The sequence below is a fragment of the Oryx dammah genome, unplaced genomic scaffold (assembly GCF_014754425.2).
Source record: "Oryx dammah isolate SB20612 unplaced genomic scaffold, SCBI_Odam_1.1 HiC_scaffold_15, whole genome shotgun sequence".
Lineage (NCBI taxonomy): Eukaryota > Metazoa > Chordata > Mammalia > Artiodactyla > Bovidae > Oryx > Oryx dammah.
This window is the reverse complement of record NW_024070199.1, coordinates 26710813-26782901: the sequence shown is the minus strand read 5'-3', so window position 1 is coordinate 26782901 and position 72089 is coordinate 26710813. Positions and strand designations below refer to the sequence as shown.

Sequence of the window (72089 nt, the reverse complement as noted above, 5' to 3'; positions counted from 1 at the left end):
TATCTATCAATCTTATGCATCGAATCAGGCTGCTAAGTCTAAAAGTATCCTTGATATTGGAATAAAGCAAGAGGAGTGGGGAGAAACTTTGTCTCAAGGCCACTGGATTTACTGGCTGAGGTAGGTGGTAGATCTCTGAGTTAATTAAGCAGGGGAAGAGAGTTGTAACAGCGTGTAATCTGGTGACCAGTCATCCTGGTTTTTTCGAACAGAATGGTTTCCCAGGGTGGAGGCTTCCAGAGTTAAAGCTGGTAAAGTTTCTGGTGAACTGCTGAGCTGGCCACTCTAGTGTAAACTTTCTTTAGTTATAAAAGGAAGTTGCTGATAAATGTGAAGAAATTAGGGAAGATGAAAAGTGAGAGTCTGAGGAACTGATTATAGGAGATATTTGAGATTGGAAGAGCACAATTAGGGCAGGGTTAGTTGCTGTTCAGAGGGAACAACAGCATAAAGCTAAGGGCAAGATGACTGAGAGCCAAGAGTGTGGGTTACAGAGTCACTTAGACTTGGGTTTGAGTTCCAAGTCTTTGTTTATCAGCTGTGTGACCTTGAGCAATTTACTACATCAAATTCCGCAGTGAAATGGGGAAAACAGTGGTACTTAACTATTGTGAAGTGTAATTGAAATAAAGCATACAAAGCATTTAGAAGAGCTGTGTGGCTCAGAGTAGATGCCCCCAAACATGGTAGTGGGTGGCATTATTATTATCATGACTAAAAAGTCACATAAAAAGACCAGGTAGAAGTTCTTGGGCAGAAAAAAAGTAGGGAGAAGTCAAAGAAAATGGACAAGGAAGTCTAGATGAGAAAGCTCTAAATATTACTTCTTGGTGACTCTCAATTTCATTGCTCTCGGCTTTGTGTACTCCCAAGTGCAAATATGGTTTCCCAGGTGAAGCCAGTGATAAAGAACCCACCTACCAATGCAGGAGACCTAAAAGACATGGGTTCCATAGCAGGGCTGGGAAGATTCCCTGGAGGAGGGCATGGCAACCCACTTCAGTATTCTTGCCATGGACAAAGGAGCCCAGTAGGCTATGCTCCATAGGGTCACACCGAGTTGGACACCACTGAATCATCTTAGCACACACCCATGCAAATGCAAATAAGTAGGAACTGGGATGAGCAATGTTTTTTTACACAGAAGATAACTAAACAGTGAATGACTCTAAAATTCAATGATGAAAGTTTAATTTTTAATTGAAAGGTAGTTGATTTACAATATTCTATTACTTTCAGACATATAACAAAGTTATTCAGTATTTTTATAGTTAATACACTTTTTTTTTCTCTTTTTTTCTTTGTGGACACTTTTTAAAAAAACTTAAATTTATTTATTTTAATTGGAGGCTAATTACTTTACAATATTGTATTGGTTCTGCCATACATCAACATGAATCCGCCACAGGTGTACACGTGTTCCCCATCCTGAACCCCCCCTCCCTCCTCCCTCCCTGTACCATCCCTCCAGGTCATGCCAGTGCACCAGCCTCAAGGATCCTGTATTGAACCTGAACTGATGATTCATTTCTTATATGATATTATACATGTTTCCATGACATTCCCCCAAATCATCCCACCCTTTCCCTCTCCCACAGAGTCCAAAAGACTGTCCTATACATCTGTGTCTCTTTTGCTGTCTCACATACAGGGTTATCATTACCATATTTCTAAGTTCCATATATATGCGTTAGTATACTGTATTGGTGTTTTTCTTTCTAGCTTACTTCACTCTGTATAATTGGCTCCAGTTTCATCCACCTCATTAGAACTGATTCAAATGTATTCTTTTTAATGGCTGAGTAATACTCCATTGTGCATATGTACCACAGCTTTCTTATCCATTCATCTGCTGATGGACATCTAGGTTGCTTCCAAGTCACCATAAACTAATTGGTCTATTTCCCTTTGCTGTACCACACATCCTTATTCCTTCTTTATTTTATACATAATAGTTGTGAGCTTAATCCCCTGGCTGTCATGTCCACCTCCCATCCCAGTAGCCGCTGTTGGTTCTCTGATTCTGTGAAATTTTAAACCGTATATTAAGTTACAATTAAGAGAATAGAGTTTGCCAAAGGGTCAGAATAGAGAAAATGCTTCTCAATGAGAGAAAAGACTTAACATCGGTCAGTAGTTCAGTTGCTCAATCATGTCCAACTCTTGGTGACCTCACACACTGCAGCATGCTAGGCTTCCCTGTCCGGCAACAACTCAGCAACAACAACAAAGCTTGCTCAAACTCATGTCCATCAAGTCAGTGCTGCCATCCAATCATCTCATCCTCTGTTGTCCCCTTCTCCTCCTGCCTTCAGTCTCTCCCAGCATCAGAATCTGTTCCAAGGAGTCGGTTCTTCACATCAGGCGGCCAAAGTATTGCAGTTTCAGCTTCAGCATCAGTCCTTCCAATGAATATTCAGAACTGATTTCTTTGAGGATTGACTGGTTTGATCTTGCAGTTCAAGGGAATATAAAGAGTCTTCTCCAACACCCCAGTTCAAAGGCATCAATTCTTTGGAACTCAGCTTACTTCATAGTCCAGCTCTCACATCCATACATGACCACTGGAAAACCCATAGCTTTGACTAGATGGACATTTTTGGCAAAGTAATGTCTCTGCTTTTTAATATGCTGTCTAGGTTGGTCTAGCTTTTCTTCCAAGGAGAAAGCATCTTTTAATTTCATGGCTGTGGTCATCATCTGAAGCAATTTTGGAGCCCCCCACCCCTCAAATAAAATCTGTTACTGTTTCCATTATTTCCTCATTGATTTGCCATGAAGTGATGGGACTGGTTGCCATGACCTCAGTTTTTTGAATGTTGAGTTTTAAGCCAGCCTTTTCACTCTCCTCTTTCACTTTCATCAAGGCACTTTAGTTCTTCACTTTCTGCCATAATATTGGTGTCTCCTGCATATCTGAGGTTATTGATATTTCTCCTGGCAATCTTGATTCCAGCTTGTGCTTCATCCAACTTAACATCAGCTGGCTTCAAACAGAAGTGGGAGGAGACAGAAGGTGGGAAGGAAGAGGGAAGGAGGCAAGAGCAGTCAGTCACCCAGTCATGCAGAGAAGGGACTGTTTCCAAACCCAAGTGGGTGAGCATTTGGAGTGCTCCCCTCTGGATTCATAAAAAGTTATTTTTAAAACGGAGAAAGAATCATAACATTTGTATCAAAAGGGTTTTCCCCTCAGAGTTCTCTGGATGGCCACCTTTACCTCCTTATTCCTCAAGCTATAGATCAGGGGGTTCAGCATAGGGATCACTGTGGTGTAGAACACAGAGGCCATGTTCTCCTGGGCCAGGGAACTGGCCGTGGAGGGTTTCAAGTACATGAATGCGGTTGTTCCATAGAAAATCCCCACGGCTGCAAAGTGTGAGCTACATGTGCTGAAAGCTTTGGACCTTCCCTCTCTGGTACTGATGCGGAGAATACTGGACAGGATGAAGGCATAGGAAATTAGGACTGATGAACTGGTGACTATGAAGTTGAATACAGCAAAAATGAAGACTGTCATCTCAACATGGTAGGTGCTAGAGCAGGTTAGTTTCATGAGGGGGAGGATTTCACAGAAGTAATAACTGATGAGGTGTTCACAATAGGACTGTTTCAACATGAGGCCAGTCTCTATAGTTGAACCAATGAACGCTATAGCATAGACCCCAGCTACCAGAAGGGAGCAGACTCGATGAGACATGATGATGTTGTAAAGCAAAGGTCTGCAGATAGCAACATAGCGGTCATAGGCCATCACTGTCAGCATGTAACACTCAGCAATGACAAACACCAGGAAGAAGTGGAGCTGGGCCATGCACCCTGCATAGGAGATGGTGTTCTTCTCTGACACAAAGTTCACCAGCATCTTAGGGGTAATGACAGAGGAGTAGCAGAGATCCACAAAGGACAGGTTGCTGAGGAAATAGTACATGGGGGTGTGAAGCTGAGCATTCAGACAAATCAGTGTTATCACGCCCAGGTTCCCTATCATGGTGACCAAGTAGATCCCAAGGAAGAGGAAGAAAAGGGGGAGCTGAAGCTCTGGCCGATCTGTCAAGCCCTGAAGAATGAACTCTGTCACTGTAGAGTGATTTTCTGTAGCCATTCTCCTCTGGCTGGGGGCCCTGTGGGGATGGAAGAGAAGAACTACCTGAAAGGCTGCTTCTTGCACTGCTTGGTGAAGCTAGTTTTGAGCATTTGGGACTGGCAGAGAGATCCTGATATCCTTCCTGATGAATCTTCCCTCATCTTGTTGTTTGTTTTGGGAGGAAGACCAGACCCTGAATATTTCAAAGATCACAGAGATGAGAAGAAAAATGGCGCAAGATCTAGAACTTTTACTGTATTCATGTCTCTGAAATATCCTAGAGCAGTGGGTCTTAAAGTCTAGACCCTGTACTAGCATTGCTTGCATCACCTGAAGACATTAGAGATGCAGAGTCTCTGGCCTCACCCCAGACCTCCCAAGTCAAGAACTCTGGGATGGGGTCCACTGATCTGTGTACCATACTGTCTCCAGGTGAGGCTGATGCAGGTTCAAGTCTGAGAACCTCAATCCTGTAGATAACAAGCAGTAGAATTTATATTTTGTAGTTGGAGATGTATTTTGCTTCTGAAATGAAAGCAATGTGCTTTCCTATGGTCTATGGAAGTCCTAAATATTCACTGATTGTGAACAGATGAAAACTTGTCTCAAATAGATTTAGTGTCAGGGTGATATGGTAGTTACAACAGTATCACTGAGTTACAAGTCAGTTTCTGTATCTGAAATATGAAATTAGTGATATCAATTCCTAAGGTGGTTGTAAAAATAATATTGGATAATACATAGTTAGAAAATATTTTTCAAAAAGCCAGTTTCATAAAAATGTGATGTGTCGTTAGATGTCTGGAATTCTTTGTGGTCTACAGAGATTCTCATTTAATCCATCTGTGCTGAGGCCTCAGTCCTGGCACTTAGCATTGTCTAGAGCAAGGGACCTCAGCCTCCGGGATCTAATGCCTGATGATCTGAGGTGGACTTGATGTAATAATATTAAAGTGCACAATAAAGGTAATGTCCTTGAATCATCCCGAAACCATCCCCCTGCTGCCCAGGTCCATGGAAAAATTGTCTTCCACAGAACCATTCCCTGATATTGAAAAGACTGGGGACCACAGGTCTAGAGTAGGGCTCAATAGCTGCTCTTACTATTGTTGCTGTTTTTATTTTCAGATCATAATATAAAGCCATTATCTCCTTATTGACAAAGTACTCACATTATACACATGGCTATAAGAAGCATGGATCATCATTGCTATATATATCCCTTTTCTGAAATAAATATTTCTTAAGCTAAAACCCTAAATTTGCACTATTTTCTTTGGTCCCTTTTACAGTTAGTAACTTTTATGTAATGCTAGTCAAAAGTCAATCTCATTAACTCCTCCCTCAAGTTTTGTGTATAAGGAAAAATATGTCTAGAGTTGAATTTTCATTCCTATGTTCATATAGAGGAAACTGAAATGCCAGACAGAAGTGATTTTCCTGAGGCTTCCTAATTATCAAGGACTTGGAACTGAAACTGCTTTCTTCTGATCATGAGCTCTTCCCTTGGCCCAAGCATGTAGCCTAATAAACCTGCACACCTAGAGCTCTAAGCAATGTTGTGGTTGAACATGCTTTATCCTTGGTATGTTATATTGTGCATAGCTAATAAAAAGAAGAATATTGCATTATTTTCCTATTTTCTAGGAAACTTAGCCTTTAAAAGCTAAATTTATAAGCACAAAACTGGTTATGAAACTTTGGACTTCTGACTACCAGTCTATTTTGTTTTCAGTAAACTATGTTGCTTTGCTGTAGGTTGTCTTGTGTGCAGCACTTTGCTATTATTTAGTAAACTTAATCTATTGAATTTCTGGACACAAATGACAAATTTCATTAACAATTTCAGATTTTTAAATAAATTATATGTGCATTGTAAGAAATCAGAAACACTAAGAAGCAAAAATACAATGCTATTTTCCTGCTCCTTGGAGACTAACAACAGTCTAGACTGTCTTTTTACATCTTATCAGTGTATATATACTTACATGTGTATCGACATATAGTATTAAAAAAATTTTGTAACCTATTTTTAAACTGTAGCACTTCAAAATGTGTTGTGTCATTTGATTCCTATAAGAATAATAACTTATTATTAATAAATTATTTCTATAAAAATAGTAACTCTGGCACTAACTATATTTCTTATCTAGGTGTAAGAGTCTTTGAATCTTTAGGATGTGGTGTGAAGACAAGAAAATCTGCATTGCCTTTGTAAACTTTACATGTTAAATTATTGGTGGTTAAATTGTTTGTTTCATAATAAATACTATCAGAAGCAGCTACAATTTTTTGAATATTATTTCCATTTATTACAAAGGAGAAAAAGTAGGTAGCAACAATAGATTGAAAATATCTTACATATCCCCTTCTATTCAATTTCTACCTCTTGATATGTGGAAAAATCCACCTGGAATATACCATTACCACAAATCAAAGGGCTTTACAGAGCAGTACAAAGTGAATATTATTTACTTAGTGCAGTGCTGATGGGAAAACCCTAGACAGCACCGAGAATTATTTTCTTCCACAATCATCTAATAACATAAAACAGGAAAACATGACCCCATACTTGATATCAGTCACTACAATTATTACCTCCAGTTCTAGCAGACCGTCAGAGGCTCAGGATTACTGCCCATAAGAAAACAACACACAAAGAAAACACACTTAGAGATGAAGTAAACATATGGTTGAAAATCTCCTGCATTATAAACAAGAGTTCATGGGAGATATATATTCTCTGTACAATTGCTTTAAATCGTAATTAAGTACTTGTACTGAGGAAAAAATGGATCAGTCTCCCAGAAATTACAGAGGATGCCTAGATTTCAAAGGTCAGGAAATAAATATCACAGAGTGAGAGGACCCTATAGATTTATATCTAATTCTAAGTTTACTCAAAGGGACTAGCACTGTCATGAAAAATAGATCTGGTGGATTTATTTTGACTTGGATCTCTCCAAGTCTTGGGGGACTTGGAGTTCAGCTTATTTATATAAGTATGGTCACAGCTTCTCCTGGGATGCAGTCACTTCAGAGACTGCAGACCTGAGTTAAGGAGCAATTAGAGTCTTGGTTTACCCCTTTGCTGTGAATCCTGTTTTTTGTCTCCCAGCTGTGTTAATTTTCCTTTTATTGGTAGAGTCACTTTGCTGTTTGGGAAACTATAGTCTAATGCCCTCCTTTAAAACATTTTACAACCAATAACTGTATCATCATCATCGTTGTCATCATTACCACCAACACCACCACAATCACCACCAACACCACCTTTGGTCATTACCATTAACATGGTCATCAGTCACTACCATTATGGTTGTTACTCATCATTAGCTATTCACTATTATGCATTATCAACTAGGCTTAAAATGTTTATTCTAAAGGATTCAAAAATACAAAAACAAACTGTATACTTTCCATAAAGAAATATGAATTTATAAGGAATGCTAAATCTGTCACCCTGTTGCTGCAACTGTAGACCAACAGTGGTAGAATGGCAGGAAATTGAGGGGCATAAGAAAATAGACATGAGAAGTCTTCACTCATATATTCTCATTCTTAAGGGAAATACATTTATAAGGCTATGCAGTTGTCAAGAATGTATTCAGCAATATATCATTGATGAAAATGTTGTGAAGATTAGCTAATGAAGATTTTTAAACTAAACTTTATCTTCTGACTAGTTGTAGATTCATATGTAGGTATAAGAAATAATATAGAGAGATCCTGTGTACCTTATGCAGTTTCCCCCAATGGAAATATTTTGCAAAATTATAAATACAGTATCACATCATTCTTTTTTTTTTTAATATAGGATTCTGTATGTTATGACAGACAATCTACTGATCTTATTAAGCTTTCCCTATTTTTATTTATACTCATTTCTGTGGGTATATATTTACTTTGATGCAAATTTATCACATGCACATATTTGAGTATCCATCACTACAGTTCATATAAATACACATCTCCTTCATTTTCTAATTTTAAAACAGTACTTTGATTTCTTATTATCCTCCAAAGATGATTAGTTATTTTTTTTGAAGTTTTTAAATTTTTATTTTTTTCTCTTTTTTAAATATAAATTTATTTATTTTAATTGGAGGTTACTTACTTTCTCACTAATTTAATAGTACTTTTTTTGGTGTTTTACTCCATTACAACTACTATTCTATTGTTGCTCAAAATTTTCTGTCTTTGGCCTGTGAAATTCTCTTTATTTTGTCTCTTGAGTCTTTTGGATATGGTGCTATTAGTCTCTAATGTTAAATATTGTCTGATATGACAAGGTGATCTGATTTCCTCTAATATATTCCATTCTTCAGACCAGAAACCAACACTTTCTTCAAAATATTTGTATTCTTTTAGTGGTGAAATGGTGTTTCAAGGCTACAAACCAGGTTTTAAAACAGGGGCTCTTTGTTTCTGGGTTAGTAATTATTTGTAGTTCTTTCAAAAAAACTCAAAAATTTGTACTATGTGGTTTTCAATAATTTTATAAGGATTTGTTATGATATTCTTCAGCATTTTTATTAGGTGTGATGTTTCTTTTTAATGTCACTTCAGATATCTAAATTAATATCTATTTAATACTATGAAAAGTTCCTTGAATTATATTTTTTACATTTGCTTTGGTTTTGTCCTTGTGGTTCCTGCTCACCATAGACTAAATCTTCTTGGCCTGGTATCTACATTTGTTGCTTCCCATAAGTTTCCTCATTTTTTTCTTTTCTTCAATCTTTTCTTTAATGTTCTGTTTTTCCTAAAGTATTATCCGTTGTATTTATTTGCTCTTCTATTACTTTTAATTTCTTAAATTATTTTTTCTTTCATTTACTGAGTTTGTCCTAATTCTGAATTTTGTTGCTCTTTCATTCCCTGAATCAGCTTCAAAATGTGTCTTAGGTCATTTTGATAGAGTGTATTGTTTTCATTCATTTGAAGGGACTTGATTTGGATTGTTCTCTCCATTAGTCACACACCATATGCAATTAATAACTGGACAACATATATAAAATAATTGTTTTTAGACACTGGACACCAGGTAATGCTGACTTATGACCTAAGACAGAAGAGGAACAGATGAGGTGAACCCTATGTCCACCCTGACTCTTGGTCTGGCGATCCTTTTGAGATCATGGCCCAAAGAAGGTATATGGCAACAGAGCACAGCATTTCTGGTAAACTAAGGGAGACAAATGTTGGGAGGCTGAAGTAGCTGGAATGGCAAGTAAAGCTTGAAAAGCCACAGAGAAAGAAGTCTAGAAATCTCCATGTAGATATCCTTGTGTCTTGTCTGAGCTTTGTCTAGGGTGTGCATTTGTAAGATAAAACGCCACAAAGCTGGACAAGGAAGAAATAGCAAGAAAATTTAAGCTAAATAATTGATTATCAAAGCTACACAGGTCTGTGAGATGGTTGCCTACCAACCACCCAGTAAGGAATGCTCCATGGAAACCTACCTGTAGCATTCCCCAGAGAGCCAAGAAGTTTGTGTATTAGAATCAGTTCTGAATTAGTTCTTGAATAAATGCTGCACTAACAAAACCCATTAGATACAGCTTCAGAAACAGCAAGACAATCTGCACAAAGTTTAACTGACTGCCAAAAATAAACTTAAAGACACTGTGAAAAACAAAAACAATTAAAACATTCAACAAATGTCCAGCATCCTGTCAAAAATTAGACATTCTGATAAGCATAAAAATGTATAAGAAAAGCAAGAAACTTTTTTGATCACAATGTGGTAAGGTTAGTTGTCAACTACAGGAAAAAAAAAACTATTAAAATACAAACATATGGAGGCTAAACAACATGCTTCTGAATAACCAACAAATCACAGAATAAATCAAAAAATAAATCAAAATATGCATAGAAACAAATGAAAATGAAAACCCAACAACCCCAAACCTATGGGATTCAGTAAAAGCAGTGCATAGCAATACAAGCTTACCTCAAGAAACAAGAGAAAAATCAAATAAATGACCTAACTTTACACCTAAAGCAACTAGAAAAAGAAGAAATGAAAAACCCCAGGGTTAGTAGAAGGAAAGAAATCATAAAACTTAGGATAGAAATAAATGAAAAAGAAACAAAACTATAGCAAAAATCAACAAAACTAAAAGCTGGTTCTTCAAGAAGATAAATAAAATAGACAAACTATTAGCCAGAGTCATCAAGAAAAAAAGGGAGAAGAATCAAATCAACAGAATTAGAAATGAAAATGGAGAAATCACAACAGACAACACAGAAATAACTTTTTATTTCATGAGACTATTATAAGCAACTATATGCCAATAAAATGAACAACTTGGAAAAAATGGATGAATTCTTAGAAAAGTATAACCAGGAAGAAACAGAAAATCTTAATAGACTCATCACAAGCACAGAACTTGAAACTGTAATAAAAAATCTTCCAACAAACAAAAGCCCAGGACCAGATGGCTTCACAGGTGAATTCTACCAAAAATTTAGAGAAGAGCTAACACCTATCCTACTCAAACTCTTCCAGAAAATTGAAGAGGAAGGTAAACAGCCAAACTCATTCTATGAGGCCACCATCACCCTAATACCAAAACCAGACAAAGATGCCACAAAAAAAGAAAGCTACAGGCCAATATCACTGATGAACATAGATGCAAAAATCCTCAACAAAATTCTAGCAAACAGAATCCAACAACATATTAAAAAGATCATACATCATGACTTTATCCCAAGGATTAATGCAAGGATTCTTCAATATTCACAAATCAATCAATGTAATACACCACATTAACAAATTGAAAAATAAAAACCATATGATTATCTCAATAGATGCAGAGAAAGCCTTTGACAAAACTAAACATCCATTTATGATAAAAACCCTCCAGAAAGCAGCCATAGAAGGAACATACTTCAACATAATAAAAGCCATATATGATAAACCCACAGCAAACATTTTCCTCAATGGTGAAAAATTGAAAGCATTTCCCCTAAAGTCAGGAACAAGACAAGGGTGCCCACTTTCACCACTACTATTCAACATAGTTTTGGAAGTTTTTGCCACAGTAATCAGAGCAGAAAAAGAAATAAAAGGAATCCAGATTGGAAAAGAAGAAGTAAAACTCTCACTGTTTGCAGATGACATGGTCCTATAGATAGAAAACCCTAAAGACACCACCCGAAAATTACTAGAGCTAATAAATGAATATAGTAATGCTGCAGGATATAAAATTAACACATAGAAATCCCTTGCATTCCTATACAATAATAATGAGAAAGTAGAAAGAGAAATTAAGGAAACAATTCCATTCACCATTGCAACAAAAAGAATAAAATACTTAGGAATATACCTACCTAAAGAAACAAAAGACCTATATATAGAAAACTATAAAACACTGATGAAGGAAATCAAAGATGACAGATGGAGAAATATACCATGTTCATAGATAGGAAGAATCAATATAGTGAAAATGAGTATACTACCCAAAGCAATCTATAGATTCAATGCAATCCCTATCAAGATACCAATGGTATTTTTCACAGAGCTAGAACAAATAATTTCACAATTTGTATGAAAATACAAAAAACCTCAAATGGCCAAAGCAATATTGAGAAAGAAGAATGGAACTGGAGGAGTCAACCTGCCTGACTTCAGGCTCTACTACAAGGCACAGTCATCAAGACGGTATGGTACTGGCACAAAGACAGAAATATAGATCAATGGAACAAAATAAAAAGCCCAGAGATAAATCCACACAAAATAGAAAGCCCAGAGATAAATCCATGCACATATGGACACCTTATCTTTGACAAAGGAGGCAAGAATATACAATGGAGAAAAGACAATCTCTTTAACAAGTGGTGCTGGTAAATCTGTCAACCACTTGTAAAAGAATGAAACTAAAACAGTAACACCATACACAAAAATAAACTCAAAATGGATTAAAGATCTAAACGTAAGACCAGAAACTATAAAATTCCTAGAGGAAAACATAGGCAAAACACTCTCTGACATAAATCACAGCAGGATCCTCTATGACCCAACTCCAAAATTAATGTAAATAAAAGAAAAAATAAACAAATAGGACATGATTAAACTTAAAAGCTTTTGAAAAATGAAGGAAACTATAAGCAAGGTGAAAAGACAGCCTTCAGAATGGGAGAAAATAATAGCAAATGAAGCAACTGACAAACAACTAATCTCAAAAATATCCAAGCAGCTCATGCAGCTCAATACCAGAAAAATAAATAACCCAATCAAAAAGTGGGCCAAAGAACTAAACAGACATTTCTCCAAAGAAGACATATAGATGGCTAACAAACACATGAAAAGATGCTCAACATCACTCATGATCAGAGAAATGCAAATCAAAACCACAATGAGGTACCATCTCACACTGGTCAGAATGGCTGCTATCAAAAAGTCCACAAGTAATAAATGCTGGAGAGGGTATGGAGAAAAGGGAACCCTCTTACGCTGTTGGTGGGAATGTAACCTAGTACAGCCAATATGGAGAACAGTGCAGAGATTTCTTAAAAAAACTGGAAATAGAACTGCCATATGACCCAGAAATCCCGCTGCTGGGCCAACACTCCAAGGAAATCAGAATCAAAAGAGACACATGTACCCCAATGTTCATTGCAAAACTGTTTACAATAGCTAGGACATGGAAGCAACCTAGATGTCCATTGGCAGATGAATGGGTAAGGAAGTTGTGGTTCAGTTCAGTTCATTTCATTTCAGTCGCTCAATCACGTCCAACTCTTTGCAATCCCATGGACTGCAGCATGCACGCCTGACCACCCTGTCCATCACCAATTCCTGAAGTTTACCCAAACTCATGTCCATTGAGTCGGTGATGCCATCTAACCATCTCATCCTCTGTCGTCCCCTTCTCCTCCTGCCCTCAATCTTTCCCAGCATCAGGGTCTTTTCAAATGAATCAGCTCTTTGCATCAGGTGGCCAAAGTATTGTAGTTTCAGTTTCAACATCAGTCCTTTCAATGAATACTCAGGACTGATCTCTTAGAATGGACTGGTTGGATCTCCTTGCAGTCCAAAGGACTCTCAAGAGTCTTCTCCAACACCACAGTTCAAAAGTTGTGGTACATATACACATACACACAATGGAATATTACTCAGCTATTGAAAAGAACACATTTGAATCAGTTCTAATGAGGTGGATGAAACTGGAGCCTATTACACAGAATGAAGTAATTCAGAAAGGAAAACGCCAATACAGTATTTAATGCATACATATGGAATTAAGAAAGATGGTAACAATGACCCTATATGTGGGACAGCAAAAGAGACACAGAAGTAAAGAACAGACTTTTGGACTCTGTGGGAGAAGGTGAGGGTGGGATGATTTGAGAGAGTAGCATTGAAACATGTATACTACCATATGTAAAATGACCAGTCCAAGTTAGATGCATGAAACAGGGCACTCAAAGCCGGTGCACTGGGACAACACTGAGGGATGGGATGGGGAGGGAGGTGGGAGAGGGGTTCAGGATTGGGGACACATGTACACCCATGGCTGATTCATGTCAATGTATGGCAAAAACCACTACAATATTGTAAAGTAATTAGCCTCCAATTAAAATAAATAAATTAGTTGAAAAAAAAAAAAAGAAAGAAAAGCAGGAGGCTATGTGCGAATAGAAATATCTGTCTGGTGATATTAGATAAGAATTTATAAACAGCTTTATTTATTTACCTAAGGATTTTAATGAAGATGTGAACATAATGTAAAGAAACATGGAAGGTATAAAAAAGAATTAAAGTGTACTTTTAGAGATGAAAAATATGAAGGAAAATTTTTTGGATGGACTTAATAGCAGATTAGACATTGAAGAAGGGAAGTTCAATGACAGAACAAATTCTGTAACATGTAGAACAATCTCAAGTGGTCTCAACACCTGTGTAATTAGAATCCCAGAAGGAAGGGAGGAAACAAAAATATTTGAAGAAACAGTGGCTAAAACATACTATATTTGCTGGGTGGAGATAGAGATAATCAAAGAAGCATAAAATATTAATAATTGTTGAGCTGGGTGTTGGGAATATGACTATTTAGCAAACTTTCTGTTTAGTTTGTATATGTTAAATTTCTTTTCTGTTAAAAAGTTGTAACGAAACAGATATTAGATTTAAGTCTTTAAACCTTCTGGGAAAAAAGGAAAATTATCATGATGTTGGTACAGGCTATGGGATTTTAGAATAAGCACGAAAGTACCCACCATAGAAGACAAAAGCTGACAACTGGACTTAAGAATAAAACCTTCTTGACCCAGAGAGATGGTATGGGGAAGGAGGTGGGAGGGGTGTTCAGGATAGGGAACACGTGTACACCCGTGGCGGATTCATGTTGATGTATAGCAAAACCAATACAGTATTGTAAAGTAAAATAAAATAAAAAAAGAAAAAGAATGGAACCTTCTATTCTTTGAAATAGACTGCTGAAAAAGTGAAAAGACAAGACAGACAGGGGAAGATATGTCAAAGCACTTGTATTCAGATCATATGAGAGCTCTAATAAATTCACTAGTCAAGAAGACAACTAATTAAAATTGAACCAAAAGTTTGGATGGACACTATAAGGAAGAATTTAAAACAATCAGGGTACATATGAAAATTTGCTGATAATCATTAGGTATTAGTTAAATGGAATTGAAAACACATTGACAGAGCACTATGTATTCACTAGAGATGTTAATCTGACAATATCAAGTTTGTTGAGAATGCAGAGCAAATGAACCTCTCATACACTGCTGTTGGAAAATGAAATCAGACCGTTTCTTTAAAAATTGTTGGGCATTGAAACATGTATAATATCATATAAGAAACAAATCGCCAGTCTAGGTTCGATGCAGGATACAGGGTGCTTGGGGCTGTGCACTGGGATGACCCAGAGGGATGGTATGGGGAGGGAGGTGGGAGGGGGTTCAGGATTGGGAACACGTGTACACCCGTGGCAGATTCATGTTGATGTATGGCAAAACCAATACAGTATTGTAAAGTAAAATAAATTAAAAAAAAAAAAAACAAAACAGAAAAACAAAAAAACCCCAACCAACCAACCAACCAACCAAACAAAAGAAATTGTTGGGCAGTTTCTAATAAACTGGTCTCATGCTCATGCCCAGTTGCTTCAGTCATGTCTGACTCTTTGCGACCCCATGGACTGTAGCCTGCCAGGCTCCTCTGTTCATGGGGTTCTCCAGGCAAGAATACTGGAGTGGGTTGTCATGCCCTCCTTCAGGGGATCTTCCTGACCCTGGAATCAAACCAGCATCTCCCAGTGTCTCCTGCACTGAAGGCAGATTCTTTACAGGTGAGCCACCTGGGAAGTTTATGATAGACATAAACTGTTCTATCACCAAACAATTCCACTCTTGAATATTTATCCAAGTAATTTATTGCCTGATATATTCAGGAAAAAATTACTACTAATCAAAAAGAAATGTATAACTAATACACACAACAAAATGAAGGAATTTAAGGGACTGTGTTAAGCAAAACATACCAGACACAAAAGGGTACATATTGTATCCTCTAATCAGTCATAACTAATCAGTTGTTATATTGATAGATAGTATATTGATAGAAAGTAAGTCAGTGCTGCTTTAGTTCAGGGATAGAGGGGGAGATTCCACACCTTGGACATGTGACTTAACCCAATTTCTTTTATTTGTAAATGGTATGTAGATGATCTACCAGATTGTGATTACTGATTGACTTTGAGTATTAATATGCTTCCCTCATTTTTATAAAGAACCATTTTTATTGAGGTATGATTGACATTCACAAAGCTGTACATGATGTATACAACTTGATTCTGGAGAGAAGTATACACCTGTGAAACTCTCACCATAATCAATGTTGAAAACATGTGCATCATCTCTAAAACATTTCCTTTTTCTTCCTCCATCCCTCCTTCCCTCATTCTTTATTGTTATTCTGCTTGTGATAAGGTCACTTAAAACAAGATCCACCTTATTAGTAAAATTTTAAGGATATGATACAGCATTGCCAAGTGTTAGTCGCTCAGTCATATCTGACTCTTTGCGACCCCAGGCTCCTCTGTCTATGGGATTTCCAAAGCAAGAATACTGGAGTGGGTTGCCATTCCTTCCTCCAGGGGATCTTCCCAACCCAAAGATCAAACCCAGGTCTCCAGCATTGCAGTATTCCTTACTATCTGAGCCACCAGGGAAGCCCTATAATTGACAACATTGTCAATTATAGACAAAAAAGAACATGCCCTTTGAGGTTTAGGCTGTGTGCACTTCTCAGAGGACACATCTCAGAGAGCACTCTCTGTGTGTATAGCCCTTCTGTCTCTAATGGTATTAAAAATGAATGAAAAGACAAAATATGCACTCACATAGCCTTCTTTTCTTTTAAAGAAAACACTATGCCACTCGTGTGTGTGAAAGTCACTGTCTTGTCCGACTCTTTGTGACCCCCTGGACTATACAGTCTGTGAAATTTTCCAGGCCAGAATACTAGAGTGGGTAGCTGTTCCCTTCTCCAGGGGATCTTCCCAACCCAGGGATTGAACCCATGTCTCCCACATCGCAGGCAGATTCTTTACCAGGAAGCCACTAGGGAAGCATAATACCATGCCCTCCTCCAGGGCATCTTCCCAACCCAGGGATCAAATCCAGTTCTCCCACATTGCAAGTGGATTCTTCACCATCTGAGCCACCAGGGAAGCCCAAGCATACTGGAGTGGTAGCCTATCCCTTCTGTAGGGGATCTTCCAAACCCAGTAATTGAACTGGGGTCTCCTGCACTGCAGGTAGCTTCTTTACCAGCTGAGCTACCTGGGAAGCCCCATGCCACTCATAATAAGGGAAAAAATATTGTTAGGGAGAAAATACTCCAAAAATACTCCAAGAAAGCTGAAATAAAATATGTGTTCAATTTAATATGACTTTCCCACAAATAATGGTTTTCTGCATATAAATTGAAATTCACTCTAAAAATGAAGATGCTTTGTAAACTGTAATGTAAGGGACACAAACATAGTAACTGTGGGACTTGCCAGCTGGGGAGAGAAGCAGCAGCCATGGACAAACATACAGGCAAGGTCACCTCTCTGCACAGTAGTCATAATCTCCTCATACTGAGTGAGAGGTACCTGTCCTTAGCCCTTCTCTGGCTGTCTCCCTCCCCAGGGTGTGGATGGATCCAAGGGGTGTCCACCAGAGTCTGTGCATCTCCTTTTGGTCTTTGTTCTCAGTGTTGGGATACAGAATTCCATGCCTGCGTACCCTGTACTTGCTGATGGAACTCTTTCCAAAAGCCATTGTCCAGAGGAAGCCCACACAGATGACTGTTCACCCCCAGAGCAAAGGATGGCCAGGGAATGGGTGTGTGTCAAGGTATGGATGGATACCTTGTGTGTGGAGTGGGATAGAAGAGCTGTGAGGTGGATGGGGGGCAAGCTGTGACTGTGGACAGGGGTTCTTCTAGCAGAGTTTTCTGGCAGCAGAAACCTGAAATTTGCATCTTTAACAAGTTTCCAGGTAATGCTCTATCTGAGCCCAGCTGTTTATTAATAGTTTTGTGAGTATGAGGGCCATTTTACATGTGGCAGTGGTCATAATGGCAGCTGTGGGTGTTATCTATTGTGAAGTCACTTTGCAGGCAGCCTCACCCTTTCTATGCTGCTACTGCTAAGTCGCTTCAGTCGTATCCGACTCTGTGCGACCCCATAGATGGCAGCTCACCAGGCTCCCCCGTCCCTGGGATTCTCCAGGCAAGAACACTGGAGTGGGTTGCCCTTTCCTTCTCCAATGATTGAAAGTGAAAAGTGAAAGTGAAGTCGCTCAGTCAGGTCCGACTCTTCGCGACCCCATGAACTGCAGCCTACCAGGCTCCCCCAGTCATTCAATAAACTGTAAGCAAGTCAGTAAACTTGTAAGCAAGTCAGTCTCTGTATTCACTGCTTTTCTGCTTAAGAACACTAGAGTTATACCCATTTCTGATAGTAGACTACTGATTGATATGAGACAATGTCAAAACTAACTAGAAATGTTAAGAAGTCTCTATCAGTCTTGTGCATTATATCAGTCAGCTGAGTCTAAAACTTGAATCCTCGCTATTGGATAAAGCAAGAAGAGTGGAGAGAAACTTGGTTCCATTGCCACTGTATTAACTGAATGAGGTCCACAGTAGATGAATCAGTTAATTAAGCAGGACAAGAGAGTTGCAACAATGTGTAATCTGGGGATCAATCATACTTTTTTTTCTGGAACTGAGGGGTTTCCAAGGGTGGGGGCTTCCAGCACTAAAACTGGTAAAGTGTCTGGTGAACTGGTGAGCTGGTCACTCCGGCATAAACTTTCATTAGATACAAAAAGAAGTTGCCTATAAATGTGAAGAAATTAAGGAAGATGAAAGTTGAGAACCTGAGGAACTGATTTCAAGAGGCCTTTGAATTGGAAAAGTACAATTAGGGCAGGATTTAAAGGCTGTTAAGAGGGAACACCAACCTAAAGCAAAGGGCATGATGACTGAGAGCCATGAGTGTGGGCTCTGGAGTCACTTATACTTGGATTTAAATCCCCATGTCTTTGTTTACCAGCTATGTGACCTTGGGCAATTTACTATACCAGATTCTACAGTGAAATGGGGAAAACAGTAGTAACTAACTGTTGTGAAGTGTACTTTAATAAGGCATACAAAGTGTTTAGAAGAACTGTGTGGTTCAGAGTAGGTGCCCCAAATGTGGTAGCGGCTGGCATTATTATCATGGTGATTAAAAAGTTACATAAAGGGGTCAGATAGAAGTTCTTGGGCAGAAATAAGTAGACAGGAGTGGAAGAGAGGAGATGAGGAAGTCTAGATGAGAAAGCTCCAGGTATTACTTCCTGGTGAAAACTCTCATATTCATCTCTCTCCGCTTTGTGTATTCCCAAACGCATAGAAGGAGGAACTGGTTTGAGCAATATTTTCTACACAGAAAAACTAAATTACGATCATTTCTAAACTAAAAGATTAAAAAAAGAAACTGACTCTAAAAGTCAATGATGAAAGTTTAATTTTAATTGAAATGTAGTTGATTTACTATATTACTTTCAGACATACAGCATAGTCATTCAGTATTTTTATAGTTACTGCACTTAAAGTTACTATAAAGTAATGGGTTTATTTCCCTGTTTTGCTGTACCAAAAATCCTTTATTCCTAATTTATTTTATACATTGTAGTTGTGAGATTAGTCTCCTGGCCTTCATGTCTGTCCCCACTACCCCAACCCATAGCCACTGTTTGCTCTCTGTCTGTGAAACTTTAAATCATATGTTAAATGACAGTAGAAAGTTCAGTTCAGCTCAACTGCTCAGTCGTGTCTGACTCTTTGCAACCCCATGGACTGCAGCACACCAGACCTCCCTGTCCATCACCAACTCCCAGAGTTTACTCAAACACATGTTCATTGTGTTGGTGATGCCATGCAACAATCTCATCCTCTGTGGTCCCCTTCTCCTCTCACCTTCAATTTTTCCCAGCATCAGGGTCTTTTCAAATGAGTCAGCTCTTCACATCAGGTGGCCAAAGTACTAGAGTTTCAGCTTCAGTATCAGTCCTTCCAATGAACACCCAGGACTGATCTCCTCCAGGATGGAATGGTTGGATCTCCTTGCTGTCCAAGAGACGCTCGAGAGTCTTCTCCAACAGTTCAAAAGCATCAATTCTTTGGCACTCAGCATTCTTTGTAGTCCAACTCTCACATCCATACATGATTACTGGAAAGACAATAGCTTTGACTAGATTGACCTTTGTTGGCAAAGTAATGTCTCTGCTTTTTAATATGCTATCTAGGTTGGTCATAACTTTCCTTCCAAGGGGTAAGCGTCTTTTAATTACATGGCCGCAGTCACCATCTTCAGTGATTTTGGAGCCCCCCAAAATAAAGTCTGCAACTGTTTCCACTGTTTCTCCTATTTGCCATGAAGTGATGGGACTGGATGCCATGATCTTTGTCTCCTGAATGTTGAGCTTTAAGCCAACTTTTTTATTTTCTTCTTTCACTTTCATCAAGAAGCTCTTTAGTTCCGCTTCACTTTCTGCTATAAGGGTGGTGTCATCTGCATATCTGAGGTGATTGATATTTCTCCCAAAAATCTTGATTCCAGCTTGTGCTTCCTCCAGCCCAGCATTTCTCATGATGTACTCTGGATATAAGTTAAATAAGCAAGGTGACAGTATACAGCCTTGACATACTCCTTTTCCTTTTTGGAACCAGTCTGTTGTTTCATGTCAAGTTCTAACAGTTGCTTCCTGACCTGCATACAGATTTCTCAAGAGGCGGGTCAGGTGGTCTGATATTCCCATCTCTCTCAGAATTTTCTACAGTTTGTTGTGATCCATATAGTCAAAGGCTTTGGCATAGTCAGTAAAGTAGAAACAGATGTTTTTCTGGAACTCTCTTGCTTTTTCCATGATCCAGCAGATGTTGGCAATTTGATCTCTGGTTCCTCTGCCTTTTCTAAATCCAGCTTGAATATCAGGAAGTTCATGGTTCACGTATTGTTGAAACGTGGCTTGGAGAATTTTGAGCATTACTTTGCTAGTGTATGAAATGAGTGCAATTGTGTGGTAGTTTGAGCATTCTTTGGCAGTGCCTTTCTTTGGGATTGGAATGAAAACTGACCTTTTCCAGTCCTGTGGCCACTGCTGAGTTTTCCAAATTTGCTGGCATATTGAGTGCAGCACTTTCACAGCATCATCTTTCAGGATTTGAAATAGCTCAACTGGAATTCCACCCCTCCACTAGCTTTGTTCATAGTGATGTTTCCTAAGGCCCACTTGACTTCATTTTCAAAGACGTCTGGCTCTAGGTGAGTGATCACAGCATCGTGATTATCTGGGTCATGAAGATCTTTTTTGTACTGTTCTTCCGTGTATTCTTGCCACCTCTTCTTAATATCTTCTGCTTCTATCATAGATCCATACCATTTCTGTCCTTTATTGAGCCCATCTTTGCATGAAATGTTCCTTGGTATCTCTAATTGTCTTGAAGTGATCTCTAGTCTTTACCATTCTAATGTTTTCCTCTATTTCTTTGCATTGATCACTGAGGAAGGCTATCTTATCTCTCCTTGCTATTCTTTGGAACTCTGCATTCAGATGGGTATATCTTTCCTTTTCTCCTTTGCTTTTGGCTTCTCTTGTTTTTTTTTTTTTTCACATTTATTTGTAAGGCCTCCCCAGACAGCCATTTTGCTTTTTTGCATTTCTTTTCCATGGGGATGGTATTGATCCCTGTATCCTGTACAATGTCACGAACCTCGTCCATAGTTCATCAGGCACTCTGTCTGTCAGATTTAGTCCCTTAAATCTATTTCTCACTTCCACTGTATAATCATTATGGATATGATTTAGGTCATACCTGAATCGTCTAGTGGTTTTCCATACTTTCTTCAACTTTCTTCAACTCCTTTCTGGCAATAAGGAGTTCATGATCTCAGCCACAGTCTTCTTCCAGTCTTGTTTTTGCTGACTGTGTAGAGCTTCTTCATCTTTGGCTGCAAAGAATATAATCAATCTGACTTCAGTGTTGACCATCTGGTGATGTCCACATGTAGAGTTGTCTCTTGTGTTGTTGGAAGAAGGTGTTTGCTTTGACCAGTGCATTCTCTTGGCAGAACTCTATTAGCCTTCGCCCTGCTTCATTCTGTACTCGAAGGCTAATTTGCCTCTCACTCCAGGTATCTCTTGACTTCCTGCTTTTGCATTTCAGTGCCCTATAATGAGAAGGACATCTTTTTTGGGTGTTAAATCTAGAAAGTCTTGTAGGTCTTCATAGAACCATTCAACTTCAGCTTTTTCAGCATTTCTAGTTGGGGCATAGACTTGGATTACAGTGATATTGAATGATTTGCCTTGGAAATGGACAGAGATCATTCTGTCATTTTTGAGATTGCATCCAAGTACTGCATTTCTAACTCTTTTGTTGACTATGATGTCTACTCCATTTCTTCTAAGGGATTCTTGCCCAAAATAGTAGATATAATGGTTATCTGAGTTAAATTCACCCATTCCAGTCCATTTTACTTCACTGATTCCTAAAATGTCAACGTTCACTCTTGCCATCTCCTGTTTGATCACTTCCAATTTGCCTTGATTCATGGACCTAACCTTCCAGGTTCCTACACAGTACTGCTCTTTACAGCATCAGACCTTGCTTCCATCACCAGTCACATCCACAACTGGGTGTTGTTTTTGCTTTGGCTCTGTCTCTTCATTCTTTCTGGAGTTATTTCTCCTCTGATCTCCAGAAGCATATTGGGCAGCTACTGACCTGGGGAGTTCATCTTTCAGTGTCAGAATAAAGAAAATGTTTCTCAATGAGAGAAAACTTGAACTCAACATCATCTGGCTTCAAACATAAATGAGAGGAAAGAGAGGGTGGGAAGAAAGAGGGAAGGAGGCAGGAACAGTCACCCAGTCACCCAGAGAAGGGACAGTTTCCCATCCCAGCTAGGTGAAAATTCACAGGGCTTCCCTCTGGGATCCCAAACAACTTATTTTGAAAACTGAGAAAGAATAACATTTGCCTTAAAACAGTTTTCCTCTCAGAGTTTTCTGCACAGCAGCCTTTACCTCCTTATTCCTCAAGCTGTAGATCAGGGGGTTCAGCATAGGGATCACTGTGGTGTAGAACACGGAGGCCACGTTCTCCTGGGCCAGGGAACTGGCCGTGGAGGGTTTCAAGTACATGAAGGCAGTTGTTCCATAAAACATCCCCACAGCTGCAAAGTGGGAGCTGCATGTATTGAAGGCTTTGGCCCTTCCCCCTGTGGTGCTGATGTGAAGGATACTGGACAGAATGAAGGCATAGGAAATTAGGACTGTTAAGCTGGTGATTATGATGTTGAATCCAGCCAAAAAGAAGACTGTCATCTCAACATGGTAGGTGCTAGAGCAAGTTAGCTTCATCATGGGGAGGATTTCACAGAAGTAATAACTTATGAGGCGCTCACAGTAGGACTGTTTCAACATGAGGCCAGTCTCTATAGTTGAGCCAATGAACCCCATGGCATAAACCCCAACCATCAGCAGGGAGCAGAATCGATGAGACATGATGATGTTGTAAAGCAAAGGTCTGCAGATGGCCACATAGCGGTCATAGGCCATCACTGTCAGCATGTAACACTCAGCAATGACAAACACCAGGAAGAAGTAGAGCTGCGACATGCACCCTGCATAGGAGATGGTGTTCTTCTCTGACACAAAGTTCACCAGCATCTTAGGGGTAATGACAGAGGAGTAGCAGAGATCCACAAAGGACAGGTTGCTGAGGAAATAGTACATGGGGGTGTGAAGCTGAGCATTCAGACAAATCAGTGTTATCACGCCCAGGTTCCCTATCATGGTGACTGAGTAGATCCCAAGGAAGAGGAATAAGAGTGGGAGCTGGAGCTCTGGTCTCTCTGTCAAACCCTGAAGAATGAACTCTGTCACTGTAGAGTGATTTTCTGTAGCCATTCCCCTCGGGTTGGGGGTCCTGTGGGGATGAGAGGAAACTGCATAAAAGACTACTTCTTGCATTGCTTGGTGAAGTTAGTTTTGAGCATCTAGGGCCAGCTAAGTGATTCTGGGATCCTTTGGGATGAATGATCCCTTACGCTGCTGTTTATTTTGGGAGGAAGACCAGACCCTGAGTATTTCAAAGGTCATAGAAATGACAAAAACGAGGCAAGATCCAGAACTTTTACCACATTCATGTCTCTGAAATATCCTAGAGCAGTGGGGTCTTAAAGTCTAGTCCCTGTACCAGCATTGCTTGCATCACCTGAAGACATTGGAGATGCAGATTCTCAGGCCTCACCCCAGACCTCCGAAATCAGGAACTCTGGGATGGGGCCCAGTGATCTGTGTACCATACTGTCTCCAGGTGAGGCTGCTGCTGCTGCTGTTAAGATCCTTCAGTCGTGTCCGACTCTGTGCGACCCCATAGACAGCAGCCCACCAGGCTCCACCATCCCTGGGATTCTCCAGGCAAGAACACTGGAGTGGGTTGCCATTTCCTTCTCCAGTGCAGGAAAGTGAAAAGCGAAAGTGAAGTCACTCAGTTGTGCCCGACTCTTAGCGACCCCATGGACTGCAGCCTACCAGGCTCCTCTGTCCATGGATTTTCCAGGAAAGAGTGCTGGAGTGGGCTGCCATTGCCTTCTCCACCAGGTGAGGCTGAGGTAGGTTCAAGTCTGAGAACCTCAATCCTGTAGGTAATAAGCACTAGCATTCTTGTTTTGTAGTTGGAAATGTACTTTGCTTCAGAAATGAAATTCCCCTGTCATCAGTGCAAAGCCCAAATATTGACTGAATGTAAACATATGATAACCTATCTCAAACGGATGCAATTTTAGGTGGATATAGTAGATACAACAGTATCATTGAGTTACAAGTCAAGTTCATATGGTGGTTGTAAAAATAACGTGGTATAGAAAACCCTAAAGACTCCACCAGAAAATTACTAGAGCTAATCAATGAATATAGTAAAGTTGTAGGATATAAAATCAACACATAGAAATCCTTTGCTTTCCTATACACTAATAATGAGAAAATAGAAAGATAAATTAAGGAAACAATTCCATTCACCATTGCATTGAAAAGAATAAAATACTTAGGAATATATATGCAGATGACACCACCTTTATGGCAGAAAGTGAAGAGGAACTAAAAAGCCTCTTGATGAAAGTGAAAGAGGAGAGTGAAAAAGTTGGCTTAAAGCTCAACATTCAGAAAACGAAGATTATGGCATCCAGTCCCATCACTTCATGGGAAATAGATGGGGAAACAGTGTCAGACTTTATTTTTTTGGGCTCCAAAATCACTGCAGACAGTGATTGCAGCCATGAAACTAAAAGACTCTTACTCATTGGAAGAAAATTTATGACCAACCTAGATAGCATATTGAAAAGCAGAGACATTACTTTGCCAACAAATGTCCGTCTAGTCAAGGCTATGGTTTTTCCTGTGGTCATGTATAGATGTGAGATTTGGCCTGTGAGGAAAGCCGAGCGCCGAAGAATTGATGCTTTTGAAGTGTGGTGTTGGAGAAGACTCTTGGAGAGTCCCTTGGACTGCAAGGAGTTCTAACCAGTCCATTCTGAAGGAGATCAGCCCTGGGATTTCTTTGGAAGGACTGATTTTCTTTGGAAAGCTGAAAACCAGTACTTTGGCCACCTCATGTGAAGACTTGCCTCATTGGAAAAGACTCTGATGCTTTGAGGGATTGGGGGCAGGAGGAGAAGGGGACGACAGAGGATGAGATGGCTGGATGGCATCACTGGTTTGATGGACGTGAGTCTGAGTGAACTCTGGGAGTTGGTAATGGACAGGGAGGCCTGGCGTGCTGCTATTCATGGGGTCACAAAGAGTTGGACACGACTGAGTGACTGAACTGAAAGAAACTAAAAACCTCTATATAGAAAATTATAAAACACTGGTGAAAGAAATCAAAGAGGACACTAATAGATGGAGAAATATACCATGTTCATGGATCGGAAGAATCAATATAGTGAAAATGAGTATACTACCCAAAGCAATCTATAGATTCAATGCAATCCCTATCAAGCTACCAATGGTATTTTTCACAGAGAAAGAACAAATAATTTCACAATTTGTATGGAAATACAAAAAACCTCAAATAGCCAAAGCAATGTTGAGAAAGAAGAATGGAACTGGAGGAATAAACCTGCTTGACATCAGGCTCTACTACAAAGCCACAGTCATCAAGACAGTATGGTACTGGCACAAAGACAGAAATATAGATCAATGGAAAAAAATAGAAAGTCCAGAGATAAATCCATGCACCTATGGATACCTTATCTTTGACAAAGGAGGCAAGAATATACAATGGAGAAAAGACAATCTCTTTAACAGGTGGTGCTGGGAAGTCTGGTCAACCACTTGTAAAAGAATGAAATTAGAACACTTTCTAACACCATACACAAAAATAAACTCAAAATGGATTAAAGATCTAAACATAAGACCAGAAACTATAAAACTCTTAGAGGAGAACATAGGCAAAACACTCTCTGACATAAATCACAGCAGGATCCTCTATGACCCACCTCCCAGAATATTGGAAATAAAACAAAAATGAACAAAGTGGACCTAATTAAACTTAAAAGCTTCTGCACAACAAAGGAAACTATAAGCAAGGTGAAAAGACAGCCTTCAGAATGGGAGAAAATAATAGCAAATGAAGCAACTGACAAGCAACTAATCTCAAAAACATACAAGCAACTCCTACAGCTCAATTCCAGAAAAATAAACGACCCAATAAAAAAATGGGCCAAAGAACTAAATAGACATTTCTCCAAACAAGACATACAGATGGCTAACAAACACATGAAAAGATGCTCAACATCACTCATTATCAGAGAAATGCAAATCAAGACCACAGTGAGGTACCATTTCACACCAGTCAGAATGTCTGTGATCCAAAAGTCTACAAGCAATAAATACTGGAGAGGGTGTGGAGAAAAGGGAACCCTCCTACACTATTGGCGGGAATGCAAACTAGCACAGCCACTATGGAGAACAGTGTGGAGATTCCTTAAAAAACTGGAAACAGAACTGCCTTATGACCCAGCAATCCCAGTGCTGGGCATACACATGGGGGAAACCAGAATTGAAAGAGACACGTGTACCCCAATGTTCATTGCAGCACCGTTTATAATAGCCAGGACATGGAAGCAACCTAGATGTCCATCAGCAGATGAATGGATAAGAAGGCACTGGTACATATACACAATGGAGTATTACTCAGCCATTAAAAAGAATACATTTAAATCAGTTCTAATGAGATGGATGAAACTGGAACCTATTATACAGAGTGAAGTAAGCCAGAAAGAAAAACACCAATACAGTATACTAATGCATATATACGGAATTTAGAAAGATGGTAATGATAACCCTGTATGCGAGACAGCAAAAGAGACACAGATGTATAGAACAGAATTTTGGACCTTGTGGGAGAGGGAGAGGGTGGGATGATTTGGGAGAATGGCATTGAAACGTGTATAATATCATATAAGAAACGAGTCGCCAGTCCAGGTTCAATGCATGATCCTGGATGCTTGGGGCTGGTGCACTGAGACGACCCAGAGGGATGGTACCGGGAGGGAGGAGGGAGTGGGGTTCAGGATGGGGAACATGTGTATACCTGTGGCAGATACATGTTGATGTGTGGCAAAACCAGTACAATATTGTAAAGTAAGTAACCTCCAATTAAAATAAATTTATGTTAAAAAATAATGTGGGATAATGCATAGTTAGAAATTTTTTTTTCAAGAAGTCAGTTTGTATAAAAAAATGTGAGTTGTCAATAGTTGTCAAAAATTCTTTCTTAGTTTTTTCCTGGACTTCAGGCTCTAAAGCAATCATTTTCAACTTTGTATAATTATAATCAACTGGAGCATTTAAAATGTATTGATGGTTGCATTTGGACCACAGAAGTTCTCATTTAATCTGTCTGTGGTAAAACCTTGGTCTTGGCACTTATTATTGTCTAGAGCAGGGGTCCCCAACCTCTGAGATCTAATGCCTGATGATCTCAGGTGAAGCTGATATTTTAATAATAGAAATAAAGTGCACAATAAATGCAATGCACTTGAATCATCCCCATACCCTCCCCTCCCCTGCCTTGATTCTCATCTGTGGAAAAATCGTCTTTCATGAAACAAGTCCCTGGTGCCAAAATTATTGGGGACTGCTGGTCTAGAGGAAGTAATCAATAGCTATTCTCATTATTGCTGTTATTTTTATTTTCAGATCATAATATGAAGCCATTATCTCTTTAATGACCAAGTATTGACATTATAGACATGGCTGTAAGAAAACATGGATCATCATTGCAGGATATGATACCTATAGATATTCCTTTCCTGATATCTGTATCTAATTATCTATGTTTTAAGCTAAAACCCTAAGTTTGCACTATTTTCATTGCTCATTAAACAGCTACTAACTTTTGTGTGCTGCTGTGCTTAGTTGCTCAGTCATATCCGACTCTTTGCAATCCACTGGACTGTAGCCTGCCAGGCTTCCTCTGTTCATGGGATTTTTTCAGGCAAGTATACTGGCGTGGGTTGCCATTTCCTCCTCTAAGGGATCTTCCCAACCAGGGATGGAACCCGCGTCTCTTGTGTCTTGGGCATTGCATGTTGATTCGTTTCCAGCTGACCCATTGGCAGAAGACCTCCACTGGTGGCTGAGATGGTAAAGAATCTGCCAGCAGTGCAGACAACACTGGAGACATAGGCTCCATCCTTGGTCTGGAAGATCCCCTGGAGGAGGACATGGCAACCCACTCCAGTATTCTTGCCTGAAAAATCAAAAGGATAGAGGAACATGGTGGGCTACAGTCCATGGGGTTGCAAAGAGTTGGATATGACTGAGTGACTTCCACTTTCAGCTTTTGTGTAATGCTCATCAAAGGTCAATCTCATTAACTCCTCTGAAAAGTTTTGAGTAGAAAGACAAATGTGTTTAGCATAGAATTTTCATTCCACTTTCATATTGAGAAAACTGAAGTGCCAGACACAAAGTGACCTTTCAGACACCTCCTAATAACCAAGGACTGGGAACTGAAAGTGCTTTCTTTGATCATAAGCTCTTCCCTTGGCCCAAGCATGTAGCCTTACAATCTGCACACCTACAGCTCTAAGCAATGTTGTGGTTGAACATGCTTTATTCTTGACGTCTTAGATTGTGCACAGCATATAAAAAAGAGGAATATTGTATTATTTTCCTATTCTCTAGGAAACAGAATCTCTAAAAGTTAAATAAGTTACAGACGCAGAACTGGGTCTAAAACCCAGGACTTCTGACTATCAGTCTGCTTTTGTTTTCAGTAAACTATGTTGTTTTGCTGTAGGTTGTCTTGTGTGTAGCACTTTGTTATTATTTAGTAATCTTAATTTATTGAATTTTTGGACACAAATGATAAATTTTACTGTCAATTATTTCTGATATATTTTAAAAAATTACCAAGGCAGTACATGTGCATTGTATGAAATCAGAAATACAAATAAGCAGAAATACAGTGCCATTTTCCTGCTCCTTGGAGAATAACAATAGTCTAGACTATCTTTTTACATTTTTTCAATACATACATGTACCTATGTGTGTAGGCACAAGTGTATTAAAAAATGTTGTAACCTACTTTTTTAAATGCAGCATTTTAAAATATGTTGTGTCATTTGATTCCTGTAATAATAATAATAACTCTGGCAGTAACTATATTTCTTATCTAGGGGTAAGAATCGTTAAATCCTAAGGATATGGTGTGAAGACAAGAAAATCTGCATTGCATTTATAAGCTTCACATTTTAAGTTACTGTTTAAATTGTTAACTTCATAATAACTAATGAAGAGAGAGAATTAGAGATAGCTAAGACTTTTGAATATCATTTCCATTTATTATGAAGCAGAAAAAGTTCCTTTAGGTAGCAACAATAGATTAAAATATCTTAACACATTCTCTTCTACTCAATTTCCACCTCTGAAAATAATAAGAAGCATATTATGAGAAAATCCTTCTGGAATATACCATTACCAGGAATCAAAGTGCTTTACAGGGCAGTATAGAGTGAATACCATTTACTTAGTGGAGTGCTGATGGGAAAATCCTAGACAGCAATGACTTAGTTATTGATTTCCGTAATCATCTAATAATATAAAATAGGAAAACATGACCCTGTATTTGATATCAGTCACTACAGTTACTACCTCCAGTTCTACCAGACCATCAGAGGCTCAGGATTATTGCCTGTAAGAACACAACACATGAAGTAAAACCACTTAGACATGAAGATAAACACAGAGTTGCAAATAGAATGCATTAGAAACAGGAGTTTATGGAAGAAATAAATTTCTCATACAATTGCTGTAAGTCATAATTAAGTACCTGTGCTGAGGAAAAATGGATCAGGGTCCTCTGAAAATTATAAAGGATTCCTTGGTTTCAACAGTTGGGAAGTAAATATCAGAAAATGAGAGGACCATTTGGATTTACATCTAGTCCTAAATTTACTCAAAGGGATCAGCACTGTCATGAAAAATGGGTCCCTGAGCTTAGGGGACTTGGGAGTATATATATATATATATATATAAAGAGAAGAAACAAGAAGTGCCATACATATATATGGGCAGGGCTTCTGGGAGGCAATCACTTCAGAGACTGGAGACCTTAGCAAAGGAGCAATTAGAGTTTTGGTTTTCACCTGTGCTGGGAATTATGCTTTTGTCTCCCAGGTGTTTTAATTTTCCTTCTATTGGGAGGGTCATCTTTCTGCTTGAGAATCTATAGTCTAATGCTTCCTTTCAAATATTAAACATCCAACAACTATATCATCATCATCACCACTACCAGAACCAACACTGCACCACCACCACAACCACCTCTGTCATTACCAATTATTATTACCATTATCAATCACTACCATTAAGCTTGTTACTCATCATTAGTTATTCATCATCAAGCATAATCAATAGGCTTAAAATGTTTATTTTAAAGCATCTAATACAGACTCAAGGTTTTTAATAAAACACACTGTATAATTTCAGTAAAGGAATATGAATTTATAAGGAATGCTAAATTTGTCACCCCGCTGCTGCCCCTGTAGACCAACAGTGTTCGAATGGCAGGAGTTGAGGTGCATAAGCAGGTAGACATAAGAACCCGTCACTCATATGTTATCATTCATAATACAAATATGTTTATAGGAATATGCAGTTGTCAAGAATACATTCAGGCATATATCATTTATGAAAATGTTACTAATGATTTTCAAATTAAACTTTTCCTCTTGAGATAATTGTAGATTCTCATGTAGGTTGAGAAATAATATAGAGGGATCCTGTGTACCCTTTATGCAGTTTCCTGCCATGGTAGCATTTTCTAAATTATCATATGTGGAATATCGCACATTGCCATAGACAACCCACTGATCTTATTCTGATTTCCTCAGTTTTATTTATACTTGCTTCTTGGTGTGTACGTTTACTTCACTGCAAATTTTTTCCGTGCACAAATTTGAGTATCCACCACCACAGTTCATATAAAAACACACCACCTTCATTTTTTAATTTTAAAATAGCTTGGTTTCTTATTATCATCTAAAGATGATTGGTTGTTCTTTTTGTAGTGTCTTTATAATCTCACTGATTTAATCATATTTTATGTGTTTCAGTCCACTGAAATTATTATCCTTTTGTTGCTCAAAATTTTCAGTCTTTGGCCTGTGGAATTCTTTTCAGTTTGTCTCTTAAGTCTTTTGGACATTGTACAGTTAGTCTCTAATATTAATTACTAGCTGATATGACAAATGTTCTGAACTTTTCTCATAAATTCCAGACTAGAAATCAACCATTTCTCCAAGAAACTTGGTTACTTTTAATCCTGATATGGTATTTCAAGGGCTTTCCAGGTGGTGCAGTGGTAAAGGATACACCTGCAATGCAGGAGATACAAGAGACACAGGTTTGACCTCTGGCTTGGGAAAATCCCCTGGATGGGGAAATGGCAAGCCACCCCAGTGTTCTTGCCTGGGAAATCCCATGGACAGAGGAGCCTGGTGGGCTATAGCCCATGGGGCAGCAGAGTCTGGCACTACTGGGCAACTGAGCACTCAGACAAGCAATGGTGTTTCAAGGCTACAAATTAGGTACCAAAGGGGTTCATTGCTTCTGGGTTAGTTGTTGTTTATAGGCCTTTCAACAAGTACTCAAAAATTTGTACTGTTTGGTTCTCAGTAATTTTTTGAGGATATGTTCTGATATTCATTCTCCAGCAGTTTTCTTAGGCGTGATGTTTCTTTTCAATATGTCCTTCAAATATCCATCTCCATCTCTTTCTCTATATCTGTATGTATCTCTATTTAAAGCTGGGAAAATTTCCTTGAATTATAGCTTTCATTACTTGTTCTGTCCTTTGCTCTACTTTTCTTCTTTGTGGCTCCTACTCACCAAAGATTAGATCTCTTTTGCCTAGTATTCACATTTGTTTCTTCCCATAAATTTCTTCATTTCTTTTTCCTTTTTCTTTTAATCTCCCCTTTCCACCTTCTGGTTCTCCTAAAGTATCATCTGTTGTGTTTATTGGCTCTTCTATTACTTCTAATTCAGTTGAGTTTCCTAAATTATTTTTCCTTTTATTGCTAGTAATTTCTTGAGCTACTGTACAATTATTGCATTTTTCTGAGTTTTGTTACTCTTTCACACCTTGTATCATTTTTGAAATGTGTCTTAACTCATTTTTGTCGAGTGTAATAATATTCTTTCACTTGTGAGTGTGTGCTATGGACTGAATTGTGTTCTTTCCATAAGTCATCCATCATAAGCAATTAAAAAAAACTGGATGATATATATAAAATAAGTGCTTTCAGACATTGGACAACATTGATGCTGAATTATGACCCAATACAGAAGAGGAACAAATGACAGGAGCTTTATATTTACCCTGTTTATCTGGGGACACTTTCTAGATCATGGCTCAAGGAAGGTATATGAAAACAAAAGACAACATTTTTGATGAGTTGAGAAGAGTGGAGCAAAATGTTGGGAGGTTGAAGTAGATGGAATGGGCAGTGAAGCATAGGAAGCCACAGGGAAAGAAGGACAGAAATGAGTTCTTGTGTTTTTGTTTGAGCTTTATCTAGGCTATATGTTTCTAAGACAGATCTCCATGAAGTTGGGCAAAGAATAAATATCTGGAAACTTTAAGCTAATAATTGATTATCAGAGTTACACAGGTCTGGGAACGCTTAATATTCATTTAAAGGACTGATGGTGAAGCTGAAGCTCCAATAGTTTGGCCACATGATGAGAAGACCCAACACATTGGAAAAGATCTTGATGCTGGGAAAGGTTGAGGGCAGTAGGAGAAGGGGATGACAGAGGATGAGATGGTTGGATGACATCACTGAGTCCATGGACATGAGTTTGAGCAAACTCTGGGAGATAATGATGGACAGGGAAGCCTGGCATGCTGCAGTCCATGGGGTTGCAAAGAGTCAGACAAGACTTACTGACTAAGGATAAGCCAGTAAGGAGATCAACTTTAAAACCTGTAGCATTCCCTGGAGTGCTCAGAAGTTTTATATCTTAACATTAGTGCTAAATTTGTTCTAGAATAAAAGCTATACTTGATATGTACTAACAAAACTTAAATATTAAGCCTCAGAAACATCAAGACACTCAAGTAGCTTAACTGGCTGCCAAAATAAACTTAAAGACATTTTAAAGAAATAAAAAACAGTTAAGAAAGTCAACAAATCTGCAGCATCATATCAAAAATTATTATATATTCATATAAACAGGAAAATGTGTAAGAAAAGCAGGAAAAAGAAGTGCTGTTTTCATTTCAGTAGGAAGATGGTGCAGGGGCATAAGATTCAAAACAGGTTATTATAACACTGCACCCCAGCCTGGGGTGCCCTCCTCCCCATGAAAAATAAGTAGAGTAGACACTTTGGAATGGCTCTCTCAATATCCATTCTACTCACCTTCTAATCAGGTTAAAAAGCTGAAAATTCCATATTCCAGATTGCATTGTAGCTACAGTCATGGATGTGAATTTTCTTGTTGTTCAGTTGCTAAGTCATGTCTGATTCTTTGTGACCTCATGTACTGCTGCACATCAGGAGCAAATCTGGAATTTGCTCAAACTCATGTCCATTGCGTCAGTGATGCCATCCAACCACCTCATCCTCTGTCGTCGCCTTCTCCTCCTGCCCTCAATCTTTCCTGGCATCAGGGTCATTTCCAGTGTGTTGGCTCTTTGCATCAGGTGGCCAAAGTAAATTAGTTCTCACTACTTAAATTTTTTTTGTGTGAAATTTTAAGGGTGGGAGTGATGAGGATCTCACTTTTTAGTGTATATCAGAATCAACAGGAGATCTATTAAAGTATACATTGCTAGGGCCCAACCCATAATTCTGTAGGTTCTGAATTTGTGTCTCTAACAAATTGCCAGGTGATGTTCAATCCCTGGGTTCAGTTACTGTTTACTGATTTTGTGAGTATGAGGGCCACTTGTCAGGGTGGCATTGATCACAGTGGAAGCTGGAACTTCTCGACGAGTAGATCACATCTGCTGTGAAGTCACTTTGAGAGGCATCCTCACTCTTTCTGTAGTCATTAAAAAAAACTTACCAAGTCATTTCCTCTGTTAATGCCATTTCTGCTTGAGAAAACTAGTTATCCCAGTTTCTCATAATAAACCACTGATATAAACAATAGAATACCAAAACTAGCTAGAAATGACAAGAAGATATCTACACTGTACAGGTGTTTGCAATATATCAGGCTGCTGAGTCTAAAACATGTATCCTTGATATTGGTATAAAACAAGGAGAGTGAGGAGAAACTGTCTCATTGCCACTGGATTTACTGGGTGAGGCTGGCAGTAGATCTTGAGTTAATTAAGCAGGGCAAGAGGGTTTGCAGCAATGGATAATCTGGGTGACCAACCATCTTGGTTTGTGTGGGACCAAGGGATTTTCCAGGGTATGGGGCTTCCAGTGCTAAAAGTGGTGAAGTGCCAGGCAAACTAGCATGTTACTGTAGTGTAATCTTCCCTTAGTTCTACCGAAGAAGCTGTCTATAAATAGGAAGAGGCTAGGGCAGATGACGAAAGGAGGGGATCTGAGGAAATGGTTTTAGGAGGCATGTGAAATTGAAAGGGCAGGCTTAATAGGTTGTTCAGAAGGGGATGTGCCATTCTAAAGCAAAGGGGACATTTGAGAGCTAAAAGTATGAGTTCTGAAGTCACTTAGACCTGGGTTTGAATCTCAGTGTCTTTGTTTACCAGCTGTGTGATCTTGAGAATGTTACTAAACCAAGTTTCCACTTTCCACGTGACACGGGGAAAACAACAGAACTGAACTGTTGTGAGGTGTAATTGAAACCATGCATGTAAAGCATTTAGGAGAGTTGTATAGCTCAGAGTAAGCCTCCCCAAACATGCTGGCATTATTATTGTTACTAAGAAGGTCACATGAAGGAATCAAGTACAAGTCCTTTGGTAGAGATCGGGAGAAAGGAGTGAGAGAGTGGAAAGGAGGAAGTTTAGATGAGAAATGCTTTGGGCATCACTTGAAAGTTGGTGACTTTCAATCCACCTCTCTTTGCCTTGTATACTCCCAAGTGCAAAAAGCAGGAACTAAATTGAGTAATATTTTCTACATAGAAGATAACAACAAAGTGGTTGACTTTCAAACTCAATGCTGAAAGTTTAATTTTTATTGAGGTGTGGCTGATTTACAATATTATATTAGTTTCAGATGTACAACAAAGTGATTCAAGATTTTTATACTTTATTGCATTTAAAGTTACTGTAAACTAATGGCTATATTTCCCTGTGCTGTACTATACATCCTTGTTACCTGTTCATTTTGCATGTAGCAGTCTGTGTCTGTTAATCCCCTACCCTTATCTTGCCTTCCCTCCTCTCCTCTCCGTGGTAGTAATCACTAGTTTGTTCTCTATATCTGTGAGCCTGTGAAAATTTAAAATTTGTGTTAAATTACAGTTAAGACAATAGAGTTTACCAAAGGAACAGAAGAAAGAAAATAGATCCCAAATAATAAAAAAAACAACTTAATATCAGCTAGCTTCATATAGAAATGAGAGTAGAGAAAGAGGAGGGGTGAAGGAAGAGGGAAAGAGGCAGGTGCAGTCACCCAGCCATGCAGAGAAGGGAGCGTTTCCCATCCTGGGTGGGCAAGCATCCAGGGGCTTCCCTCTGGGATCCCTAACAACTTATTTTTAAAATTGAAAAAGAATAATAACATTTGTATCAAAACATTTTTCCTCTCAGAGTTTTCTGCATGGCAATCTTCACCTCCTTATTTCTCAAGCTGTAGATCAGTGGGTTCAGCATAGGGATCACTGTGGTGTAGAACACGGAGGCCACGTTCTCCTGGGCCAGGGAACTGGCTGTGGAGGGTTTCAAGTACATGAAGGCAGTTGTTCCATAAAACATTCCCACAGCGGCAAGATGGGAGCTGCACGTGCTGAAGGCTTTGGCCCTTCCCCCTGTGGTGCTGATGTGGAGGATACTGGACAGGATGAAGGCATAGGAAATTAGGACTGTTAAGCTGGTGACTACAATGTCAAATCCAGCCAAAACAAAGACTGTCATCTCTGTGTCATAGGTGCTAGAGCAAGAGAGCATCATGAGGGGGAGGATGTCACAGAAGTAATGACTGATAAGGAAATCACAATAGGGCAGTTTCAACATGAGGCCAGTCTCTATGGTTGAACCAATGAATCCTATGGCATAGACTCCAGCCACCAGCAGGGAGCAGACTCGATGAGACATGATGATGTTGTAAAGCAAAGGTCTGCAGATGGCCACATAGCGGTCATAGGCCATCACTGTCAGCATGTAACACTCAGCAATGACAAACACCAGGAAGAAGTAGAGCTGGGCCATGCACCCTGCATAGGAGATGGTGTTCTTCTCTGACACAAAGTTCACCAGCATCTTAGGGGTAGTGACAGAGGAGTAGCAGAGATCCACAAAGGACAGGTTGCTGAGGAAATAGTACATGGGGGTGTGAAGCTGAGTGTTCAGACAAATCAGGGTTATCATGCCCAGGTTCCCTATCATGGTGATTGAGTAGATCCCAAGGAAAAGGAATAAGAGTGGGAGCTGGAGCTCTGGCCGATTTGTTAAACCTCCAAGAATGAACTCTGTCACTGTGGAGTGATTTTCTGTAGCCATTCTCCTCTGGTTGGGTGATCTGTGGGCACAGAAATGAAGATCTCTGTGAAAGCCCACATCAATTTTTGCTTGGTCAAGCTAGTTTGTGCATCTCAGGCCAGCTGAGCGATCCTGGCATCTTTTCTGATGAGTGCTCCCTCATCCTGCCAATTTTTTGGGGGGAAGACCAGACCCTAGGTATTTCAAAGATCATGGAGATGAGAGGAAAAGGGGGCAAGATATAGAACTTTTACAACATTCACGTTTCTGAAATATTGTAGAGTAGTAAGTTTTAAAGTCTAGTCCCTGGGCCAGCATCACTGGCGTCACTTGAAGACCTCAGATATGCAGATTCTCAGGCCTCACTCCAGACCTACCAAGTCAGGAACTCTGGAATGGGACGCAGTGATCTGTGTATCATACTGTCTCCAGGAAAGGCTGATGTAGGCTGAAGTCTGAAAACTTCAATCCTGTAGGTAATAAATAAGCAGTAGAATTCATATCTTGTAGTTGAAGATGTATTTACTTCAGAAATGAAATTTCCCTGCAGTCTACCCAAGTCTTAAATATTCATTTATTTTGAACATATGAATACTTATCTCAAATTGATGCAGTATTAGGGTGAAAGAGTTACCATATCAGTATCTTTTAGTTAAAGGTCAATTTCTATAACTGAAAGATGAAGATATTAATAATAGTAATATTAATTCCAAAGTTGGCTGTAAAAGTAGTATGGGATATTGCATAGTTAGAAATATTTTTTCCAAGAAGTAGAAGTCAGTTCCTATAAAAATGTGAGTTGTCATTGGGTATCTGGAATTTGTTCTTAGATTTTTATCAAATCATGCCCAGGGCAATTCCATTTCTTGTATTTATAATCACCTGGAGCATTAAAAAGTATTGATGGCTGTTTTCCACTCAGTTTTTCTTTTTTTTTTTAAGAGGTTATCATTAAAACTCATCTATCATGAAGCCTGATGGCATACCTATGTAGGTATCTACTATAGTCTAGAGTAAGATATCAATATTATTATTATTATTTTAGGTCTATTTTCAGATCATAATATCAAACCATGGCCCCATTATCTCCTTAATAACAAAGTACTGAAATTATAGACATGCTTCTGTAAGAAGCATGGATTATCATTGCTGAGTATATCTATAGATATCCCTTCTCTGACAGGTCTTCCTTAAGCTAAAATCCTTAAACTTGCGCTGTTTTAATTGCTTACTTATACAGTTACTATATTTTGTATAATGCTCTTCAGAGGTCAGTCTCATTAACTTGTCCCACAAGTGTTGGGTATGTGAATAAATATATCCAAGAGCTGAAGTTTTAAACCCATGTTCACATTGAGAAAACCACAGTGCCAGACAAAAGTGACTTTCCTGAGGCTTCCTAATTATGAAGGACATGCTTTCCTCTGATCTTGAGCTCTTCCCCTGGCCCAAGTGTGTAGCCTTAGAAATCTGCACACCTACAGCTCGGAGCAATGTTGTGGTGGAATGTACTTTACACTGGATGTGTTAGCTTGTGCACAGCATATAAAAAATATGAATGCTATTATTTCCCTCTTCTCTAGGACAATGAAGCCTAAAAATTCAACTACCCTAAGTCATAAAGCCAAGCAAGACACAGGACTGGGTCTAAAACCTCAGACTTCTGACCACCAGTGTGTTTCATTGTCAGTGAACTGTGTCTCTTTGCTGAAGGTTATTTTGTATGTAGCACTTTATTATTACTTAGTAAACTTAATATATTGAATTTTGGACATAGAGGATAGAGTTTATTGTCAGTTTCAGATGCATTTAAAAAAGTTATCAAGGCAGTATATGTGCATTGTAGAAAATCAGAAACACAAATAAGCAAAAATACAATACCACTTTCTTGCTCCTTGGAGGCTAGCAGCAGTCATGACTATCAGTTTAGATTTTTTGATGCATATATGTACTTACATGTGTATTGTGCTCAGTCACTCAGTTTTGTCCAGCTCTTTGCAACTGCATGAACTGTGGCCTGCCAGGCTTCTCTGTTCCAGAAATTCTCAGGCAAGAATACTGGAGTGGGTTGCCATTTCCTACTCCATACATGTATATAAAGTGTATATATATATATACATACACATACATATATATATATTATGCACGTGTACAAGCATATATATATTTTTAAAAAAAGCATTTTTAACCTGCTTCTAATGTAAGTGCTTTAAATAAGCTGTTTCATTTGGTTCCTATAACAGTAATAACTCTGGCACTAGCTATATATGTTTCCCTTTATAAGCCACTTCCCTTTCACTTTTCACTTTCATGCATTGGAGAAGGAAATGGCAACCCACTCCAGTGTTCTTGCCCGGAGAATGCGAGGGATGGGGGAGTCTGGTGGGCTTCCAATTATGGGGTCACACAGAGTCGGACATGACTGAAGCGACTTAGCAGCAGCAGCAGCAGGTATATGAGTGCGTGCTCAGTCACTTCAGTTGTGTCCGACTCTTTGTGACACTATGGACTATAGCCAGCCAGGCTCCTCTGTCCATGGAATTCTCCATGCAAGAATATTGGAGCAGGTAGCCATGCCCTCTTCCAGGCATATTCTTGATCCAGGGATCAAACCCGTGTTGCCTGAAGCTCCTGAACTGCAGGTGGGTTCTTTACCATTGAACCACTGGATGCCCTTTTGTAGCTATCAGTCAGTTCAGTTCAGCTCAGTCACTCAGTCGTGTCCGACTCTTTGCGACCCCATGAATCACAGCACGCCAGGCCTCCATGTCCATCACCAACTCCCAGAGATCACTCAAATTCATGTCCATTGAGTCAGTCATGCCATCCAGCCATCTCATCCTCTGTTGTCCTCTTCTCCTTCTGCCCCCAATCCCTCCCAGCATCAGGGTCTTTTCCAATGAGCCAACTCTTCGCATGAGGTGGCCAAAATATTGGACTTTCAGCTTTAGCATCATTCCTTCCAAAGAACATCCGAGACTGATCTCCTTTAGAATGGACTGGTTGGATCTCCTTGCAGTCCACGGGACTTTCAAGAGTCTTCTCCATCACCACACTTCAAAAGCATCAATTCTTTGGCACTCAGCTTTCTTCACAGTCCAACTCTCACATCCATACATGACCACTGGATAAACCAGAGCCTTGACTAGACAGACCTTTGTTGGCAAAGTAATGTCTGTGCTTTTTAATATGCTATCTAGGTTGGTCATAACTTTCCTTTCAAGGAGTAAGCATCTTTTAATTTCATGGCTGCAATCACCATCTACAGTGATTTTGGAGCCCCCCCAAATAAAGTCTGCCACTGTTTCCACTGTTTCCTCATCTATTTCCCATGAAGTGATGGGACCAGATGCCATAATCTTCGTTTTCTGAATATTGAGCTTTAAGCCAACTTTTTCACTCTCCTCTTTCACTTTCATCAAGAGGCTTTTTAGTTCCTCTTCACTTTCTGCCATAAGGGTGGTGTCATCTGCATATCTGAGGTCATTGATATTTCTCCCAGCAATCTTGATTCCCACTTGTGCTTCTTCCAGCCCAGAGTTTCTCATGATGTACTCTACATATAAGTTAAATAAGCAGGGTGACAGTATACAGCCTTGACGTACTCCTTTTCCTATTTGGAACCAGTCTGTTGTTCCATGTCCAGTTCTAACTGTTACTTTCTGACCTGCATATAGGTTTCTCAAGAGGTATAAGAGTCTTTAAATCCTTAAGATGTGGGATAAAGACAAGAAAAGCTGCATTGCCCTGAAAACTTTAAATGTTGTTTATTGGTGGTTCAATTGTTAACTTCATAATAACTATTTCAGAGGTACCTAAGATTTTTAGATATTATTTTCATTTATAAAAGAGAAGAAAAATTCCCCTAGGTAGCAACAACAGATTGAAAATATCATATCTATATATCCCCTTCTTTTCAGTTTCTATGTCTTAAAATATTAAGAAACATAGAAAATCCCCCTAGAATATACCATTATCAGAAATCAAAGTGCTTCACAGAGCAGTAGAGTAAACAGCTTTCACTGAGTGTAGTGCAGATGGGAAAATCCTAGACAGCATTGACTTAGTTATTGATTCCCATATCATCTAATAATATAAAATAGGAAAATATGACCCTATATTAATCAGTCACCACAATTATTACCTCCAGTTCTAGCAGACCACAGAGGCTCAGGATTGCTGCCCATAAGAACACGGCACACAAAGAAGAATTACTTAGAGATGAAGGTAAACATATGGTTGAAAATAGCCTCATTAGAGATAGGAGTTTATGAAAGAAATATTTTTCTGATATAGTTCCTTTAAATCATTATTAACTACCTGTGCTAAGGAAAAATAAAAGATAATCTCCTGGAAATATTAGTGAATGACTTGGTTTCAACAGTCAGGAAATAAATATCAGGAAAGGAGAGGACCATATAGATTTATATCTAGTCCTAAATTTATTCAAAGGGGCCAGCACTATCATGAATAATAGGTCCCTGGGGTTGGGAAACTTGGGGAAAGTCTGTTTATATATATAGGTGGAACTTCTCCTGGGATGTAGTCACTTCAGAGACTGGAGTTCTCAGTAAAGAGCAATTAGAGTCTTGGTTTACAGCTGTGCTGGGAACCATGTTTCACCGCCCCCCCCCAGATGTGTTAATTTTCCTTTTATTGGGGAAGTCAACTTGTTGCTTGAGAAACAGTGCTTAGTGCTTCTATTTAAATAATTTACCACCAAGAACTCCATCATCATCATCACCACCACCACTACCACCACAGCCGCAACCATCTCGGTCATTGCCTTCATCATCATCAGTCACTATCATTAGGAAAATTACTCACTATTAGTTATTCACCATAAGGCATGATCAACTAGACTTGAAATGTTTATTTTAAAACATTTAAAAAACATATTGGAATATTTGTGTTAAAAACTGTAATTTCAGTAAAGAAATGTTAATTGATAAGGAATGCTAAATTTGTCACCCTGCTTTAGCATCTGTAGCCTGACAGTGTAGAATGGTAGGAGGTTGAGGGGCACAAGAATGTAGACTATATTAATAAGAATGCATTCTATTATCAAACAACAAATTTCAACAATGCACACTGCTATTACTTTTGTGCCAAATTAATGAGAACTCTTTCCCCATATATTCTCATTTATAAGGGAAATATGTTTATAAGAATATGTACTTCTCAAAGATGCATTCAGCAATATGTCACCTATGAAAATGACTATAATGAGATTTTTAAATTAAACTTTTTCTTTCAAAGTAATTGAGGTATTTCAAATCCTAAAAAATGATGCTGTGAAAGTGCTGCCCTCAATATGCCAGCAAATTTGGAAAAGTCAGCAGTGGCCAGAGGACTGGAAAAGGTCAGCTTTCATTCCAATCCCAAAGAAAGGCAATGTCAAAGAATGCTCAAACTACTGCACAATTGCACTCATCTCACATGCTAGTAAAGTAATGCCTAAAATTCTCCAAGCCAGGCTTCAAGAATATGTGAACCATGAACTTCCAGATGTTCAAGCTGGTTTTAAAAAAGGAAGAGGAACCAGAGATCAAATTGACAACATCTGTTGAATCATCAAAAAAGCAAGAGAGTTCCAGAAAAAACATCTATTTCTGCTTTATTGACTATGTAAAAACCTTTGACTATATGGATCACAATAAACTGTGGAAAATTCTTGAAGAGATGGGAATGCCAGATCACTTGACTTGCCTCTTGAGAAATCTGTATGCAGGTCCAAAAGTTAGAACTGGACATGGAACAACAGACTGGTTCCAAATAGGAAAGGGAGTACATCAAGGCTGTATACTGTCACCCTACTTATTTAACTTATATGCAGAGTACATCATGAGAAACGCTGGGCTGGAGGAAGCACAAGCTGGAATCAAGATTGCCAGCAGAAATATCAATCACCTCAGATATTCAGATGATACCACCCTTATGGCAGAAAGTGAGGAAGAACTAAAGAGCCTCTTGATGAAAGTGAAAGAGGAGAGCAGAAAAGTTGGCTTAAAGCTCAACATTCAGAAAACAAAGATCATGGTATCTGGTCCCATCACTTCATGGCAAATAGATGGAGAAACAGTGGAAACAGAGGCAGACTATATTTCTGGGCTCCAAAATCACTGCAGATGTTGTCTGTAGCCATGAAATAAAAAGATGCTTACTCTTTGGAAGAAAAGTTATGACCAACCTAGACAGCATATTCAAAAGCAGAGACATTACTTTGCCAACAAAGGTCGATCTAGTCCAGGCTATGGTTTTTTCCAGTAGTCATGTATGGATGTGAGAGTTGGACTGTAAAGAAAGCTGAGTGCCAAAGAATTGATGCTTTTGAACTGTGGTGTTGGAGAAGACTCTTGAGAGTCCCTTGGACTGCAAGGAGATCCAACCAGTCTATCCTAAAAGAAATCAGTCCTGAATGTTCATTGGAAGGACTGATGCTGAAGCTGAAACTCCAATACTTTAGCCACCTGATGTGAAGAAGTAACTCATTTGAAAAGACCCTGATGCTAGGAATGATTGAAGGCTAGAGGAGAACAGGGCAACAGGAGGAAATGGTTGGATGGCATCACTGACTCAATGGACATGAGTTTGAGTAAACTCTGAGGGTTGGTGATGGACAGGGAGGCCTGGTGTGCTGCAGTCCATGGGGTTGCAAAGAGTCAGACACTACTGAGAGACTGAACTGAATGATCCCTCCTGCCCCTCATTTTTTTTTTTTTTTGGTAGTGTAGACTTTACTGGGGACAAATTCTTTCACCTTTAATATGTTTGAAATTTTTTCTCTTTTTTATTTTTGAAGAATATGCTACCACAAATAGAATATGAAACTGATTTTTCTCTTTCTGTTTTAAAGATGTAATTTCAGTGTTCTTTGACTTCTGTTTTTCAATAACAGATCATTTATATTTTTTGCTCCTTTGAAAACAATGTCCCTTCTATCATGATTGCTTTTAGACTTTTTCTCTTTTCTTTGGTTTTCATTAGTATAGGTATGATAAGCTTAGGTGTGATATATTTTATATTCATATTGCTTATGGTTTCCTGGGCTGTTTTTTTCTAGGAAAGAACAAAAACTGCTTCAGTTTTTGTTGTGCTAAAACATATAGCATACATTTTACCATCTTAAAAAATTTTATTGATGTATAGTTGTTTTACAACATGGTTTTAGTTCCTACTGTACAGCAAAGTAAATCAGCTCTGTGTCTATATTATATATCCCTTCTTCCTTCCCATTTAGGTCTCCACAGAGCAACAGAATAGAGTTCCCTGTGCTACACAGTTAGGTTATCATTAGTTATCTATTTTAGACATAGTGTCAATAATGTATATATCCCAAATCCCAATTCATCCCACCATGCTCTCTTGGTATCCATACATTCAGACATATTTCTATGTCTGTGTCTCTGTTTCTGCTTTGTAAATAGGATAATCTAAAACCAAGTCTGGGCTTTTAAAAAAATTTCTGTGGGTTCATTATTTCATCAAATCGGGAAATTTTTCATCTATAATCTTTAAAAATATTCTGTTTACTCCAATTCTCACCTAACCCACCTTTTGAAACTCTGATTACACATATGTTGGCATTGTTCTAAAGTCTGTGGTTGCTGTGGTCTTTATTGTTTTTCTATCTGCATTTTAGAATGATAATTTCCATCGTTCTGTTTTGCTTTTAGCAAAATTTCTTTGGCTGTGCTGAGCCTGCTATTAAGTCAACCTAAGGAATTTTTAATTTCCAATACTGTGTTTTTCAGTTTTGAATTTTTTGGGAAAATCTCCTTTATTTTTTACTGTTTTAATAGATCTGTTGGAATTTGCCATCTGTTAGTCAAATTTGTATTTCTTTCAAATAAATTTAAATACTAAATAATTAGAGAAGCTACTTTAAAGTCTTTGCTAATAGCAACATTCAGGTCATATGTGGTATGAATATTTTTTATTCTTGATTATGAGTCATATTTTTCTGTTTCTTAAACAATTTTTATTGGAGCGTAGTTGATTTACAATGTTGTGTTAGATTCAGGTGTACAGCAAAGGAAATAAAATGTGTATGTATAGCACTCTTTTTTAGATTCTTTTCCCATCTAGGTCATTACAAAGTGTTGAGTATTGTTCCCCATGCTATATAGCAGGCCCTTATTAGTTATCTCTTTTATATGTAGTAGTGTGTATATATGTCAATCCCCATCTCCCAGTTTATTTCCCCCCGTCCTGCTTCCCCCCAGTAACCAGAAGCTTGTTTTCTACATCTGTAACCTTATTTCTGCTTTGTAAATAAGTGCATTTTACCATTTTTTAAGGGTTGCAAAGAGTCGGACACGACTGAGCGACTGAACTGAACTGAACTGAAGGTTCCGTGCATGGAAAGCATCGTATGATCCTTATAATTCTCTGTCTGATGTCTTTTCCTCAGTGTGACAATCTCTAAGTCCTTCCATGTTGCTGCAGATGTCATTATTTCATTCTTTTCGTGGCTGAGTAATATTCCATTGTTTGTATATATCAAATCTTCTTTATCCATTCCTCTGTTGATGGACATTTAGGTTGCTTCTATGTTCTGGCTATTGTAAATAGTGCTGCAATGAACATTAGGGTGCACGTATCTTTTCAAATTATGGTTTTCATTGGATATACGCCCAGGAGTAGGATTTCTGGAATCATATAGCAGCTCTATTTTTATTTCTTGATAATGGGTCATAATTTCCTGCTTCTTTGTACTTATAGTAATTTTTCAGTTTATAATGATGGACATCATATACTGTTGAGACTGTAGATTATGTTATTCTTCTCTACAGAATGTTGGAGTTTGTCCTTGGATGCAGGTAATTTACTAGATCACCTTGATCCTGTTGAGATCTGAATTCAGGCTTTGCTAAGATGGATCCAGTTCAGTTTTGCCCTTAGTCTGAAGACTAGCTCTTACTTCGAAGGTATCAGTTTCAGATCTCATCCTAATTCCTGGTATCCAAATGCCTGAAGGTCTTTATCTTTGGCTTCTTCCTCTCTATACTTTGTCCCACAAATTTCAGCTGTCTTAGCATCCTCGAGCATTGATCTTTATTTATGCTACTCGTAGAGACTGTTGTCATTTGCTTGGGTTCCACTTCACTATGCTCTGTTTGGAAATTGTCATTAGGGAGAAAGTTAGGATGAATGTGTCAGTCACCTTACATTCTTGCCTTCTCTCAAGAATTTCATCTCTGTGCTGTCTGCTTCCCAATGCTTGCAGATAGTTGCTTTATGTTATTTCCAGTCTGATAGTTGCTTATGGTCACAGGGTAAGTGTGATAATAGCTGTTCTGTTATACTTGAAATCAGAAGTCTGATTACTATAGCTTGTTCTCTGTGTGTCTGCCAAGCTGAAGGTCATATGGCAACATGGACCAGGAGAGGCTGGAAACCTGGAGATGTGAACTAGATCTGTGACACTGGGCAACTGACTTTACTCCCTTGGGTCTTCTCTGTGTCTCTAAGATGTGGATAAGTATCAGTTCTGTGGATATGCGAGTTTCTGGCATTGGAACCACTAGAGAAGGTTTAAAAATATGGCTGCCATTTATACCCACAGACATGCTGATTCAGAGGATGTGGGTGGAGCCCAGAATTTTTCTTTTTTCCTTCTTTTAGTTTTATTGAGCTATAACTAACGTACAGCATTGTATATATTTAAGCTGTACAGAATACTTATTTGACTTATATTATGAAATGATTATTATTATAAGTTTAGTGATAACTTATCATCACTCATAGATAATTATCATCTCATACAGATATGATACTAAAGAAATAGCAAAAAATTTTTTTGTGATGAGCACCCAGAATTTACTTTCAACTTTCATATATAACATTCAGCTGTGTTAATTTTATCATACTGTACATTATATTCCTAATACTTATTCATCTTATAATTGGAACTTTGTACCTTTTGACTGTCTTCATCCAACTCTACCCCCACTCCTTGTCCCAGCCACTGCCTCTGGGGACCATAAATCTGATCTCTTTTTCTATGTGTTGTTGATTTTGGAAGAGTAACTGACCTACAATGCTATGTTAGCTCCTGTTACACCACATAGTGATTTGATATTTCTATATGTTTCAAAGTGATCACTATAGTAAGTCGAGCTACAATATGTCACCATACAAAGATACTATAGTTATCGTCTATATTCTATAGTTATTGTCTATATTCCCCAGACTGTACATTTTATACCCATGACTCATTTATTTTGCAACTGGAAATTTATATCTCTTAATTTCCCTCACTTGTCTCAGAATTTCTTTTTAATAAACACTCTAGGAAATTTTAGTGCTTAGCCATGTTTGTGAAACACTGGATTTGGTAATTTCCTGAGTCTTTTCAGGTCAAAATTCTGAGTATGTAGGCTTGATATTAAAGAAAGTAAGAAAAGATTGAAAGATCAAGACAAAGGATAAACAATATTTGACAAGGCAGAAGTAAGCAAACCAAAGAGGAAGAACAAATTTGGATATATCACTGCACTGGGAATCTTATCCACCAGGATTCAGTCTGTGAGCCTGAGAAGCTAGAAAGTCAATAGAGAGGAGCACTCGATGAAAAGTGGGTGGTGCACTGGGATGACCCAGAGGGATGGGATGGGTAGGGAGGTGGGAGGGGGGGTTCAGGATGGGGAACACATGTACACCCATGGCAGATTCAAGTCAATGTATGGCAAAACCAATATAATATTGTAAAGTAAAATAAATAAACAGAAAAAAATAATTATATTAAAAAAAAAGTGGGTGGAAGGCAGGGACAGCCAAAGGGAGTTTTAATTCAGAGAAAGGCTGCTCCTGGCAGAAGTTGAAAGCAGTTACCTGATAGAGATTCTTTGTTACCACTAAATTTACACCCCTTGAGAGGATAAGGGCAGGGAATCACAAAAATTTCCTTGTTAAAACTAGATACAGTACAGTTCTTCCTGGAATAAATTGGAATATGAATACATTATTGACTGTCCCACTCTAAATTTTATGAGTATAAATAGCCCTTGGTGTTACTATTTCCTTGATACACTTCTTGTTTTTATTAAAGTCATTGCATATTTGTTACTTTCCAACAGATTGCTAGATTTGTGAAGGCAGAGACATTGCTTTATGGATTTCAGCAGCTCTCACCAGAAGGAAGTTTAGGCTAGTGATTACAAAATAAGTACCTGGAGTTAGATAGACCCAGGCATTTGGGCTCTGAAACACAATGTCTCTCTGAGTAACTTACCTTTAAAATGAATATCATTATTGTGAGAAATAATATATGTGTATGGTGTTTTTGATTTTGGCAGCCAGAACTCAGTGTAAAGGATTTGTGTTATGCACAGTATTGGATATTCAAGAAATGGTGATGACAGTCATTTTTATCACAATGATTTTTCTCTTAATTTTACCAGATCAGTGTTTGTTGAAAGAAACTGTCTCTAGAAGCCAAATTAAACAATATCAAGGGTATAAGCAAACATTTCTTCCCCTGGGAAAGTAATCTCTCAGAAAATGGTCTTGAGTGAGTTTCTGAATAATCAAGTCACTGAGATCTACAATCCTAATAAAACTGCCTATTCTCCTATTATCCACGAGTCAGGAAAGGGCACCATATTCTTCCTTGTAGCTGGAGGGTGTTTTGGAAAGTTAGTAATTGGAAATCAAGCTCTTCGAGGCAGAAAGAGATACAAGATAAATGAGAAGTTATGATTCTCTGGAGCAGACTGGGAGGAGAGAGTTCTGAACTCAAAGCTGTCCTGTTCTATTGATGTGGTCATTTTCTTCCCAGGACCATTGTGGACAAGAGACACTGAAGTATAACATTACAGCTCTACACTAAAGGAAGGTGAGTGTGTGCCTGGCTCTGGTCAGTCATGTAACGTGGTGGTTACCAGTGCAAACTGTGAGAGTCAGACTGCCCAAGTTCACCTTCTGGCTGCTACTCAGCAGTTTTGGGACTTGGATGAGTTATTTAACTCAGTTGTCTCATCTACAAAATGGGGATAAAAATATAGTCACATAGCTCTTAGTACATGTAAGTAACCACTTAATAAGTGCTAGCTTAAAACATTATCATTAAACCTAAGGCCACTAGAGTTAAGAGATTTTGGAAAAAATGTCACCTCACTTTTTTGATGTGATAGCAGTGGCCCAGAGGTGGGAGCTCTGAGAAGTCAGAGTGTCTTCCGCCAGTCAGGATTCTTTCCAGGGGAAGTCCCCAAGTCTCAGCAACTGAAACAGAGGCAGGAGAGAGGGGACTCAGAAAACCGACTGACTTAAAGATCTAAAAGATATCTATCTTACTTTTGAATGAGTTTTCTGCTTTTTGCTTTCTCAAGTAGTGCCAGTTCTCACTCTGGAGGCCTAATCTGGCCTCTTTATTGTTCTCTGGAAGTTAAAGACACTAGGGTTATGAAGATAGATGCATAGCAAACAGTAGAAACCCTCCTTCCACACTAAAGCTCAAACATCTCTGTGGATTCCATTCTCAGGAATGGACAGTGGGTACTGGGAGGTTGGTGGTCTTGTTTTTAAGTGGTTCTCTTTTCTTTCCCCCATGGACTGGTTTTTCTCCAGGGGAGAATGGCAGCTGAGAACTCTTCGGTGACAGAATTCATCCTCGCAGGCTTAACAGACCAGCCAGGACTGCAGACCCCCCTCTTCCTCCTGTTTCTAGGTTTCTATGTGGTCACCGTAGTGGGGAACCTGGGCTTGATAACGCTGATTGGGTTGAACTCACGCCTGCACACCCCCATGTACTTCTTCCTCTTCAACCTCTCCTTGATAGACTTCTGTTACTCCACTACCATCACTCCCAAAATGCTGATGAGTTTTGTCTCAAAGAAGAACACCATCTTGCATGCGGGGTGTTTGACTCAACTGTTTTTCTTCTGCTTCTTTGTCATCTCTGAGTCCTTTGTCCTGTCAGCGATGGCATATGACCGCTATGTTGCCATCTGTAAGCCACTGGTGTACACAGTCACCATGTCTCCTAAGGTCTGTTTACTGCTTTTGTTGGGTGTGTATGTGATGGGGTTTTCAGGGGCCATGGCCCACACAGGAAGCATAGCAAGTCTGATCTTCTGTGCTGACAACCTCATCAATCATTTCATGTGTGACATCCCACCTCTCCTTGAGCTGGCTTGCAACAGCTCTTATGTGCACGAACTGGTGGTTTTCATAGTTGTGACCATTGTTATTGGAATGGTCATTGTCACCATCTCCATCTCTTATGCTCTAATCCTCTCCAGCATTCTCCGCATTCACTCCACTGAGGGCAGGTCCAAAGCTTTCAGTACATGCAGCTCCCACATAATTGTGGTTTTCCTTTTCTTTGGTTCTGGGGCTTTTGTGTATCTCAAACCACCTTCTGTTTTGCCCCTTGACCAAGGGAAAGTGTCCTCCCTGTTCTATACCATTGTGGTGCCCATGCTAAATCCACTGATATATAGTTTGAGGAACAAGGATGTCAAAGCTGCCCTGAGGAAAACCGTGGGAAAAAATAATTTCTTGAGAAAGGAATAGTATTTGAAGAAGTAGATAAAATGTTTTGTTTATTAGCCTGTATGTGTTTTCAATGAAGGGTGTAAGTTCCATTTTTTTCCCTCTCTTTTTAAAAAAAAATTATTTATTTTTAATATAAACTTATTTATTTTAATTGGAGGTTAATTACTTTACAATATTGTATTGGTTTTGCCATACATTAACATGTATCCACCACAGGTATACATGTGTTCCGCATCCTGAACCCCCCTCCTTCCTCCCTCCCCATACCATCTCTCTGGGTCACATCAGTGCACCAGCCCCAAGCATCCAGTATCATGCATTGAACCTGTACTCGCGACTCGTTTCGTATATGATATTATACATGTTTCAGTTTGTGTCTGGATGTGCAACTAACACTTTCACTTACACTTTAGGCTTCCCAGGTGGCACTAGTGGTAAAGAACACAACTGCCAATGCAGGAGACATAAGAGATGCATTCAATCCCCTGGAGGAAGGCATAGCAACCCACTTCAGTATTCTTTTTTAAAAAATTAATCTATTTATTTTAATTGGAGGCTAATTACTTTACAACATTGTGGTGGGTTTTGGCCATACAGTGACATGAATCAGCCACGGGTGTACATGTGTCCCCTCATCTTAATCCTTCCTCCCACCTCCCTCCCCATCCCATCCCTCTGGGTTGTCCCAGTGCACTGGCTTTGAGTGCCATGTTTCACGCATCAAACTTGGACTGGTCATCTATTTCATATATGGCAATATACATGTATCAATGTTATTTTCTAAAGTCACCCCACCCTCACATTCTCCCAGGGTCCAAAAGTCTGTTCTTTATATCGGTGTCTCTTATGCTGTCTCACATGTAGGGTCATTGTTACCATCTTTCTAAATTCCACATATATGCATTAATAAATTATATTGGTGTTTTTCCTTCTGACTTACTTCACTCTGTATAATAAGCTCCAGTTTCATCCACCTCATCAGAACTGACTCAAATGCATTCTTTTTAATGGCTGAGTAATACTCCGTTGTGCATATGTACCACAGCTTTCTTATCCATTCATCTGCTGATGGACATCTAGGTTGCTTCCATGTCCTAGCTATTGTAAACTGTGCTGTGATAAACATTGGGGGTACATGTATCTCTTGCAATTCTGGTTTCCTTGGAGTGTGTGCCCAGAAGTGGGATTGCTGTGTTGTATGGCAGTTCTATTTCCAGTTTTTTACGGAATTGCCACACTGTTCTCCATAGTGGCTGTACTAGTTTGCATTCCCACCAACAGTGTAAGAGGGTTCCCTTTTCTCCACACCCTCCCCAGCATTTATTGTTTGTAGACTTTTTGATAGCATCCATTCTGACCGGTATGAGATGGTACTTCATTGTGGTTTTGATTTGCATTTCTCTGATAATGCCCACTCCAGTATTCTTGCCTGGAGAATCCCATGGACAGAGGAGCCTGTTGGGCTACAGACCACGGGGTTGCAAAGAATTGGACACAACTGAAGTGAGTGAGCACTGAGTGTTTGGTTCAGATCTATTTCCCCTGCCCCTTGAGCCACCCTGAATATTCTAATATTATTTTATGCATATGCTCTACAATCATAGATCATTTAATCTTGAATGGGTCTTATAAACCATTTAATCTAATCTCCTCATTTAAAAGACTTGGAGACTTAGAAATATCACATATGTTTTCCAGGGCCACAGAACTGGTGGCACAGCTGGGACTGGAATACAGGCCTTGAATTTCAATCTACTTCGTTTTCCTCTGTGCTATGTATTCTTGCATCATTTCCTTGTTGCCCTTGCAGATTTCATTTTGAAAGTATGATATATCAGTATATTAAAATCTGACTGTAGTTAGTTATTATTTTTTAAATTTAAATTTATTTATTTTAATTGGAGGCTAATTACTTTACAATATTGTATTGGTTTTGCCATACATCAACATGAATCCGCCACGGGTGTACACGTGTTCCCCATCCTGAACCCCCCTCCCACCTCCTTTCCGGTACCATCCCTCTGGGTCGTCCCAGTGCACCAGCCCCAAGCATCCTGTATCCTGCATCAAACCTGGACTGGCGATTCATTTCTTATATGACATTATACATGTATCAATGCCATTCTCCCAAATCATCCCACCCTCTCCCTCTCCCACAAAGTCCAAAATACTGTTCTATACATCTGAGTCTCTTTTGCTGTCTCGCATACAGGGTTATCTTTTAGTTCAATTCAGTTCAGTTGCTCAGTCATGTCCGACTCTTTGCAACCCCATGAATCGCAGCATGCCAGGCCTCCCTGTCCATCACCAACCCCCGGAGTTCACTCAGACTCACATCCATCGAGTCAGTGGTACCATCCAGCCATCTCATCCTCTGTCGTCCCCTTCTCCTCCCGCCCCCAGTCCCTCCCAGCATCAGAGTCTTTTCCAATGAGTCAATTCTTTGCATGAGGTGTCCAACCATCTTTCTAAATTCCATATGTATGCATTAGTATACTGTATTGGTGTTTTTTTTCTGGCTTACTTCACTCTGTATAATAGGCTCCAGTTTCATCCACCTCATTAGAACTGATTCAAATGTATTCTTTTTAATGGCTGAGTAATATTCCATTGCGTATATGTACCACAGCTTTCTTTCCATTCATCTGCTGATGGACATCTAGGTTGCTTCCATGTCCTGGCTATTATAAACAGTGCTGTGATCAACACTGGGATACACTTGTCTCTTTCAATTCTGGTGTCCTTGGTGTGTATGCCCAGCAGTGGGATTGCTGGGTCATAAAGCAGTTCTATTTCCAGTTTTTAAGGAATCTCCACATTGTTCTCCATAGTGGCTGTGCTAGTTTGCATTCCCACCAATAGTGTAAGAGGGTTCCCTTTTCTCCACTCCCTCTCCAGCATTTATTGCTTGTAGACTTTTGGATCACAGCCATTCTGACTGGTATGAAATGGTACCTCATTGTGGTTTTGATTTGCATTTCTCTGATAATGAGTGATGTTGAGCATCTTTTCATGTGTTTGTTAGCCATCTGTATGTCTTGTTTGGAGAAATGTCTATTTAGTTCTTTGGCCCATTTTTTGATTGGGTCATTTATTTTTCTGGAATTGAGCTGGTAGTTACAATTATTTAATATAAATTCTCAGGATCCAACAAATCCATTCTGAAGGAGATCAGCCCTAGGATTTCTTTGGAGGGAATAATGCTGAAGCTGAAACTCCAGTACTTTGGCCACCTCATGCGAACAGTTGACTCATTGGAAAAGCCTCTGATGCTGGGAGGGATTGGGGGCGGGAGGAGAATGGGACAACAGAGGGTGAAATGGCTGGATGGCATCACTGACTCGATGGGCGTGAGTCTCAGTGAACTCCGGGAGTTGGTGATGGACAGGGAGGCCTGGCGTGCTGCGATTCATGGAGTCGCAGAGTCGGACATGACTGAGCGACTGAACTGAACTGAACTGAACTCAGTATATAAGTTTTGAATATCACATTCCTTTACAAGAGTAGGAGACAAATGTTTGCTAAACTTGATCCTGGTGCCAAATGACAACAGAATTGTGTTAAAAATGTGGTTTGTGGGTATCAAGTGTGTAGGTCCAAGATAGCAGGTGAAGCATGGTAACACCTATGGTTACGTGTAGAAGCTGAGGGACCCAGGCTAGTGAATTATAAATTCTGTTAGTTTAAGGGTTATAAAGATGCTTTATTGGAATATTTCCTACATTATTTCAAGACTAACAGAGTCAGAATTTAGTTATTTAAGGGTTAGTTTGAGCTCTGATGGAAAAGTCTGTGGCTTGGGATAGACTACTTAGAGTTTGTAAGTTGTAAAAAAGGAGTAAATAATTTGGGGATTTAGTTAGTTATCATGGAAGTACTAAGCAGCTGATTATTAGAAGAGGTCATTTCCACAGGATTTTAAGGCACTACAGATTGCACAGATCTTCTCATGCAGTCATGTATGGGAAAGAGATAATTCACCTTGACTGTTTTATACACCTAAAACACTGGGTAAAGTGGTGTAGAATACATCAGAACACCTTGGGTCTCAATGATTAATTAGTAATAAAGGAAAGATCTTTGGAAAAGTATTAACATGTTAAATGCTGAAGAGACATTTTGTCATATGAGCTTTTCTTTGGGAAGGTTCTCTTCCTTTGGGAAAAAGGGAACTTCGAATGTGTGGCTAGTTTGTCATTTAGATCAAAGTTATAAAACTGAGAGTGCTGGGGGAAGTTTTGCTTTATTCAATATGCAACAGGGAATGAGAATTGAATTCAGGAGAGTTTTTGAATGTGTGGTTTGTGTGCCTGGTGAATGAGGTGACTAAGACCCTTTCAAAAGATACCAGAGGAAGCATCAATTTGTGAGCCTTGTAATGGAGTTGGTTTTGTAGTAATCTGGTAAGCTCAGTTGATAGTTGTGTGACTTTAAGAAATTACTCAATATCTTTAAATGTTAATTTCTCTGTTTTTAAAAGTGAGATAATGGTCTTGACTTCGTGAGATTTTGAGAGAATTAAATGCCAGGCACTTAATAAATCTTAGTTCCTTTCCTGCTGAAACTCTTTCACCTAGTTATCAACACTTCCTTTGCTTTTTGCATGACCTGTAGCATATGACTTAACCTTTCAAGAACTTCCTTATTCAAGAGAAAAATGGACTCTTTTCTAATTTTCATTTTAAAATTATATTTTGTGTGCATGCTTAGTTGTTCAGTTGCGTCCAACTCTTTGCAACTCCCTGGACTGTAGCCTGCCAGGCTCCTCTGTCCATGAAGTTTTCCAGGCAAGAATACTGAAGTGGATTGCTATTTCCTATATTAAATATTATTAAAATACAGTAAAAAAATTTTGACCAAGTAATTCTTGCACATGGTAAACAATTAAACAACACAAGTGGAGGTTATGCGTGATGATATGTCTGCTTTCCCTCTAGTTATTCCATCCCTCAATTCTCCTTAGAAGCAACAGTTGTTGCTATTCCTTATGAATATGTCTATATTCAAACATATATCTCTGTATATTCATATATAATATACATATATACATATAGGCATATCCACTAGACAAGATGCACCACAATGATCTTGTAGACATGTGAGCAACAAATAATCATTGCTGTACACCAATGAGATTTTGTGAGACTCATATAGCAACAGCTAACTGATACACCTCACCATTCAGAGATCAGGAAATGAGGATCTTATCTGGAGTACAACATTTTCTTCCAGTGTGATCATGCTCTGTATGTCATGTTATAAAATATTGTTAGAATTCTTATTATAATGGGAGCATTTATTTATCAATAAATATTTTTGAATCATACTTTTTCATGGGTTTCATCATGTAAATATGTCATTAAAAATCTTTCTTTTATTTTTAAAAATTAAAACTGTGTCAGGCTCTCCAATGTTTTATTATTATAAATAATGCTATAATTATTAGTTTGCATTAAAATTTTGTCTAGATTTCTGATTATTTCCTCAGGAGAGACAATGGAATATTTCTCAGCCATTATAAAGAATGCAATAATGCCATTTGCAGCAACATTGATGGACCTAGAGATTATCTTACAAGTGAAGCAAGTCAGATTGAAAGATAAATATCATATGATATCAATTATATGTGGAATCTTAAATATAATACAAATAAATTCACTTACAGAAAGGTATAGACTCATGGACATAGAAACAAATTTATGGCTACCAAGGGGTAAGAGGGGAGGGATAAATTAAGAGTTTGGGATTAGCACACATAAACTCCTATATTTAAATAGATAAATCAGAAGGTCCTACTATATAGCACAGGGAACTACATTCAATATTTATGGCTTTCCCAGTGACTCAGCAGTAAAGAACCCACCTGCAATGCAGGAGACACAGGAGATTCGGGTTTAATCCCTGGGTCGGGAAGATCCCCTGGAGAAGGGAATAGATACCCACTCCAATGTTCTTGCCTGGAGACTTCCACGGACAGAGCAGCCTGGCAGTCTACAGTCCATAGGTTCGCAAAGAGTCAGACAAGACTAAAGCTACTGAGCACACACAATCTATATTTATCTATACATCTGTCTGAATTACTTTGTTGTACACCAGAAACTAACACAATGTTGTAAATCAACTATACTTCAATAAAAATAAACAGGGAAAATTTTATTCTTAGAACTGCTTTTGTTGTAGCCCATAAGATTTGGTATGTTGTATTTCCATTCAGTTTATCTCAAGATTTAAAAAAATTATTCTTTGAACCACCGGTATTTCAGGAGTATGTTGTTTAATTTCCACATATTTGTGAATTTTCTGGCTTTCCTCATGTTACTGATTTCTAGTTTCATGCAAATGTGGATAAAAGAGATGCTTTGTATGATTTAAGTCTTTTAAAATTTCTTAGGGCTTCTTTATGAACGATCATGTGATATATCCTAGAAAATGTTCTGTGTGCATTTGACAAGTATTCCACTGCTATGGGATGGTATATTCTGTAGATGTCTGTTACGACAATTTAGTCTAAAGCATAGTTCAACTTTGACATTTCCTTTTTATTTCTTTTGTCTGGGTGATCTATCCATTATTGGCAGTGGGGTGTCATAGCCGTGTATTCTTTTTGTATTGTTGTCAATGTCTCCCTTCAGATCTGTTAGTATCTGATTAATATATTTAGATGCTTGGATATTTAGTGCATATAATTTATGGCTTTATATTCCCTTGATGAAGTATCCCCTTGTCATTATATAATGACAATTTTTTGTCCCTTGTGATTATTTTAAATTTGATGTCTACGTTGTCAGATATAAGTATAGCTACCCATTGTTCTTTTGTTTTTCACTTGCATAAAGTATCTTTTCCCTTCCTTTCACTTTGACTCCATGTGTGTCAGTAAACCTGAAGTGAGTCTCTTACAAGAATCATATAATTGAGTTTTTTAATCCATCCAGTTACTCTATGCCTTTTGATAGGGGAATTTAATTCATTTACATTAAGAGTAATAGTTGATAGTTAACAACTTACTAATGATATCTTATTGTTTTCTGACTATTTTGTAGCTCTTTTGTACCTTTTCTCCTCTCTGGCTACTTTCCCTTTTGAATAATTTTCCATATTGGTGTACTTTGACTCCCTTCTCTTTATCTTTTGTGTATCTCTTAGGTTTTTTGCTTTGTGGTTACATGAGGCATACATAAAACATTTTATAGATATAATGATCTATTTTATGCTGACAGCAACTTAAGTTCAATTGTATACAAAAACTTTACCCTTTTACTCTCTCCCCTGCTGACACAGCTTAGTTCTTCATATTGTATATCCATTAGTATATTGTATATCAGTAACATGAAATTAAAAGATGCTTTCTACTTGGAAGGAAAGCTATGACAAACCTAGACAACATATTAAAAAGCAGAGAAGAATTAAAGAATAAGCATACAGAGACAAACAGCACAACTACTGAAATTAAAAATACCCTAGAAAGAATCAGTAGCAGAATATCTGAAGCAGAAGAACAAGTCAGTGAGCCGGAAGATAAAATGGTAGAAGTAACTTATGAAGAGTAGAATAAAGTAAAAAGAATGAAAGGAACTGAGGATAGTTTCAGAGGCCTCTGAGGCAATATCAAATGCACCAACCTTCGAATTATATGGGTCCCAGAAAAAGAAGAGAAAAAGAGGGTATGAGAAAATTTTTGAAGAGATTATAGTTGAAAATTTCCCCAACATGGAAAAGGAAATAGTCAATCAAGTCCAAGAGGCACAAAGAGTCCCATACAGGATAAACCCAAGGAGAAACATGCCAAGATACATACTAATCAAACTAACAAAGACTAAACACAAAGAAAGAATATAAAAAGCAGCCTGGGAGAAGCAACAAGTAACATACAAGGGAAACCCTATATGCTTAACAGCTGACCTTTCAGCCGAAACTCTGCAGGCCAGAAGGGAATGGCAGGATATATTTGAGGTTCAGTTCAGTTCAGTTCAGTTCAGTTCAGTTGCTCAGTCGTGTCCGACTCTTTGTGATTCCATGAACCACAGCATACCAGGCCTCTCTGTCCATCACCAACTCTTGGAGTCTACCCAAACCCATGTCCATCGAGTCAGTGATGCCATCCAACCATCTCATCATCTGTTGTCCCCTTCTCCTCCTGCCCTCAATCGTTCCCAGCATCAGGGTCTTTTCAAATGAGTCAGCTCTTCACACCAGGTGGTCAAAGTATTGGAGTTTCAGCTTCAACATCAGTCCTTCCAATGAACACCCAGGACTGATCTCTTTTAGGATGGACTGGTTGGATCTCCTTGCAGTCCAAGGGACTCTCAAGAGTCTTCTCCAACACCACAGTTCAAAAACATCAATTCTTCGGTGCTCAGCTTTCTTTATAGTCCAACTCTCACATCCATACATGACCACTGGAAAAACCACAGCTTTGATTAGACGGACCTTTGTTGACAAAGTAATGTTTAAAGTATTGAAAGGGAATAATCTACAAACAAGATTACTGCAAGGATCTCACTCAGAATTGATGGAGAAATAAAAAGATTTTCAGACAAGCAAAAGTTGAGAATTCAGTACTACCAAACCAGCTTTAGAACAAATGTTAAAGGGACTTATATAGTCCAGAAATACAAGAGAAGAAAAAAGACCTCAAAATCAACCCCAGATAATTAAGAAAATGGCAATAGGAACATACATATCAATAATTACTTTAAATGTAAATGGATTAGCTCCTCCAACCAAAAGACACAGACTGGCTGAATGGATACAAAAACAAGACCCATATATATGTTGTCTACAAGAAACCCACTTCAGACCTAAAGACACATATAGACTGAAAGTGAGAGGATGGAAAAATATATTCCATGCAAATGGGAATCAAAAGAAACCTGGAGGAGCAATCCTCATATCAGATAGGATAAACCTTAAAATAAAGAAGATTACAGAGATAAGGAAGGACAGTACATAATGATCAAGGGATCAACCCAAGAGGAAGACATAATAATTTTAAATATCAATGTATGACAAAAACCTATACAATATTGTAAAGTGATTAGCCTCCAATTAAAATAAATGAATTAAAAAAATTGTAAATATCTATGTAGGAGCGCCTCAGTACATAAGACAAACACTAACAGACATAAAAGGAGAAACCGAAAACAACACAATAATAGTAGGAGATTTTAACATCCCACTCAAACCAATGGACAGATCATCAAAATAGAAAACTAATAAGGAAACACAAGTCTTAAATGATACATTAGATGAGATGTATCTCATTGATATCTTTGGACATTCCATTCAAATGCAGAATACACCTTCTTCTCAAGTGCACATGGAACATTCTCCAGGATAGACCACATCTTGAGTCACAAATCAAAACTCAGTAAATTTAAGAAATTTGCAATCATATCAAGCATCTTCTCTGACCACAATACTATGAGAGTAGATATCAATTACAAGAAAAAAAGTGTAATTTTTTTGTAAAATCTTCCTGCCTGTTACCCTCTCAGAATGGTTCTATTGAAGTTACTACAGCTGAGAATCAACTGGATAAGCTGCAGGATTCCCCTGTGCCTCTGTAAAAGGGCATATTAACATATTGAAAGATAAAAACCATATGATAATCTCAATCAATGCAGAAAAAGCCTTTGACAAAATTCAGCACCCATTTATGCTTAAAACTCTTCAAAAAATGGGCATAGAAGGAACCTACCTCAACATGGGAAAGGCCGTATATGATAAGCCTACAGCAAACATTATTCTCAATGGTGAAAAACTGAAAGCATTCCCCTTAAGATCAGGAACAAGACAAGTGTGTCCACTTTTGCCACTATTATTCAACATAGTTCTGGAAGTTCTAGCTACAGCAATCAGAGAAGAAAAAGAAAAAAAAAAGGAATCCACGTTGGAAAAGAAGATGTAAATCTCTCATTGTTTCCAGATGATATGATACTGTACATAGAAAACCCTAAATATAGTATCAGAAAATTACTAGAGCTAATCAGTGAATTTAGCAAAGTTGCAGGATACAAAATTAATACACAGAAATCACTTTCATTTCTATATACTAACAATGAAAAGTCAGAAAGAGAAATTAAGGAATCTATCCCATTCACCATTTCAACAAAAAAATTAAGTATCTAGGAATAAACCTACCTAAGAAGATAAAGAACTGTACACAGAAAATTATAAGACACTAATGTAAGAAGTCAAAAATCACATAAACAGATGGATAGATATTCCATGTTCCTGGGTAGGAAGAACCAATATTGTAAAAATGACTATACTACCAAATGCAATCTACAGATTCAATGTGATCCCTATCAAATTACCAATGGCATTTTCCACAGAACTAGAACAAAAAAAATCACAATTCATATGGAAACACAAAAATCCCGAATAGCCAAAGCAGTCTTGAGAAAGAAGAATGAAGCTGGAGGAATCAACCTTCCTGACTTCAGATTATACTACAAAGCTACAGTCATCAAGACAGTATGGTACTGGCACAAAAACAGAAATATAGACCAATGGAAAAACACAGAAAGCCCAGAAATAAACCCATGCACCTATGGGTACCTTATTTTTGACAAAGGAGGCAAAAATATATGATGGGGCAAAGAGAGCCTCTTCAATAAGTGGTGCTGGGAAAACTGGAAAGCTACATATAAAAGAATGAAATTAGAACACTTCCTAATACCATACACAATGATAAACTCAAAATGGATTGAAGACCTAAATGTAAGACCAGACAGTATAAAGCTGTTAGAGGAAAACATAGGCAGAACACTCGGTGGCATAAATCAAAGCAAGATCCTCTATGACCCACCTCCTAGAGTAATGGAAATAAAAACAAAAGTAAACATGTGGGACCTGATTAAACTTCAAAGCTTTTGCACAGCAAAGGAAATTATAAGCAAGGTGAAGAGATAACCCTTAGAATGGGAGAAAATAATAGCAAATGAAACAATTGACAAAGGATTAATTTCCAAAATATACAAGCAGCTCATACAACTCAATGCCAGAAAAACAAACAACCCAATCAAAAAGTGGGTAAAAGACCTAAACAGGCATTTCTCTGAAGAAGACATACAGATGGCTGCCAAGCACATGAAAAGATAGTCAACATCGCTCATTATTAGAGAAATGCAAATTAAAACTACAATGAGATATCACCTCACACCAGTCAGAATGGCCATCTACAAACAACAAATGCTGGAGAGGGGGTGGAGAAAAGGGAATGCTCTTGCAGTCTTGCTGGGAATGTAAACTGATACAGCCACTATGGAAGATGATATTGAGATTCTTTAAAAAACTAGGAATAAAACCACCATATGACTAAGCAATAACACTCCTAGGCATATACCCTGAGGAAACCAAAATTGAAAAAGACACATGTATCCCATTGTTCATTGCAGCACTATTTACAATAGCTAGAACATGGAAGTAATATAGATGTCCATAGACAGATGAATGGATAAAGAAGTTGTACATATACACAATGGAATATTACTCAGTCAAAAAAGGAACATCTTTGAGTCAGTTCTAGTGAAGTGGATGAACCTAGAACCTATTATACAGAGTGAAGTAAGTCAGAAAGAGAAAGATAAATATCGTATTCTAATACATATATACGGAATTTAGAAAATGGTATGAAGAATTTATTAACAGGGTACAATAGAGAAACAGAGAATAGACTTATGGACACGGGGAGAGGGGAGGAGAAGGTGAGATGGATGGAAAGAGTAACATGGAAAGTTACATTACCATACGTAAAATAGATAGCCAATGGGAATTTGCTGTATGGCTCAGGAAACTCAAACAGGGGCTCTGTAAAAACCTATAGGGGTGGGATGGGGAGGGAGATGGGAGGAAAGCTCAAAAGGGAGGGGATATATGTATACCTATGGCTGATTCATGTTGAGGTTTGACAGAAAACAACAAAATTCTGTAAAGCAATTATCCTTCAATAAAAAGGATATAAATAAAAAAAAGAAGATATACAGGTTGTAAATAAGAATATGAAATGATACCTCATATCACTCATCATCAGTTCAGTTCAGTCACTCAGTCGTGTCCGACTCTTTGCGACCCCATGAATCGCAGCACGCCAGGCCTCCCTGTCCATCACCAACTCCCGGAGTTCACTCAGATTCAAGTCCATCGAGTCAGTGATGCCATCCAGCCATCTCATCCTCTGTCGTCCCCTTCTCCTCCTGCCCCCAATCCCTCCCAGCATCAGAGTCTTTCCCACTGAGTCAACTCTTCACATGAGGTGGTCAAAGTACTGGAGTTTCAGCTTTAGCACCATTCCTTCCAATCCCAGGGCTGATCTCCTTCAGAATGGACTGGTTGGATCTCCTTGCAGTCCAAGGGACCCCTAAGAGTCTTCTCCAACACCACAGTTCAAAAGCATCAATTCTTCGATGCTCAGTCTTCTTCACAGTCCAACTCTCACATCCATACATGACCACAGGAAAAACCATAGCCTTGACTAGATGGACCTTAGTCGGCAAAGTAATGTCTCTGCTTTTGAATATGCTATCTAGGTTGGTCATAACTTTTCTTTCAAGGAGTAAGCGTCTTTTAATTTCATGGCTGCAGTCACCATCTGCAGTGATTTTGCAGCCCCCCCCCAACCCCCAAAAAAGTCTGACACTGTTTCCACTGTTTCCCCATCTATTTCCCATGAAGTGATGGGACCAGATGTCATGATCTTCATTTTCTGAATGTTGAGATTTAAGCCAACTTTTTCACTCTCCTCTTTCACTTTCATCAAGAGGCTTTTTAGCTCCTCTTCACTTTCTGCCATAAGGGTGGTGTCATCTGCATATAAACTGCAAATTAAAACAATAATGAGATATTATTATATAACTATTAGAATGACCAAAATGAAGAAAACTGAAAACACCATGTGGCTGGCAAGAATGCAGAGTAACAGGAACACATATTCATTGCTGGTGGGAATGGAAAATGGTATAACCTGGAGTAACAGCTAAATTTGGCTTTCGAGTACAGAATGAAGCAAGGCAAAGGCTAATAGAGTTCTGCCAAGAGAGCACATTGGTCATAGCAAACACCCTCTTCCAACAACACAAGAGAAGACTCTACACATGGACATCACCAGATGGTTGATACCAAAATCAGATTGATTATATTCTTTGCAGCCAAAGATGGAGAAGCTCTATACAGTCAGTAAAAATAAGACTGGGAGCTGACTGTGGCTCAGATCATGAACTCCTTATTGCCAATTTGAGACTTAAATTGAGGAAAGCAGGGAAAACCACTAGACCATTCAGGTATGACCTAAATCAAATCCCTTATGACTATACAGAGGAAGTGAGAAATAGATTTAAGGGACTAGATCTGATAGAGTGCCTGATGAACTATGACGGAGGTTCGTGACATTGTACAGGAGACAGGAATCAAGATCATCCCCAAGAAAAAGAAACACAAAAAAGCAAAATAACTGTCTCAGGAGACCTTACAAATAGCTGTGAAAAGAAGGGAAATGAAAAACAAAGGAGAAAAGGAAAGATATACCCATTTGAATGCCGAGTTCCAAAGAATAGCAAGGAGAGATAAGAAAGCCTTCCTCAGTGGTCAATGCAAAGAAATAGAGGAAAACATTAGAATGGGAAAGACTAGAGATCTCTTCAAGAAAATTAGAGATACCAAGGGAACATTTCATGCAAAGATGGGCTCGATAAAGGACAGAAATAGTAGGGATCTAACAGAAGAGATCCAACCAGTCCATTCTGAAGGAGATCAGCCCTGAGATTTCCTTGGAAGGAATGATGCTAAAGCTGAAACTCCAGTACTTTGGCCACATCATGCAAAGAGTTGACTCATTGGGAAAGACTCTGATGCTGAGAGGCATTGAGGGCAGGAGGAGAAGGGGATGACAGAGGATGAGATGGCTGAATGGCATCACTGACTCGATGGACGTGAGTTTGAGTGAACTCCGGGAGTTGGTGATGGACAGGGAGGCTTGGAGTGCTGCGATTCATGGGGTCGCAAAGAGTAGGACACGACTGAGCGACTGAACTAAACTGAACTGAACTGAACAGAAGCAGAAGACATTAAGAAGAGGTGGCAAGAATACGCAGAAGAACTATACAAAAAAGAGCTTCACCACCCAGATAATCACAATGGTGTGATCACTCACCTAGAGCCAGACATCCTGGAATGTGAAGTCAAGTGGGCCTTAGGAAACATCACTATAAACAAAGCTAGTGGAGGTGATGGAATTCCAGTTGAGCTGTTTCAAATCTTGAAAGATGATGCTGTGAAAGTGCTGCACTCAATATGCCAGCAAATTTGGAAAACTCAGCAGTGGCCACAGGACTGGAAAAGGTCAGTTTTCATTCCAATCCCAAAGAAAGGCAATTTCAAAGAATGCTCAAACTACAGCACAATTGCATTCATCTCACATGCTAGTAAAGTAATGCTTAAAATTCTCCAAGCAAGGCTTCAGCAATACATGAACCGTGAACTTCCAGATGTTCAAGCTGGTTTTAGAAAAGGCAGAAGAACCAGAGATCAAATTGCCAACATTGAAAAAGTAAGAGAGTTCCAGAAAAATATCTATTTCTGCTTTATTGACTATACCAAAGCCTTTGACTGTGTGAATCACAACAAATTGTGGAAAATTTTGAAAGATATGGGCATATCAGACCACCTGACCTGCCTCTTGAGAAACCTGTATGCAGGTCAGGAAGCTATTGTTAGAACTGGACATGAAACAACAGACTGGTTCCAAATAGGAAAGGGAATACGTCAAGGCCGTATATTGTCACCGTGCTTATTGAACTTATATGAACTTATATGAACACTGGGCTGGAGGAAGCACAAGCTGGAATCAAGATTGCCGGGAGAAATATTAATCACCTCAGATATGCAGATGACACCACCCTTATGGCAGAAAGTGAAGAAGAACTAAAGAGCGTCTTGATGAAAATGAAAGAGGAGAGTGAAAAAGTTGGCTTAAAGCTCACCATTCAGAAAATTAAGATCATGGCATCCGGTCCCATCACTTCATGGGAAATAGATGGGTAAACAGTGGAAACAGTGTCAGACTTTATTTTTCTGGGCTCCAAAATCACTGCAGATGGTGATTGCAGCAATGAAATTAAAAGATGCTTACTCCTTGGAAGGAAAGTTATGACCAACCTAGACAGCATATTCAAAAGCAGAGATATTACTTTGCCAACAAACGTCCGTCTAGTCAAGGCTATGGTTTTTCCAGTGGTCATGTATGAATGTGAGAGTTGGACTACAAAGAAAGCTGAGCATCGAAGAATTGATGCTTTTGAAGTGTGGTGTTGGAGAAGACTCTTGAGAGTCCCTTGGACTGCAAGGAGATCCAACCAGTCCATCCTAAAAGAGATCAGTCCTGGGTGTTCATTTGAAGGACTGGTGTTGAAGCGGAAACTCCAATATTTTGGCCACGTCATGCGAAGACCTGACTCATTGGAAAAGACCCTGATGCTGGGAGGGATTGGGGGCAGGAGGAGAAGGGGATGACAGAGGTTGAGATGGTTGAATGGCATCACTGACTCGATGTACATGGGTTTGGGTGGACTCCAGGAGTTGGTGATGGACAGTGAGGCCTGGTGTGCTGCGGTTCATGTGGTTGCAAAGAGTTGGACACGACTGAGCGAATGAACTGGACTGAATAACCACTTTGGAAGACAGCTTTGCAATTTCTTATAAAGCTAAACATACTATTATAATACTCAATTCAGAACCTGGGGTTCTTGGTATATATATAAAAGAGTTGAAAATGCTGTGCACACAAAACCTACACAGAGGTGTTTATAGCATCTATATTTTTATTGCCCCAACTTGAAAGTAACCAAGATAGACTTCAGCTGAGAAATGGATAAATAAACTGTGATAAATCCAGACAATGGAATATTCAGTTCAGTTCAGTAGCTCAGTCGTGTCCGACTGTTTGCGACCCCATGAATTGCAGCATGCCAGGCCTCCCTGTCCATCACCATTTCTCAGAGTTCACTCAGACTCACGTCCATCGAGTCCATGATGCCATCCAGCCATCTCATCCTGGGTCATCCCCTTCTCTGCCTACCCCCAGTCTCTCCCAGCATCAGAGTCTTTTCCAATGAGTCAACTCTTCGCATGAGGTGTCCAACGTACTGGAGCTTCAGCTTTAGCATCATTCCTTCCAAAGAAATCTCAGGGTTGATCTCCTTCAAAATGGACTGGTTGGATCTCCTTTCAGTCCAAGGGACTCTCAAGAGTCTTCTCCAACACCACAGTTCAAAAGCATCAATTCTTCAGTGCTCAACCTTCTTCACAGTCCAACTCTCACATCCATACATGACCACAGGAAAAACCATAGCCTTGACTAGATGGACCTTAGTCAGCAAAGTAATGTCTCTGCTTTTGAATATACTATCTAGGTTGGTCATAACTTTTCTTCCAAGGAGTAAGCATCTTTTAATTTCATGGCCACAGTCACCATCTGCAGTGATTTTGCAGCCCCCCAAAATAAAGTCTGACACTGTTTCCACTGTTTCCCCATCTATTTCCCATGAAGTGATGGGACCGGATGCCATGATCTTCATTTTCTGAATGGTGAGCTTTAAGCCAACTTTTTCACTCTCCTCTTTCCCTTTCATTGAGAGGCTTTTTAGCTCCTCTTCACTTTCTGCCATAAGGGTGGTGTCATCTGCATATCTGAGGTGATTGATATTTCTTCTGGCAATCTTGATTCCAGCTTGTGTTTCTTCCAGTCCAGTGTTTCTCATGATGTACTCTGCATGTAAGTTCAATAAGCAGGGTGACAATATACAGCCTTGATGTATTCCTTTTCCTATTTGGAACCAGTCTGTTGTTCCATGTCCAGTTCTAACTGTTGCTTCCTGACCTGCATACAGGTTTCTCAAGAGGCAGGTTAGGTGGTCTGGTATTCCCATCTCTTTCAGAATTTTCCACAGTTTATTGTGATCCACACAGTCAAAGGCTTTGGCATAGAAAATAAAGCAGAAATAGATGTTTTTCTGGAACTCTTGCCTTTTCCATGATCCAGCGGATGTTGGCTATTTGATCTCTGGTTCCTCTGCCTTTTCTAAAACCAGCTTGAACATCAGGGAGTTCACAGTTCATGTATTGCTGAAGTCTGGCTTGGAGAATTTTGAGCATTACTTTACTAGCATGTGAGATGAGTGCAATTGTGCGGTAGTTTGAGCATTCTTTGGCATTGCCTTTCTTTGGGATTGGAATGAAAACTGACCTTTTCCAGTCCTGTGGCCACTGCTGAGTTTTCCAAACTTGTTGGCATATTGAGTGCAGCACTTTCACAGCATCATCTTTCAGGATCTGAAATAGCTCAACTGGAATTCCATCACCTCCACTAGCTTTGTTCGTAGTGATGCTTTCTAAGGCCCACTTGACTTCACATTCCAAGATGTCTGGCTCTAGATTAGTGATCACATCATCATGATTACCTGCATCATGAAGATCTTTTTTGTACTGTTCTTCTGTGTATTCTTGCTACCTCTTCTTAATATCTTCTGCTTCTGTTAGGTCCAGACCATTTCTGTCCTTTATTGATCCCATCTTTGCCTGAAATGTTCCCTTGGTATCTCTAATTTTCTTGAAGAAATCTCTAGTCTTTCCCATTCTGTTGTTTTCCTCTATTTCTTTGCACTGATTGCTGAAGAAGGCTTTCTTATCTCTTCTTGCTATTCCTTGGAACTCTGCATTCAGATGCTTATATCTTTCCTTTTCTCCTTTGCTTTTCTCCTCTCTTCTTTTCACAGCTATTTGTAAGGCCTCCCCAGAGAGCCATTTTTATTTTTTGCATTTCTTTTCCATGGGGATGGTCTTCATCCTTGTCTCCTGTACAATGTCACGAACCTCAGTCCATAGTTCATCAGGCACTCTATCAGATCTAGTCCCTTAAATCTATTTCTCACTTCCACTGTAGTGCTAAAAAGAAAAGAACTATTAAGACATGAAAAGAAATAGGGAAAACTTAAATCCATATTACTAAGTGAAAGAAACCAACTCTGTAACAGTTTCAAAAGTGCTAATCTATGGATCAGTAGGGAGGTCAGTGATGGCCAGAGTTCTGGGGGAGAAAAGATTTGGTAGGTAGAGCAGAGAGGAGTGTTAGGATAGTGAAACTACTCTGTATGATACTATAATGGACATGGAAATAATCGATATATGTTATTATACATTTGTCCAAACCTATAAAATGACAGTACTGACTATACATGTATTATGGGCATTGGGTGATGATGAAGTGTCAATGTAGATTCATCAATTGTGACAACTGTACTGCCTGCATGGGGGCTGCTCTCAATACAGGAGAGTGTGCATGAGTGGTGGGCAGAGAATATATGGGAAATACATGCCATCTGCTTACTTTTGCTGTGAGCTTAAGACTTTTCTAAAAAAAAAACCTGTTAAAAATAGCAAGAAAAATATCTGAAAATTTAGTTTCCTGTATTAAATTCTTTCTGCTTAAGAAATTTAGAATTGTTCATATTTCTGCATCATTATGAAATACTGTATGTAAAATAATTAAAATGACAGAGGACTGATAATTAGCTTAGTATTATTAAAAAATTATAAATGATAATGAAAAGAATGCCCTCAAATATTTGCAGTGCAAGGCAACTAATTCTCTAACTCATTGATTTCAGTCAAATGGTGAAAGACATTTTGACCAGGTCAACTGGTTTACTGAATCATATAGGCAGAGATTGCAGAATGTTATTTAGTGTGGAGAAAAGACTACAAGGTTGTCTAATATTCCTTGGATGTCTGGATGCTGTGGGAAGATAATGGAAAGAAAAGTTAGACATTGGAAGTTTATAATTATGCTAAGAATAGCAGGCTACACAGAGATACTGTCGGCCAAGAGATGGGGATGATGATCTATCAGTGTGAATCTCAGTGTTAATTGTTTAGCAGCGATGTTATCTGAGTTTACTTAACTTAAAGTTTCCTCATCTGATAAAAAAACTAATTCCATCAAACACTTAGATGTTGGCCTAGCATCCATGAATGTGAGATGTGATGGTGATAATTCAGTGATCATCCTGACGGTGATAGTAATAACTGAGTGAAGGGACCATTTAAATAATCATGGCAGAAATGGAGATCAGACACATGGGTCAAAGGTACTTGGTTACTTTGTCTGTGTATTAACTGTCATATTAAGTTTAAAAGACTGTCCATTAAAGTTTTGCCTCTACAGAGGAAAAGGAGGGGAAATAAATTTTCAGCTGAAGGACATTATAGGAAAATAATAATTGTGGCAGGTATAAGGACACAGTAAAAGTATAATAAAAGAGAAAAGTGGGATAAATCTGGATGAGAAAGAGACTATTTGCTATTTCTTATGACTTCTGAATTCATCTCTATTTGTCTGTGTACTCTAAAGGGCTAGTAAGGGAAAAATCAATGGATAGCTCTCTGACAAAATGTGGTCCACTGGAGAAGGGAATGGCAAACCACTCCAGTATTCTTGTCATGAGAACCCCATGAACAGTATGGAACTCATTGCTAAATGTTCTAAACTTATGCTGTAATCAAGATACATGTTTTCAGTTCAGTTCAGTTCAGTTCAGTTGCTCAGTCGTGTCTGACTCTTTGCGACCCCATGAATCGCAGCACGCCAGGCCTCCCTGTCCATCACCAACTCCCGGAGTTCACTGAAACTCACGCCCATCGAATCAGTGATGCCATCCAGCCATCTCATCCTCTGTCGTCCCCTTTTCCATGTTTGCCAGAGGGCAAAGCATAAAAAAACCAACCAACCAAATAACTGATCTCAAACAAAACAAACACCACTTGAAACCAGAAAGATTCAAGCAGAGTAAGACATGAGAGATGTGAGAGGGAGAAAGGGAAATGGAAAAAATTAGCAAATACTTTCAATAAATCATACTGATAAGTGGCTGTTCTTCCACTGTATGTATGTAAATTTTTACAGGGCTTCTCCTCTATATTTCTCTACCAATTTTCAATTTGAAAAAAGAATAATGACATTTGCACCCAAAGAGTTTTCTCCTTAGTGTTTTCTGCATGGCAGCCTTCACTTCCTTATTTCTCAAGCTGTAAATTAAAGGGTTCAGCATGGGTATCCCTGTCGTGTAGAACAGGGAGACCACATTCTCCTGGGCCAGGGAACTGCCTGTGGGGGATTTTAAGTACAAGAATGTGGTAGATCCATAAAACAATCCGACAGCTGCAAGATGGGAGCTGCATGTACTGAAGGCTTTGGACCTTCCCTCTGTGGAGTGGATACGGAGGATGCTGGAGAGAATAAAAGTATAGGAAACAAAGATTGTTAAGCTGGTGACTATGATGTTAAATCCAGCCAAAAAGAAAGTTGTTATTTCAATATGATAGGTGCTGGAGCAGGAAAGCTTCATGAGTGGGACAACATCACAGAAGTAGTAACTGATGAGGTGCTCACAATAGGATAGTTTTAACATGAGGCCAATTTCTATGGTTGAGCCAATGAGCCCCATGGTATAGACTGCAGCCACCAGGAGGGAGCAGACTCCATGAGACATGATGATGTTGTAAAGCAAAGGTTTGCAGATGGCAACATAGCGGTCATAGGCCATCACCGTGAGCATGTAACACTCAGCAATGACAAACACAATGAAGAAGTAGAACTGGGCCATGCACCCTGCATAGGAGATGGTGTTCTTCTTTGACACAAAGTTCACCAGCATCTTAGGGGTGATGACAGAGGAGTAGCAGAGATCTAATAGTGACAGACTGCTGAGAAAATAGTACATGGGTGTATGAAGCTGAGCATTCAGACAAATCAGTGTTATCACACCCAGGTTCCCTATCATGGTGAGTGAGTAGATCCCAAGGAAGAGGAAGAAGAAGGGTAGTTGGAGCTCTGGCTGATTTATTAAACCTCCAAGAATGAACTCTGTCACTGTGGAGTGGTTTTGTGCAGCCATTCTCCTCTGGTTGGCAGCTCTGTGGAAAAAAGAAATAAGAGCTTATGAAAATGTATATACAGTCAGCCTTCGGTATCAACCAGTTACACACCCCAGGATTCCATCAGCTGTGGATCCAGGACACAGAGTGCTGACAGACTTCATTGTACCAAGTCATTTTATTTAAGGATGCTGAGCATTGGTGTAGCAGCCCCTGAAGATACTTAGAAATAACCATATATGACTCTTTCTGGTGTGGGTAGGCATCAGTTTCTGTTCCTGAGTGAGGGATCTTGAACTCATTTTCTTTCTAATTGTTTGTCTCTTCATTTCTAATGTTTTCTAGGGTTCCTACAATTATGGCATGGTTTGAAGAATATGAAATTGGAGAAAATAGGGGCCCCTATAGAGCCTTTCCACTCTCATGTTGTCCAATTACCCTGGAGGTAACTACAAGTGTGTTTTATTTATGAGTCCAGAGTTGAATTTTGCTCCAGGAAGAGAAAGTCCCTTATCATCTCTGCAATCCCCAAATACTCCTGATGAAATGAAAGCATGAGGTCACCTTATCTCAGATCCAGATAGTGTGGGATGATAGAGCCCTTCCAATTATTGAATGACAAATTAGGTTCCACATTTGAGAATTATATGGAGTTATAATATCAGTTTTCAAAGTTAAAAATATAATGGAATAATATACATGAAATATTGGATTGGCTAAAAAGTTTGTTCAGGGTATTCTGTAAGATGTTGTGGAAAACCCAAACAAACTATTTGCCAACTCAATATTTTCCAAATATTCTGTTGCTATATAAATGTACATTTTCATTAGGCATATGGAATTTGTTGTAATTTT

General features: G+C 38.8%; 5 protein-coding genes across 5 annotated transcripts; 1 reads left to right on the top strand and 4 right to left on the bottom strand.

Annotated features, from left to right (window-relative positions):
- Positions 1 to 3172: 3172 nt before the first annotated feature.
- On the bottom strand, positions 3173 to 4126 carry LOC120874395 (olfactory receptor 8A1-like). Its single transcript, XM_040255764.1, has one exon. It carries the CDS (start codon positions 4100 to 4102, stop codon positions 3173 to 3175), a length of 930 nt encoding a protein of 309 aa, XP_040111698.1. The 5' UTR covers positions 4103 to 4126.
- Positions 4127 to 22642: 18516 nt separating this feature from the next.
- On the bottom strand, positions 22643 to 23572 carry LOC120874375 (olfactory receptor 8A1-like). Its single transcript, XM_040255749.1, has one exon. It carries the CDS (start codon positions 23570 to 23572, stop codon positions 22643 to 22645), a length of 930 nt encoding a protein of 309 aa, XP_040111683.1.
- Positions 23573 to 35897: 12325 nt separating this feature from the next.
- LOC120874404 (olfactory receptor 8A1-like) lies at positions 35898 to 36830 on the bottom strand. The gene has a single exon (XM_040255774.1). The coding sequence runs from the start codon at positions 36825 to 36827 to the stop codon at positions 35898 to 35900; it is 930 nt and encodes a 309-aa protein (XP_040111708.1). The 5' UTR covers positions 36828 to 36830.
- Positions 36831 to 49382: 12552 nt separating this feature from the next.
- LOC120874351 (olfactory receptor 8B12-like) lies at positions 49383 to 50324 on the top strand. The gene has a single exon (XM_040255727.1). It carries the CDS (start codon positions 49383 to 49385, stop codon positions 50322 to 50324), a length of 942 nt encoding a protein of 313 aa, XP_040111661.1.
- Positions 50325 to 70273: 19949 nt separating this feature from the next.
- LOC120874887 (olfactory receptor 151-like) lies at positions 70274 to 71257 on the bottom strand. The gene has a single exon (XM_040256566.1). It carries the CDS (start codon positions 71252 to 71254, stop codon positions 70274 to 70276), a length of 981 nt encoding a protein of 326 aa, XP_040112500.1. The 5' UTR covers positions 71255 to 71257.
- Positions 71258 to 72089: the final 832 nt, after the last annotated feature.

What these genes read in the sequence shown, in the direction of transcription:
- LOC120874375 (XM_040255749.1), bottom strand. Translation starts at nt 23,572, where the DNA reads ATGGCTACAGAAAATCACTCTACAGTGACAGAGTTCATTCTTCAGGGT.
- LOC120874395 (XM_040255764.1), bottom strand. Translation starts at nt 4,102, where the DNA reads ATGGCTACAGAAAATCACTCTACAGTGACAGAGTTCATTCTTCAGGGC.
- LOC120874887 (XM_040256566.1), bottom strand. Translation starts at nt 71,254, where the DNA reads ATGGCTGCACAAAACCACTCCACAGTGACAGAGTTCATTCTTGGAGGT.
- LOC120874404 (XM_040255774.1), bottom strand. Translation starts at nt 36,827, where the DNA reads ATGGCTACAGAAAATCACTCCACAGTGACAGAGTTCATTCTTGGAGGT.
- LOC120874351 (XM_040255727.1), top strand. Translation starts at nt 49,383, where the DNA reads ATGGCAGCTGAGAACTCTTCGGTGACAGAATTCATCCTCGCAGGCTTA.